This window comes from Daphnia carinata, chromosome 10 (genome assembly GCF_022539665.2).
Source record: "Daphnia carinata strain CSIRO-1 chromosome 10, CSIRO_AGI_Dcar_HiC_V3, whole genome shotgun sequence".
NCBI lineage: Eukaryota > Metazoa > Arthropoda > Branchiopoda > Diplostraca > Daphniidae > Daphnia > Daphnia carinata.
Genome location: NC_081340.1, coordinates 959,011 through 1,020,941, shown reverse-complemented (window position 1 = coordinate 1,020,941; position 61,931 = coordinate 959,011). Strand labels below are relative to the sequence as shown.

The window sequence follows — 61,931 nt, the reverse complement described above, 5'->3', positions numbered from 1 at the left end:
CTTTTTCTGATCTTTTTGGCTACTACAATTTTTCATATCACGTGTAAACCACTTAATGAAAAATAACTTTCGTTATACTAAAAAAAGCTAATTCTTCCCTTTTCAATTCCCTGGCTTGTTTTAATTTTTAGGAGAAGTAGTTTAATAATTATTATCGTTTTTAAAAATGTCCTTCTGGTGGGAGATACTGGACACAGTTTTGGGGGTGTAATCGGACGCAAACGATATTTCTGGGGCGGGACTTAGGTTGCTTAGTTACGGGAAAAAACCGTAAACAAAGGCAGAAACCTGAGAGTTTCGAAGTGTCGTCTGCTATCTTCTACTGCTAATGGCAATCGATAATAAATTATTAGTTAATACTTAAAAAGCCCCTCCTATTTTCATTTTTTTCAAGCTACTTTGCACATTTCACCCCCCCCCCCAGTCAATCATTAACGACTTTCGATATAATTACATGTAGTTTACGGTATTTTTAATACATACACAAATAGCTTAATGGAATCCCAACGTCACACTAGTTTTTCGAAGTGTGTATTTTCAATATATAAAGTTTTAAAGACCATGTCTAATTTGGTACACCGCATGTCCAGTTTTCCCCCCTAAATTTTTTTTTCTTTTAATTTTTCCGTTTTTTAAAAATGTGTTTACGCCTAAACTACTCAACCAATTTCAATGAAAAAAATTGTGAACATAAAGTTAAGTACACTTTACAATAAAATATCTTTTGAAGCGCTAAAATCCTTTTATTTTCCGAGATATTGACAAAATAATTTTTTTTGTCCAGTTTGGGTCTGCTCTCCCCTACATATTGCCTCGCGACCAGCCTGAAGCGTTACAACTACTGTTGATGTTCAACATTTTAATAATTATTTGGTATTTTTTTATATTTTGTGAATAATAAAATGCCTGCTATCTTTCTAACATTTATTTTTTTTTATGGTAACAAAATTCATCAAAGTGTGTTGATTTTCTAGTAGAAAATGCAAACGTACGGTGTTGGCAGTTTTATTTAAGAAAAAATATTCTCGTCATCTGCGTACTCAGTGTTGGTGTTGGTTTTTGCATGGCGATTTATGCACATTTCCCGAGTCTCGTTAGTAACATTATTGTTTGGCTGCATTTGTCTCGTTTCCTACAATTTTTTGTTTAATCAGATGGCTCAATTATCAGGTGATTGTATGATGTATTCATTTCAACTCAATTCATTTTACTTTTTTTTGTTATTGATTTTTTTGTAATATAAATAAATGAATAATTAGACGCTTGAAAGTTACATCGCGATTGCGATTTCGCTTAAAATTTTTAACGACGATCAAATCATTTTTTAAACAATCGAAATCGGTTGTTAAATTAAAAGATTTCTAAATATTGATTATTTTTCGCTTATTTAGTGACATCTGTGAACGGTAGATGAGATTATATGAAAGTATACTCATAACTGTGTCACGTTTTTAACAGACAGTTTTTTTTAGTGTTCACTAATGTCAATATAAGCAATGGCAAGTCATTTCCTTACTGGGTGTTCACCCGTTTCGGCACTTTTTTCGGCACTTTCGATTTTTGCGTTTTCGGCACCCATATAAAACGCTTGGTCCCCCCTTGTATTAAAAATCTCCTCGTTTATTAAAAAATCTTTCCGTTTCGGCACAAAAAAAAATTATGTTGCAAGTCATATAGGGATGCCAGACATTCAGGCCAGTGGCCTGAAAATTTTCGGTACTTTACAGGCCTGTCGACTTTACACTTTGTTCAGACCACTAGTGGCGCTAGCTGTATGGGTTCTGGAAGTCAGCGCCACCACCACCACTCGACTTATGCTTATGCTGTCTGTCGTGAAATTGTCAGTCGCGTGGTCGCGTAGTAACAGAGCGGAGCTCTTGATTTTTTTTTCTTTTTTTATTCGCGTGGTGTTTGCTGATATTTCTTCAAATTTCTATTCTGTCTCTAACTCAAAGAGACGAGCATCGTTCGCCGTTTTTGCATATTTAATTGCGTTGAACTTTGTGTAAATATCTGCACATTGTTCTAAAAGTTCTGCGGTCGTTATCTTTTGTTTGGAATAGTCGTTCCACAAACCAAACAGTTTTAAATTTAATTCTTTGAAAGTTTTTCGCTGTCTTCTCAGTTGTTGACCCTGTTCAAGCATCTTTGTGTATATATCAACCTGTATAGCCTCCTCGTAGAGAACTTCGAGGAGAATATACAGGTTGAGGCCTTTACTGCTAATGCTAAGTCCAGCGTGATTTGCTAGATGTGTGTGCCAGCCTTCAACGTCATTAGTGGTTCTCACCTAAAGCATGTTAGAGTGAATGTAATCATTTGAATGTTTTAAATTATATTTTTCTTTTAATACCTCTTGCATGAAGACCGACCAAACTTTAGGAGGCCAAAGCAAGCTGTCGATCCAGGTATTTTCCATATAGTTGTACAGTTTCCGCATCATAGTTCGGTTCTCCCTGTTTTCAATTTCCCAGACAGCTGATCTTAAATTTGCAAAGGCAGTAGGAATTTTTCCATGTGGGAGGAGATGGAGAGACATCATTTTCCTGCAATAGTTAGTAAATACATCTGTTAAGTTCCACAATAAATATAGAAAAATTCACACTCACTTGCAAATCCCACGAATTCGCATGTCTGTACGATATGCTCTTATTAAACCTATAATATTCATTAATATATTTCAAAATTTTACTTATTAATTTGTCTGTCTTATTTTACCCAATGATTTTATGCGGCGAAAAATACACTGGGTCCAATGGAAGCCACATCCAAATATTTTAACACCAATACCAAACTCTTTTTCAATAGCCAGTCACACTGACTTCTCAAAATCAACGACACATTCTTTCATGGCGTAACTGTACAAATAAATAATGTCTCGTAATTACTACATTCATAGTCATAAAAAATGTATAGTTATACCTGTTACCAAGAATTACAGTTTTTATGTGTTTCAGCACACGTATGTAGTCCTTTTGAGTCCTACTAGACATGAGGACAAAACATAATGGAACCATTTTCTTTTCGTTTCCATATCGAATGAAAGCGTGTATCGTCCACATCTGCATAAATGGTTTTTTGATGATGCTAAATGTTCAATCCATGTACCATCTTTTAGCATTTTTTAATAGCCGCGCCTGTTTGTTAGTGAAACAGACTATGTGTCTGTGCTTAGCGGTTACTACGTCATGAAGGTTTAGCCCATCCGGAATTCCATCGTCCTCAAATGAAAAATCCAGTGTTTTTGGATTTTTTGGACGAGTCTTCGCTCTGGAATTTTTTAAATAAATACTTAGGCAAGAAATGTGTAAAAATACCTAGCCATGTTGACTGATTTACAGACTCGTGTTCTATTCACAAGTTTCATTCTCCTGTTTGATGCAAAGTGCTTAGCGATGATGGGGTCGGTAATGGCCTTAGCAGATTTCCCCTTATTTTTCAATCCTTCACGCTTAGCGTCCCTGTAAATGACTAGCGACTCATATATATTTTCTTGTTTTGGGCAGGAAGTAATGTGCACTCCTCGCTGGATGATTGCATTGCCTGAAATCAGAATAAGCATTAAATAATACAAGAAATCTTTAAAAAGACGATGTATGTACCTGGTTGCAAAACTGTGCATTTGCAAGGATTCTGCTGTGGTCGATGATTACACCGATAAAGAATACCATTACTCAGCACCTTCCAGACACCAAACTTGTATCCATGTTTGCGGTCAACAAGGATATTACTTAACCTAGATTTAAAAATAGCACGTTAGAAAAAAAAAACGTAAAAGAACAAGTATTTCCTACTTCTTTCCTGCTTTAAATACAAGTTTCCAGCGCATGTGTGTAGCCCGCAGACGTTTACGTTGCTGAGAAGACCCCTCAGTCACAGGAGCGAGTGTTTCTTCGCCTAATGATAGATCACTCTTGGTAATATCGGCGTTTGATTCTTCGCTTTGACTCCTTGACAAAGATTGCCTCTCGGCTGAATGATTATTGGCTCGACGACGTTCCTCCCAACGACGTCCTGGAGAAGGCGTTCCTATCGCGCGACGACAACGCCGACGACTTCGTGTGGGTGGGGTACTTTGCTCACTCTCTTCTTCACTCTCTCTTTCACTCTTCTCGCTATTTCCTTCATTCTCCTCTTCACTTCCTCTTATATCACTTTGCTCACTCTCTTCTTCGATTTCTCTTTCATTCTCCACGCTATTTCTTTCATTCTCTTCTTCATTTCCATCTTCACTTTCATCATCCGGTGTAGGTATGATATTAGGTTCTTCAACCATTACAGGGATAGATCCCCTTGATGAATGTCGTTGAGCGGCTTCCTCTGGTGTCAGTTCATTTAAAGTTAATGGACCTAAGCCAAATTTGATTTTAACAAAACAAATCAACAATGTAACAAAATTCTATTACCTGTTTGACCTTGGATTGTCAATGCATTTGGCCGAATCGGTTGATTAGGAACAGCCAGCCCACGTCCACCACGTCTACCTCCGCCTTGCACAACCCACCCAGAATCACCACTAACCTCATAATCTGCCAACCGGCTGGGCTGTTTCTTCGATCTAGTGGGTCTTTCCATGATATACTTAATAAACTTCAAATAAACTTTAATAAACTTGCTAACAAAGCGTCTAAGAACAAAGTGAGCAAAATTTCACAATATATTATAACACGACACCTAGTGGAATTTATTGTTTACGAATTTTGGGGGCGGTGCCGAAACAGACAAAAATAGTGCCGAAACGGACAAAAGTGGCTAAGAAAACATACATTGTAATACCAATACTTAGGACCACCTCTGGTGGCGGTGCCGAAAAAGACAATCGCAGTGCCGAAACGGAAAAAATTGGTGCCGAAAACACCAAAATTCAAAGTGCCGAAAAAAGTGCCGAAACGGGTGGCAACCCCTTACTGCTAGATGGCGACTAAAGAGAATCGGAAAAACAATCGGCAAAAAAATTAATCGAAAATCAAATTTCTTCAGCAGATGGATGATCGCCGATTTTTTTTTCCCGACTATCGACGGTTACTTATAATCGCCCAAGAAATTATTGGACGGCAAGTCTGTCAATAATAATAAATAAATAAGTAAATATAATAATAATACAAATGAAACTCGTTAAAGGAAATCCACAAAACATTAGTTGTTTGCTGGCGTCATATTTCATCTGGTACTTTTTCCTGTAAAATTAATTGACCAGAAAAAATAAAAAAAAGAGACGAGACAGAAACATACCAAGACACATAATTCAGTGATGTTGTATAATTTCCTTCAGCAGCTTTCACGTGTAGGCTTACATAAGAGGTAAACACTTCGAAAAAAATAAAACATTGTTGCTGTTTCTCTGCCCATTGTTACCGACAAGACAGCTTCATGACTGATCAATGGCTCAATTTTGTAAAAGAAAGCCGGGCTACCGTGATTTTTTCCGGTGGTATACTGCTATTCCACACGTTTAGAACTTTTTTAAAAATTACCATAGATGAATTATCTCAACGAAACAATATGCCTATACTTAGTTTATGAAGGTGCATAATATCTAGCATTTACTGGGATAACACCCAGTCATCCCACGCCAACTCCCCCCTTTCCCCATGGGTAGCCGGTGAAATAGGACTGAAACGAAATAGGACTGGAGAAATAGGACTGAAAATTTCCAGTCCTATTTCTACCGGAGAAATAGGACTGGGAGAAATAGGACCGGTTTTTTAAAAACTTTTAGGACAGTCCTATTTCTCCTCTGCATCAGTCCTATTTCTCCTTAGAAATAGTCCTATTTCATTTACCTTGTTCTAAGGGGAACGATGAGCCTCCAATCCAGTAGACAATGTATTACGTAAGAGCGGCGGCTTATATCCATTTCCCTTTTTAAAAAACCGATGGTGTTAACTCATTAGATAAATGTTTCACAAAACTCTTTTTTCTTATCCTATTTTAATTTAAATTACAGGAGAACATGAATTTTATTGTATTTAATAGAGTTCATTTAACAAACTACTATTAGACATACTACAGAAATATTTATTATTTATATCGCACATTATGTGGTCATAACCAACTTTTCCAATTGAACTAAGGTTTTACTATTTCATACATCTTTCGTTATATACAGCTCTTACATATCTGATTTTGCTCTAATAATATTTTATTAAATGAACTCTATTAGATTCAAAATAATTCATGTTCCCCAGCAATTAAAATAAAAACAGGATAAGAGATAAAACATTTGTGAACCATTTAAATAATGAGTAAACGCCATCGGTTTTTGAAAAAGAGAAATGGATATAAGCCGGCGCTCTTATGCAATACATTGTCTACCGAATTGGAGGCTCATCGTTCCCCTTGGAACAAGGTAAATGAAATAGAACAATTCCTAAGGAGAAATGGGACTGACGCCGAGGAGAAATAAGATTGTCCTAAAAGTTTTTAAAAGTCAGTCCTATTTCTTCCAGTCCTATTTCTCCAGTAGAAATAGGACTGGAAATTTTCAGTCCTATTTAGTTCTATTTCGTTTCAGTCCTATTTCACCGCCAACCTCCCCATGAGGTGTGTCACCTACATAGGAGACCCGTTGGAGAGGGATGGAAAACGGTTTACCGTAAGCTAAACCTTTTCCCTTGGAATTTTATGGAAGAACTATGTTAATGAATATTAATTATTTTCGTCCCTTTTGCAGTTCGTCTAACTTATTTCAATTGTTTGCTCAACTGTAGAGTTTTTTAATAAAGTATGTAATTCGGCTCTCTTTTTTCAGAATTAACACAGAAAAAGATAAGCGTATAGTTCTTCAAATGAGAATTATACGTGACTCCAATTTTTAATTTCCTACTTTAGAAATAAAATTCTTTTAAGTAAAGCAAAATCACAAAAGCCGGTGGGCGAGGCATTGCTTCAGTAGGGAAAACAGAGATAAGGAGATGGGACACGGAATAGGAAAAGCCGCCATGACAGATTTCGGCACTCCATCTAGCGGCTAATTCCCTCCCTTTCTCATTAGCAGGCAGATTCCCTGCAAGCAGGCATTGTTAAAGGCGACTGATTTGAATTGGTCACGGAGAGTTATACAATACGCCAGATAATAACACACAAAAGAAAGTTTTATGACTAAAAGTAAACTCTCAATGAAATTAGTTTTACAGATTGGTCTATAACATAATTTATTTAACTGGTAACGATTAAAAGTTTCTTCAGACATATTTTGACTGAATAATTTGATGTAAGATAAACATCTTATTTTGAAAATCTGCTAACAACAAATTTGACGAGGTAATTAACAATTTTCGGTTCCTCTTCATGCTGGTCTTGGGGTCCATCCGTATCGATATGTGCATATAAAACTATCGAATTAAGTTTACTATTAGCTAATATATTCCATTTCGCCAAAGAAAAGCCAGTATGGTTTTCCAAGTTAAGAAAGCGGAACCAAAGTGGAGTTAGAACAGAAGTTTTTTAAGGCTTAAAGCTAGGCGCCCAATGTTTCAGTAAGATAATTAGTCGCAGACAGACTTGCCGCGCCGATCAATTTTCCGATCTCGATCTCCGATCCGATCTTTTGCAGTTTGATCGGATCGCCCGATCCGATCCGGCGATCAAATTTTGCCGATCATTTTTACCGATCATTTTTGTGCGCCATCTAACGCTTAAAATTCACACCGTCTAACGATTGTTGCATTGGCTGTCACAGCGGCAGTCACTGGCGGCCATTGAGGGTGAATCCTAAACAGTTTCCCTCAATTGGCGTTCGCAAAAATAGTAGTGAAAAGAGCCATGCGACTGCAAAATTTACCGCTAGATGGCGAAAAGTTTGTTCGCTAAAAATGATCGGATCGCGATCAATTTTTTGGGATCGCCGATCTGATCTCCGATCTTTCTCAAAAGATCGGATCGGCGATCAATTTTTGATCGCGATCGCGGCAAGTCTGGTCGCAGAGCATCCTTAGGAAACTTACAAAATGAAACTGGTTGATCAGTTCTCTTCGAATTGCAGTTAACGGCACTACATTTAGGAGGCATTTGCACATTCTTACTCAAAGAGAAGAAGAAAACACATATAGAACTACTGAGAACAACTGGTAAACTGAGGCTGGGTATTTTGCAGGATAAGATTCGATAATTAACTAACAGGTTCCCTGGAAAGTATTTATCAGCAAAAAATTCCAGAAAATCAACCCCTTTTGATTCTCCGAGTTTTCATCGCCCTCCGAGTCACAGAACTTTCGTTGTGTGTTTTTATCTGTCGAAATGTCCGACTTTCCTTGCCCATATTCAAATTAGCCGCCTGCCACATTGGTTCAACATGGTCTCCCCGAGTTGACTCGACCGTTCGGGTTCCCAGCGCCACACGATTCTTGCGTTGTGATTGGCTCTCCAACTGTGATGCCAGTAGCCACCCCCCACCGAATGAAAGCAGCAATTCAGCTGTTCATGTGTCGTCTGTGTAGTGTCGTCTGCATTGTTTCAAATTTCAAAAATTACCCACAATATTTCTTTAAAAATTACCCTGTTGTTTATTCTACCAATAAAAATAAGGAAAACTGAGCGACAGTGAGCGGCAAGAAAAAATAAAGAAATTTCAGAGAGGGGGATCTACAGAAAAGGTTTGAAAGAGCTTAATAGGCTAATGCTGGGTATGGAAGAATAATATTTGGTCTTGAATCCATAATTCAGTCGCTCACTGTCGCTCAGTTTTCCTAATTTTTATTGGTAGAATAAACAACAGGGTAATTTTTAAAGTAATTTTGTGGGTAATTTTTGAAATTTGAAACTGGCATCACAGTTGGAGAGCCAATCACAACGCAAGAACGTGCCGCTGACGAACGGTCAAACTGCGGAGACCATGTTGCATTCGAATTCATGTGTGTTTCTTATGGGACTACACTGTTGCCATTTTCAGATTTTTTTTCAATATTAGCAGACGAATTTTATTTTTTTTTTATTTTATTTGTTTGTTTACCTTTCAAAAAGGATAGTTTAATTGTAATTTTAAGAATAGATGTTTAAACAGTGCTGAAGACACTGAAATTGATTTAGCAGATAAAAATCCTACTGAAAATATGTTAGGAAAACTAATTCAGTTGTGCTTCAATGTTTTTTGAAAACGACAATTAGAAATTGTGAAAGTTCCAATGTCACAATCTCCTAGAAAGTCATAGCAGTGAAAGTTTTGGTAAGTGGATTCAATATAATTTAGTACTTCATTAATTATTCTTGTTTGGTTTTGAAGGTTTTCCTTGCACTTCTTCTTTACGTTAGGTACAGGACCTCAATATGAAGGTACAGTGAAAATCATCTTACGTATACTATTGCTAAAACAAATACATTGCTTCTAGGTATGTGGAGTCATACAGTTCCCACTCCTGGCTTTCTTTGTGTGACAAAATCTGCAGAGAGAGCTTAGGCAATTTTAAGAATAACAAAGCAAACGTGTATTGGTTGGTAATGTCAGAGCTTTACATATTCAAATTTTTATTATGCCTTATTTTTTTTATTGCCCTTCTGTAGGAAGTTAAACTGGAAAACCACCTGAAAAGAAATTTAAGCAAATTAGGCAATCAGCGTAGTGGAAGACAACAAAACAACTGATGCAGCCAGAATCGCAGTCCAATTTGCTTTGGAAAAGGCATAAAGAAACATAAAGGACTAAAACTAATTGAAAACCAGTAATCTCATTTTACTTACTTTTATTTTTGTTTATTTCTTTTCATTCTTACATTTTCCCATTAGGTGTAAATGAAAAGGACATGGGGAGGCACCTTAAAAAGCTAGAAAGGACCAAATTTAAAAAGATAAACAAGACCAAGAAAAAAAATCTTGGAAAAACGGTTTCTCTCTTGATTTTGAGCTGGTAAGGGAAACTGCTTCAGCCCTAGAATCACCAAAGGCTGCCGAAAGAAACTCTGTGTAATTATTTCAACATGGAGAGATTGAACCAATATGCCAGTTGTAAGTTATTGTTATTTGTTGGTGTGGTTCAGGAAAATCGATAAGCATTTCTTGAAAATGAGAAAAGAATTGCTTGTGCTCTAGTGTCTGAAGTAATAATGTTTATATTTTCTTTTTCATTAGCAAGTAACGAGCTTACCATTCGCTACCTGTGAACTCTTTAGCAGAAATTTTAAACAAACTTACCGAACATTCCGAAATTTTGATCCATGATGTAGAAAGTTATTCAAGAAAACCACACGTACAAAAAATTCAAGAGAATGAAGTAACCTGCAATGAAGAAGACAACGCCACACCTGAGGCATCGTCATATGTAGTGCAAATTGATGTGGATAAGTCAGAAGAGAAAAAAGGAAGGCTGACATTAATCGAAACCCTGTAACTTGTTTCTTTCTCTTTGTTTTGTTTCCGTTTTTAATTATATCTTTCTTTCTCTTAGGTGTCAAGAAAGAAAAAATAGAAACCATCTGTAAAAGTAATGAAACCTACAAAAAAAGAAAAAGATGTCTCTAAAACTAAAAAAGATGAAGAAAAAAACTTACCTTATAATAGTTCCTCTTCTAATTGTGAACTTGTAAGTGGAACTGATGCTCATTTGGAAATAATGGAACCTGCCGAAACAAATTGTATGGAACTATTTCAAGAAATAGGGAACGGACCAATATTCCAAAAGAAGATTATTGCTATTTGTTGGTTTGGCTTTAAACAATAGTTAGATTAGAAAAACAATTCATAGATCCCTAGTGCCAGAAGACCTTATACTTGCCTTTTTTTGATCCTTTGTTTCATAATTGTTTTTGTTTACTATACTCGACTTTGTAGTCACATTGTATCAAGGTACTTAAAAATACCATATCTTCGTAAAGACTATAAAAATTCAAACGAAAACGATTAATTTCAACTCTTATTTTAGCCAGTGTACTGATGAGCGAGCGACGTTAAGTTGTTGGTGAACTACGCGTGCTTTACTAGTTAATGTATTCAAGGCTGTGAACAATCACCTTACGTCTTATGATATAGCATCGCCTAATCGAAAAGTTAAGCCATAGATTTTTAAACTAGCTAGCAATCAGTTTTTGCTTCCATTTTTGAAACCAGGTTGGAAAAGGATGGAGATAAAAGCCTTACTGATTGAACAGTAATTGGTGACTAAGTCATATAGAAATAAGATAAGGTTAAAGGCAAAAAAATTGAGACACAAATGTTAGATTTCATATTCTTTACTATTATTATTATTATGTTATTCTGTTCTTTACCTCCCAACTTTACCATCTATTAAATTTAATAATTAAAAGGATCTGCTGTTTTGAACAGACATAGCACAATTCCAATGTTTCCCATTTTATCATCTACATTAAGTAGACGTCTATGTCAACACATCGCCAAACATTTAAATTTCCCGCCATTAAAAAATGGCCGCCAGCTACTACCACCTGATTAGGCGTTTATTATTATGAGTTTTTTCCAGTAAATACGCTAAATATAATTGAAAATAATGCACCACTAGATGCACTGGTTCACGATGTTTCTAAAAATCATAACTTTATGCAGAAATTCTAAAGATAATCACCCAAACGGTTAAGTCAAAATTTCGTTGTTTTTGACTTATTCCCCTTCCCCCAATATTTAGTGTAAAATAATAAAAATTAATTGTGATTTTTCTGTTGGTCACATCGAAAAAAGATTTATGGAAAAGGGTTCCTTTTGACAAGACCTATCGATTTCTATAAAATTTTAAAAAGAAACATGTATTTAAAAAATTTTAAACAAGAGTTTCTACTTTTTTGGTTTTTCGGTTCAGCGCAGTACTCGACCTAAGTGGGAAATCGAAAAACTAGAAGTTGTTTTCGAAGTTTTTTATTTATTATTTTCGTTGTTCAAATGTTAATTATACATATAGACCTGTTTAAGAGCTATCAACTTCTGTAAGATTTTTAAGTTTTGGCCAAAAATGAATTAACAATAAATCTTTTAAATTTTTGCCTGAATTTGGGGGAAGGGGAATAAGTCTAAAACAACGAAACTTTGGCTTCATCGTTTGAGTGCTTATCTTTAGAATTTCACCATAAAGTTATGATTGTTAGACACCTCGTGAATCAGTGCATCTAGTGATGCATTATTTTCGATTTTATTCAGGGTATTTACTGGAAAAAACTCATAAAAATAACGCCTAATCAGCTGCTAGTAGCTGGTGGCCATTTTTTAATGGCGGCAAATTTAAATGTTTGACGATATGTTGACATAGACGTCTACTAAATGTAGATGATAAATCGGGAAATATTGCAATTGTGCTATACTTGCTGAAAAGAGCAGATCGTTTTATTATTTGAATTCAATAGATGGTAAAGTTGGTAAGTAAATAACAGAATAACATAATAACAATAATAATAATTACATGAAATCTAAAATTTCTGCCCTAACTTTTGTGCTTTTTACCTTATTTTATTTTTATTTGACTAGTACCAATTGCTGTTCAGTCATTAAAGCTTTTATCTCCATCCTTTTCTAAACTGGTTTCAGGGATTTAGGCAAAAACTGATTGCTGGCTAGTTTAAAAATCTATGGCTTAATTTTTCGAGCAGGCGATTCTATATCATGAGAGGTAAAATGATTTTTCACAGCCTTGAATACATTAACTAGTAAAGCACGCGTAATTCACCAACAACTTACCGTCGCTCGCGCATCAGTACACTTGCTAAATAAGAGTTGAATTAAGTCGTTTGGTTTGAATTTTCATAGCCTTTACGGCGATATTGTATTTTTATGTACCTTGATGAAATGTGACTGCAAATTCGAGCATAGTAAAAAAAGGCAAACATATGGTCTACTTGCACTAGGCATCAAAGAATTGTTTTTCAAACTAACAATTGTTTACAACCAACCAAACAAATAACTAACAACCAAATAACGTTCTCTATTTCTTGAAATAATTCCATAGAATTTGTTTCGGCAGCTTCGATTACTTCTAAACGAGCATCAGTTTTTCTTACAAGTTCACAATTAGAAGAGGAACTATTATAAGGTAAGTTTTTTCCTTCATCTTTTCCAGTTTTAGACATCTTTATCTTTTTTTTGTATTTTTCATAACTTTTACAGATGATATTCTCTGTCTTTTTTCGTTACACCCAAGAGACAGAAAGATATAATTATAAAACAGAAACAAAAAAAAAGTGAAAAGAAATAAAGTTACCGGGTTTCGATTTCAACTTAAGACTGGCTTGTTGGTTCAATCTCCCCATCTTGAAATAATTCCATAGAGTTTGTTTCGGCAGCCTTAAGTGTTTCTATTGCTGAAGCAGTTGCCTTTACCAGTTAAAAATCAAGACAGGATGTATTTTTCCAAGAACTTTTTTCTTGGTCTTGTTTATCTTTTTTTATTTGGTCCTTTCTAGCTTTTTAAGGTGCCTACCCATGTCTTTTTTCTTTACACCTAATGGGAAAATGTAAGAAAGAAAAGAAATAAACAAAAATAAAAGTAAGTAAAATGAGATTCCTGGTTTTCAATTAGTTTTAGTCCTTTACGTTTCTTTATGCATTTTCCAAAGCAAATTGGACTGCGATTCTGGCTGCATCAGTTGTTTTGTTGTCTTCCTCTACGTTGGTTGCTTAATTTGCTTAAATTTCTTTTCAGGTGGTTTTCCAGTTTAACTTCCTACAGAAAGGCAATACTATATAATAAAAATTTGAATACGTTAAGTTCTGACATTACCAGCCAATACACGTTTGATTTGCTATTCTTAAAATTCACTAAGCTCTCTCTGCAGATTTTGACACGCAAAGAAAGCCAGGAGTGGGAACTGTATGACTCCACATACCTAGAAGCAATGTATTTGTTATAACAATAGTATAAGTAAGATGATTTTCACTTTACCTTAATATTGAGGTCCTGTACCTAACGTAAAGAAGAAGTGCAAGGGAAACCTTCAAAACCAAACAAGAATAATTAATGAAGTACAAAATTATATTGAATCCACTTACCAAAACTTTCACTGCTATGACTTTCTAGTAGATTGTGACATTGGAACTTTCACAATAATTAATTGTCGTTTTCAAAAAGCATCGAAGCGCAACTGCATTAATTTCCTAACATATTTTCAGTAGGATTTTTATCTGCTAAACCAATTTCAGTGTCTTCAGCACTGTTTAAACATCTATTCTTAAAATTACAATTAAACTGCTCTTTTTGAAAGGTAAGCAAAAAAACAAGAAAAATGAAAAAAAAAAATAAAACTCGTCTGCTAATATTGAAAAAAAAATCTGAAAATGGCAACAGTGTAGTCCAATAAGAAACACACAGCGAATAAAACTCGTCTGCTAATATTGCTAAAAAAAAATTCTGAAAATGGCAACAGTGTATCTCCACTTCCGCACAAAGTAGGAAACATCGCATCGACGCCATTTTGGACACCAAAACCAAGCTTGGCGCATGGTGTAGAGGTGTAGACGTCCTCTGAGATATTTTCGAATAGGGATACCTGAGTAGGTTTTATACTACCAAAATAGTATTCGTAAAATGTACGTGTTGTTGGTAAACCAAGGCGATGGAATTAATCCAGCTGATCCGACATCGATCTGGACTTGCAGGTTAATTGATCCTCTTTTCTAGCTTTAATGTTGAAATGGTTTGTCTATCCCTATACTTGTCTAGCAGGCTATGTGGAATTCAGATGTACAACCCTGTATATTTGCATCTTTTTTCAGAAAGTGGGGAAAATCCTTTGGTTTCCACAATTCGTAGGTAGCTGCCTTCAATATTTTGCTAGTTAAGCAGAAATAGCTTTGCCTTTGACATTACTTTGATATCCAAATAATTCAGATTCCTCGACATCAAGATTGAAGACTCTGACAAGTTACCTACCACACTTTGCCAATCTTGCACAACTAAAGTTGAAGAACTCGAAAGTTTTTACAATAATTGTCAGGATGCCCAAAAGTTACTGGCAATTCAGCATGGTGTTCATTTTCATAATGAAGGAATTATTGAAGATCAAGCTCTTATCATCCCTCCAACTCAAAACACTGTAGCTGCTGTCACACTGAAGGAAAGTGAAACCAGTACTGTTACCAGCTCTCCATCAACAACGATTCTTACTGTTGATAAGTTACTTGAAACAGCTATTAAGGATACCTGCATTTTATCTGGAGAAGAGTCAGAAGAATCAGAGTCAACTGATTGCCTATCAGATGATGACAATCTGACAGATGATCCATCAGATGCCGAAGAGAAAGTTTGTTTGTTTTTCTCAACAAGCTGTTATTGAAAACACTGTGTAATGTTGGCTTTATATTTATTAGGAGTATTCTATCGGTAAAAGGACGCGCTCAGCAATGTATGCCAGAAAATCGGATCCACCTGTTCAAAGGAAAAGAAAAAAACTCGTATTTACTCTAGAATATCTTGAATCAAAGTTAAACCGTAAACTTGAAGATGAGGAAGCAGGGCGACTTAAAGAATACATACAAAAAGGACAGAATACCAAAATTTTTGAAATGTTGGTGGGTGGGGGAAAGGACCAGGTTTGGAAATGTCAGTACTGTACTGAAGAGATTCGTGGTAGTCCAAAAGATGTCAAGGAGCACTATGCGAGCCTTCATGACTCAGTTCCCATTTTCCCCTGTCAACTTTGTGACAAGGTATTGTTCCTTTTTTAGTTATGTGTTGGATTATGTGTTTCTAGTGGTTCCTGCGTGTACGAATATGTGTTGGCGTATAAGGGTGTGCGCCTGCATTTAAAGTGCGAAATGAAAAAGTTATATTTGTTTTTAGGTTTGCCGATCAGTAAACTACTACCGAATCCATCGCCTTTCACACCTAGCTGAGTATTCAATTTAAATCAACATGCATAAGTCACTCAACGATTAGCAGTTTTTTTAATTCCATATTTTCGTAGGTATCCTTGTGAAACGTGTGGGAAAATATTCAAAGACAACTCAAAGCTAGTGCTCCATCGCCAAGTTCACTCTAATAAACGTCCACATGAATGTGATGTGTGTGGGAAGACATTCAAAAGAGCCACCACAGTTCGCGTTCACAAACGGACTGTTCATGGATCCAAGGTATCACGATCTCTATATGGTCGTGGTAAAGGTTTTGTTCGTACATAAATATATTTTCCGTTCGTTGGTCAAGGACGAGCAATTTTTGTTCACATGTGAACTATGTGGGAAAAGATTCAAAACAAATTTTGAGTTAAAAAAGCACTTGGACAAACACCCATCCGAAGATAATCCACTTCCGTACCAATGCAAGTAAGTGTATCACATTCCCAATATAATAACCTCGATAAATCGTTGTTTCGCACGGTTTATATTAATTAAATTAAATTTTTTTAGTTAAATTTTTTTTGTTTCTTGTTTTTTTTTTACTATTTAAAACAGCAATAGCTGCTCAAATGTTCTTTCAAGTTAGCGCTAAAAGAAATGATGCTATTTTCAGGTATTGTGATTCGCGATTCCCTGACAAGGCTCAACAAATAACACATAGCAACACGTTACATGCGAATGAAGGTGAATACGTGTGTCATATTTGCGGCAAGAAGGTAACCGTTTCTTTGTTTCAAAGCACTCACTGAATCTTTTCACTAAAATTTTGTTCGACTATTGTCGGTGTTTAACTCAAAATACTTCAGGTGAAAACCGAAACTGCGTTGGAAAATCATGTTAAATCCCACTCGGGGATTCGTGATCTGAAGTGTCATATTTGTGATGCGGCGTTCGCGAGCCGTTACACGTTGAATGCACATGTCAAACGACATGCCATTACTGAGCCCCTCTTCTCATGCCCCTATTGTGGTAGGTGTTGGAATCTTTCGTATTCTGCAAGTAATTGTGTGCTTAATGTAATAAAATTTCAGGCAAAGGCTCGAAAAGCAAAGCGAATTTAGAACAACATATCAGAATCCATACGGGTATCCGGCCCTATTCGTGCAGCGTATGTAATGCCGCGTGAGTTTCCTCTGATCTTCGTTTCTTTAGTTTATTAGTCAAAGGAATATATTTTCGAGCTATTTGCTTTGGTTAATTCTGTAGTAACCTATTTTGGAATGTAACGTTTATTTGTCTTCTTATTTGAAAAATGGTTGACATCTGCTGAAATTTGCTGATCGTCCCATCCTTTTTTGTTTTGTTTTTGTAGGTTTAAACATCGATCCCACTTAAAAGTGCACATGACTATTCACACTGGCGAACACCCGTTTGCCTGCCACGAATGCAACAAAACTTTTCGGACCAACAAGCAACGAACGAGTCATATGAGTTACGTACACAACACAGTACGAAATTTCGCTTGCGAAATTTGTGGAAAAGCCTTTAAAACTTTGAAAGATTTAAAGGTAGGGTACATTACAGGTCTAGAATAAAATTCGCTTGATCGTAGTCAACACATACACAATCTATAATCGTATTTTGTTTCGTTTCCGTTTTATGATAGTAGCAAACCTTTCTTGAAACACAACTTAAATTTTCACTAGATTCATAGTACTCTTCACACTGGAGAAAAAAATCACGTTTGTCCTACGTGCGGAAAGGCCTTTCGTGTCCGTGCGAACTACTATAAACACAGAAAAATTCACGAAAGAACATCAATCGAACACCACCAGCAGGAGGCACAAGATCAAAGTGAGCAGCTTCAGGATCAGCCAGTAGTTCGACAAAACAATGTCCAACCTGTTCGCAGTGAGATTTCAACTGTTAATGTCACATTGCCGAATCCTCCGACTGTACTTCTCGACAACTTCACTGTGAGTCTGTTTTAGTTAACGTACTTTCTGCATTTGCCGAATAATCTGTAATTCACTTGTGTGTGTGTGTTTTGGGGGTTAGCATGTTTTGAAATAATTTTTCATATTTTTCCTTAGCTGGATGGTGCCTCCGCACTTCAAGTTCCTGCCACCATGGAAACTGTTCCTTCTGACAGTGAACATCTGAATACTCATGGTACTAGTACTATTTCCGACGAAGGTGTTCTTCTTTTCCGCTCCTCGCTTACATCCTTAACGGACGCCAAGGAATTCTCTGGGATTTCCGGTTGACATCTTAGGGTAGAAAACTAAAAATTGTGAATTCTTAGTGTGGACCGTTTACATGTACATTTGCATCTTTGAAAGGTACTCAATTTATCTGTCTTTTACCAGTATCTTCGTGAATCATCAACAGCAAAGAATAAGGAAAAGTTGGTTTATTCTTAGGTGACTTGTAACCACGAAGACAAATAAAAAGTCGGCGTCAACAACGGTATTAACCTTCATGTAATTGTTTGGGGACTACAGACCCTTAACATCGATTATGCATCTTCTTTCCAAGTTGTAACCTGAGTTGCAATAGAATCCAATAAAGCTATCTGTACAGCCAATATGATGCAGAACGCCTAGTAATAAAATTATTTCCTGTGGTAGCAATACATAAAAAAGAGATGAAATTCTAAAATTTTCTAAAGGCTCATAGAAAATCTAGAATAAACAGGAGAACGAGGCACAGTAAACTAACGGATCCAAAGGGGACAGAATGTAGTGCGGACGCTGACTGGAAATACTGCGGACTAGCCCAAAATTTTGACAGCAGTCGGCGTATTATACAGGGGTACAGCATGCCACATAAACATTTTTGGCTGACAAACAAGCAACTATCTATCTGGTCTGATGTATAAAAGATACGCCAGATCAGCTAGATCAGCGGTTATATATATTATGTAATCAAAATCGATTTTGAATTGTCAGTAAATTTTTTTACATTAGCTACGGACCTTCGGTTTATTAGTGTTACGGTTTTTGGGCCTTTCGACATTATGTTTTCCGCCTAGGGCTCTGGGCCACGCCGCGGATGACAAACGGGAGATAGTTGTAGTTCGCAAAGTGACACTGAGTTAGAACAATGAAGATGTAGGGCTACTTAGTTTTATTACACGAACACATGATCCACCCTACTTTACACAATTTAACATAAGATACACGACGGGAAGCCAGTTCGCACAAAGTTCCTTTTATGGAGTCCTTCCGGTAGACGGCCAGACGTAAGACTGCCTGTTGGGATGAAGACAGTGGTACTCCCCGTCATAAGTACCTAGAGGTTTCGACAGACCTACCCGAAAAAACGACAGAGCTACCCCGACATACCTACCCTTACAGAAAACGGAAATCATCTCCCGTTAGACCTACCCCGACATATCTACCCATGAAAAAAACTGAATAATGCTTCCGTCACAACTACCGAGTTAATAATTTATTTTTAAAAAGCCGTCTTATCTACCCAACACAAAACAAGTTACAACACACACAAAAATAGGTTTGCAATGTAATCTAAAGACGAAACCCATACCGAAGCCTTTCCTAACACGGGCAGGATGTTTTCCCATTTTTCCCTATATGGCTCGCTCCCTAATTCTATGAATTTTGTTAAATCCTTGCATTTGGAGGCCACAAACAGAATTTGCCGTCAAACCATGAAATGAGTACTGTTGCAACCCATGGATCGTCTTTGCCTTCCAATACATGAAAATTCCCCCCAAAAAACAAACATTTGGATTTTTGACTGGTAAAAGTAAACCACCATTCATAATTATATCCCATCTTATAACTACTGTACATACGTTTTTTAATTAGTTACAATTTTCTAAATTTATATTTATAAGAAGAACTACTTGAATCGTAAGAAAATAAAAAACCTTGTAAAGTTGCGGCTCCCGGGGCCACCGAAACCACTGATCCAGCTGGATTATCTCCTAAGCATTCCGCTAGTCACGGTAAGCTATCACAGTCGGCTTGACTGTGTGACCATTATGCCAATCAGCCCGAACGTCCATCTACCACATACGGCAGGAACAGCAGACGGCCATCCAGACCGCCCAGAGTTTTCCATGACTGCATTCCACCCAATCATGTTTCCATGATCACCAAGGGAAAACTTCAGCACTTTACTTCAAGTTACCGAGTACCCGACCCTAGTTAACCCTACGTACCCTAGTGAACCCTACGTTAGTTTGTCGAAGAGTATAGCAATCAACTTTGCTACCTAGTAACCTACTCTTCGACGGAAACCACTTACAAAGTTTCTAGCCTGTACGATGTCGCATGCTTATGGGTTTTTAAGTGTTCCACACAATTTGTTTCGGTTTAATCGCTTCTTAGGTGTATTTCCTTACGGTCTGGCACCAATGTAAGTATTGGCACATTCTGCTAGTGTTATTAAGTGTTCCACACAATTTGTTTCGATTTGATCGATTACAAAGCCCACAACGTTGATTTTACCCAAGTTATTTGCGGGATTCTATACCCTGTTATTGCCGAATGCAAATCATTGTGCGTAGCACATTGCATATGGTAGTGCATAAAACTGACAACATATCGTGTTAATGTTCAAATTTGAATGCAAGGCTTTATGTGAATTTCAAAAAATATATCATTTGGCATAAGAACATCGATAACCTTTTGTGATATCGGTATCGTAATATTCAAGGCAAACACCGATAATCGACATCACTCACAAAAACTACAATTGTTTCTCGCGGCAACGCATATTTATATTATCATGTGAAATTTTAGTACTATAAATTCAAATACCAGCATGGATAAACTAACAAAAACCGTTACGGAAAAAATGTAAAAGTAAAAATAAGAATAAAGTATTTGATGTATAATTGAAGTATGAGTAAATGATGAAAAAAACCGTAGTCAAGTTTAAGTACATGAAATTTGTCAGCGCTTTTTATTGGATAGTGAGCGCTCAAAGAATGTCTGATTACTGAAACACAGCACCAACGCGCCCTTAAGTCACGTGACGTAGCAAGTAATTAGCGTCTGCTTTGAACAACAATGGGTCCTGAAGCCAGCGACAGAATTCAGATTTAAAGAAGGTTTAATTTTAAAAAAACATCTCTTAGAAATAAATTTTATAAGATATATATAATGTATCGCAATATATTAGATGAACGAGAACTATATTTTCACGAGCTGTTCATATAAGAAGCAAAAAGTTTAAAGCAGAAATCAAGGATCAACATAATAAATACCTTACACATCATGCTTGCTCAAATAAAAAAGTATGCTTATTGTAGCGCCAACGGACTTTGTCGCCTATCGCATGATGATAGGCGATCCGCAAGTCAGGCGTTGGCTGGCATTTCCGGCTGTACTGGATATCGGGAGCCTTAAAAGCCCGACTCTGGGGCAGTTGGGGGCAGTCAGTGAGATAGTCATTAGTTAGTTGTCAGTTGGACAGTAGTCAGTAGTCATTCATTGAGTTGTTGTGTCTAAGTTGTCAGATAGTCGAGTGAGTTGCTACCTGTGATTAGTGCTGTATCTTGTGAAGTGCGTCTAATAAACGAACCTTAACCCAAAGTCGTTACATGGTGGAGATGCTCCTGCGTGCTTACCGGGTCAACTACACGTTCAATTCAGGTAGGCGTTTGTTGTGAGGGGTCTCTGGAAGACGAACTCAGCAATTTATTGCTGGGCACGAGACCACAACAACGGTCTGAGAGAACGTGGGGTTGGCAGTGAGTCGCAGTGGGTCCTCGTTTGGATGTCACACGGGAGTGGTGTGATTTCAGACGCTGGGGAAAGGAGTCGTCGAAGAGCGGCTGAAGAGGCGGCGAAGGAGATTCAAACCTATTACACGGGTTTGAGGCCGGCGACACCTCTGAGCACAGCGGCGCGAGCTTCAACGAGATTTCAGGAGGCAGGTGCAACATCAGAGCGATCTAAGGGACGGTCGAGAGGTCCCCCTGGCGAGGTGAGTGAGCTCACTTTCGGGCGCAAAGGTACGTGGGTGACCGGAGAGGCGGCCCAGCAAGGAGATATCCAAGACCTGACGCAGTTTGAGTTGGATTCCGAGCCACAGGGTGAGGAATTCGTGGATCCTCAGAGTCACCAGGTGTCAGATAGACGAAGAACCAGGTGTGCTGCGGGAAGAGGTGGATTCGAGCCGACGGAGGCACACGAGCATCGTGAAGGTGCACGGGGTGTTGGGGGCAAGGTCGACACACGTACCGAAGCGGGAGAAGAGGAACGACAGGAAACGCAGAGTGTCAACCGAGACCGGAAATTGCATACGCAACGTCTGGTAGACGACGCTGCGTCGTTCATTCCGCAAGTAGAAGGGCCCATAAGCCAGGAAACGATCGAAATATAAGCCATTCCGGCGGAAAGCAGTCGGAGGAAGGCGGGGGCCGTTAGCAGCGATCAAGGGTCGCGGGCTCGGCAGACTATTGAAACCAACTCGTTCGAGACACAAGAGACGGTGACCGAAAACCAGGAAGGGGCGCGTCCAGTGTCAGTGCAAGCGGAAGGCATTGTCGACAGGAGAAGCGCGGTCGGTGTGGAAGCCGACACCACTGGCATCACCGAGAGATCGTCGGGTGCCGACAGCAGGCAGCTGTCGACGGAAGAACACGACGCGGCGGAAGAGCGAAGAGCGGACTTTGAAAGAAGAAGCCTGCGCGAAGGCCTACGACCTCGAGCGTCTAGCACGCCGCACGCAGCGGTGTTGATCAGGCCGGAAAGAAGTGGACTTAGTGTCGGGGGTTCACCAAGGCGACAGTCCATAGCCCAGGAAGAGGAACTAGCTTGGGATCCTTTTCTGGCAGAGGAGGAGGACATGGCGGAGAGGCCGATTTTCCAGTACAAGAAGCCGGAGAAGTTCCGGGGCACGGCCAAGGAGAACGCTGTGGAATGGATTGACCGATTCGAAAGGATAGGTCGCCACAACAGGTGGACCAATAATGACTTGGCCAGGGCGGTAGACCTGTCGCTCGAAGGAGCGGCCTACAAGTGGATTGTAGGCCTTGAAGCGAGAAATGCGCGTCCTGAACACTGGGAAGACCGGAGAGAGAGTTGTGGGAGAGCAAGGCCCAGCGCGCGAGAGGGAAGTACCTGGGCTCAAGACGTTGTTTTTGAAGCAGTTTGTTGCGGTAAATTTGAAACGACAAATGGAGAGGAAGCTGCGGATGAGAGTCCAAGGAAAGGACGAAGACATAACGGAATACTTCCACGATGTTATGGATTTGTGCCGCATCGTGCAACCGGATATGGCGGAGGAAGTTTGCGTTGACCACCTGTTCAGGGGGTTAAGCCCAGCCCTTTATGAAAGGCTGTATGTGCTGGGAATCACGACCTGTGAAGAGTTCCTTGAAAAAGCCAGACTCCATGCAGATTCTGTGAAAACGGCCTACGAAAGAGGCTATGAAGATGCGCGCCGGGAGAATGAGAAAGCTCCCATCGCGGGAGTAGGCTTTGACAAGATGCAAGAGCTCCAGCGCCAGATACAGGAGCTACGCGATGAGCTGGCGAAGGCAAAAAGGCCGTCGGGAAAGAAAAGCATTGACGGCGATAAAGATGAAAATAATCGAAAACCGAAGAGGAACCCGTTCAGATGCTATAATTGCGATGAAGAGGGGCATATGGCAAGAAATTGTCCAAAGGAGAGGAGGCGAGACGGCAAGCCAAAGCCTACAAAGCCTACAAAGCCAGAGGGGGAGGAGCCAAAAGCAGCCTGTGCTGTGATTGGTGGAGAGCTAAGCCAATCAGGAGGAGCGGCCAATGGCGGGGATCAACAGCCTACAGAAGAAATCTGGATTGGCGGATGCCCAGTGGAAGCTTTGGTGGACACGGGAGCAGTGATTTCCGTCATTACGCCGTCATTAGCAAGCAAGTTGAACCTGAAAATTACCCCATGGAATGGCCCCATGGTGGTAACGGCGGATGGCCAACCTATGCAACCCAGAGGGAAAGTTGCCCTTACGGTGAAGAATAAGAACACGTCGGTGGAAGGGGAAGCCGTTGTGTTGAAGACGTTCGGGCCCGATTTCATCATGGGAAGAAATTTGTTGAAGCTCTTCAAAGAGTTAAAAATCTGCTTCAGCAGCCCTCCGACAGTAGAGCTCGGAGCGATTGACGTCGGAGCGGTCGGAGGCGGGGGCGCCATAAGGAAGGTGACTGCAACAATGCGGGTCACGGTGCCAAAGAGAAGTGCGGTACCAGTGAAAGTGTCTATCCCAGAGGGAGGAGACAAGGACGCGATTATGCTCCTCCGCCCGTCGAAAAAGCTGCTAGAAAAGAGTGGTTTATCGGCGGGACACGCGTTAATTGACTGTATCAAGTCGAGCGCGGTGGTTCACGTTATGAATGTTGATCACACGGATCATGTGATTGTGGAAGGGACATCCCTTGGGCAATTGGTGGCTGTCGACCAGAGCAGCAGCCTTCCACTCGAAATGGAAGATGGATGGGCAGCCGGGAGGGGCGGTGAGCGGCCTATGAAGCTGAAAGACCCGGCTATGTTCGAGGAATCTGTGGCGAAAACGCTGGCGGGAGAGGATCGTGAGGACCTCATTTCGCTTCTGATGAGTTTCCAGGATGTGTTCGCTGAAGGCAGCGATTGTCTTGGGCAGTGTACTGTCTTGGAGCATGCTATACCTACGGGTGATGCAGCGCCGATCAAGCAGTTACCAAGGCGACGTGCCTGGCAGGAGCGAGAGCTCATTAAGGCGGAAGTAGACAAGATGCTGCGGCAGGGGGTTATTGAACCTGCGCAAAGCCCCTGGTCATCGCCAATCGTCCTTGTGAAAAAGAAGGACGGGAAGTGGCGATTCTGCATCGATTACAGACGTTTAAATGACGTAACGACGAAGGACGTCTATCCGCTTCCGCGCATCGACGATGCGTTATCGAAGCTGGAGGGAGCAACGCTTTTCAGTGTTGTAGACCTTCAGAGTGGGTACTGGCAGGTGCCGGTTGCCGAAGGAGACAAGCCAAAGACAGCGTTTGTGACGCCCGACGGCCTTTATCAGTTCCGAGTGATGCCATTTGGATTGTGTTCAGCACCGAGCACATTCCAGCGGCTCATGGACATGGTGTTGGCAGGGCTTAAGTGGACTGATTGCCTTGTGTACATGGATGACGTAGTCATCTTTGGGAGGGATGCTCGAGAACATCTGGAGAGGCTCGGAAAAGTCTTGTCATGCTTCCGGGGGGCGAATCTAAAGCTGAAGATTGAGAAGTGTGCCTTCGGGAATGAGCGTGTGAGAATGTTGGGCCACGTCGTGAGCCGAGCCGGAATTGAACCGGATCCTGACCACTGCAAAGCCATTGAGAAGTTCCCTGGTCCAAACCTCAATGCTAGTGAAAAAGTAAAGAGGAAGTGGGTGAAGAGCTTTGTAGGCCTTTGCTCTTTCTACCGCAAGTTTGTGCCCAACTTCGCCAAGACGGCGTATCCTCTCACGGCGATGGAGGGAAAAGGAATGTTCCGTTGGGGAGAGCCAGAGCAGAGTAGCTTTGCAGAGTTGAAGGCGGCGCTGGTAAAGGCAGCTCGGCTGGCTAACCCAGATTATGGAAGGACTTTTGAGGTACATCCAGACGCTTGCGACTATGGAATAGGCGCAGCGTTGATGCAGGACAGAGACGGGCACGCCATGCCCATTTGTTTTGCAAGTCGAGTGCTGAAAAAGTCCGAAAGGAACTCTTCGATAACGGAAAAGGAGTGCCTGGCCATTGTATGGGCCATGAAGAAGTTTCGCCCATACGTCTGGGGAACGAAGGTGGTGGTAAAGACAGATCATCATGCCCTGTACTGGCTGATGACAAAACAGGAGCTGAGTGGCAGGCTAGAACGAGGGAGTTTGTCGTTGCAAGAGTACGACATAAGCATCTGCTACAAGAAGGGAAGTCTCCACGAGGATGCGGATGCCCTATCGCGCTACCCAACACAAGAGGGGGTGGAGGAAGACCATGCGACACCTATCCCCGTTGCAGCCATGGAAATGGACGTTCAGTCCTGGATTGACGGACAAGATCGTGTAAGGCAGTGGGAGCGGATCAGGCAGGGGATGATCAGTAACACTTCAACGCGATACGGGAATTTTGTACTGAAGAATGGCTTGTTGTACCTGAGAACGATCAGGTTCGGGCAGGAATTTGACCGGCTCTGCGTGCCGCCGGAGAAACGTAAGGAGGCACTGTCGTGGGTTCATGATGAGCCTACGGCGGGGCACCTAGGGCAAGCACGAACCCTGGGGAGGGCTCGTCAAAGATTTTACTGGCCGAAGATGGACAGAGCGGTGATCCGGTATGTCAAGGCATGCAAAAGCTGCCAGACACGGAAGCCGGAACAAGGAAAGAAAAAGGGACACATGGAGATCACGCAAGTGGGAGGACCATTCGAGAGGATCGGGATAGACGTCCTGGGTCCGTTCCCGCGGTCACGAAGCGGGAATACAAACGTTATCGTTGCCATTGACTACCTCACCAAGTGGGTAGAAACGAGGGCAGTTCCGGATGCCACAGCCCGGCAAATATCGAAATTCTTCGTTGAAGAAATCGTGTTGCGGCATGGATTTCCGCGGGAGTTGACTTCCGACCAGGGAAAGTGTTTCACGGCCGAAGTGACCCGAGAGGTGTTCGCACTCCTGCGTCTCTCCCATCGAATGACGGTGCCTTATCATCAGCAAGCAAACGGACTTGTGGAGCGCCAGAATAAGACGCTAGCAACCATGCTGGGGATGTATGTGGATGAAAGTCACGAAGACTGGAACGAGTTCCACGGTTTTGTGACTTTTGCCTATAACTCCGCGCGCCAGGAGAGTACCAATCATACACCATTCATGCTGGTGTATGGGCGAGAGGCAGTTATTCCGACGGATCGGCTAGCAGCGACGGGGCCGAATCAATCAAAGCTTGCTGAACCAAAGGATCTGCTGAAGGCTATGGCGAACTTGAGAGAAGACGTACGAGATTGACTGGCCCTTGTGCAACAGCGCCAGAAGACTCAGTATGACACCAGAGTCAGTGAGGCACCGGTATACGAACCCGGTGACCTGGTGTTAATCTTCCGGCCACAGAGGAAGAAAGGTCTCGCTGAAAAATTACTGCATCAGTACGTAGGCCCTTTCAAGGTAATCAGACAAGTCACTGATCTCAACTACGAGCTTCGAAAGCCTACTGGGAAGAGGACCATTGTGGTCCATGTTTCCCAAATGAAGAAGTTTGTTATCGAGTCAGATGACGAACCCGATGGCGTGGTAGGAGCTGAAGCCGTGACGCGTGCCGACACCAGCGAGGGGCCACCAGAAGGCGACACCACAGCAGTGGCCGACGAACCGGAGGCAATGATGGAATCGGAGACGGCGGTGCGTGCTGGCACGAGTCGTGAGAAATCGCTGGAAAGCGACACCGCGGCAGTGGTTGGACAACCCGAGACAACAGGCGCAAAAAGAAAAGCGAAACGCCGACCACTGGAAGTGATTGAGGAGGAAGATGGTAACGAAGGTCTACAAGAAGAAGAGGAGCCAATACCTGGGGTTCGAGAGGGGGTGGAACCGCCACGGGGTCGTCCGATCCGACAAAGACGGGCACCAGGATGGATGAGGAACATGTTGCTTTTATCTGTGATCTGTACCCTTGGACAGGTGACCCAAGCGCATGAAATGAAAGGCAAGTTCGTGGTGACAGAGGGGGCTGTTTTTCATCCGGAGGGAACCCTAGCGTTAGGCGACTCTGAATGGATCGTCATTTATGATGTGCCAATCAAACGGGCGGAGCAGGTGATCAAGCGTGTCACCAATTGGGCGGACGAAATGCTTCGAGCATTTGACAGAGTCGCGATGGGAAATTTCCCAATAGAAGTGAAGCCATTCTTGGAGGGACCGGCGTTCGATTTGGTGGAAATCAAGTCCAGAGCAGAGCGGCGACGACAAGAGTTCAGAGAGCTGGAGAGAGCCCTTAAGGGCGATGGTACTCGGCAGAAGCGCGGGCTTTTCGACGCTGGAGGGAGAGTACTTAGCTGGTTATTGGGACCGCTACCACCCAGGAGCTAGAATCGGTACATACAAGGCTCGAATCTTACGACAAGAAGGGCCTGGAAGTAGTACATCTTCTGCAGGAGCAAGCAACGCTCCTGAATGTCACGCTGGGACACCTGGCGGAGCATGAAGCGGAAATCGACAGCTTGATGGCAGCGTCGGGACAGATGCGCCGCGAGCAAGCGCAACTGAGGAAGGTCTTCAACGAGAGCTGGACACACCTGTCGAGGGAATTGCTTTATCTCCAAAGAGTGGCGCGGTCGATCGAGAAAGCTAATCGCGCATTGGACTGGACGGCGGGGGTTCTGCACGGCTGGCAGACTGGGCTGGCCGACGCAGCAATAGGAAAGCTGTCACCCCTAATGTGCCCCCCGAACGTACTGACTCAAGCGTTGGAGTCCGTGCGACAGGCGTTACCACAAGGATGGGGACTGACACCGGCCCTTCAAGGGGGTAATGGCTGGAGGGCCTACCAAGAGGCGAGGGTGGAAGCGGCACTGGCAAACGGCAACATTCGGTTGTTTATTCATTTACCAGTATTTGAATTTAATTATGCGTTGCAAATTTACAGTGTGTTCCCGATGCCAGTGGCCACCAGCAAAGGGGAATCGATGTCCCATTCCTACGCTGGATTGGCCCCCTATCTTGGAGCGTCGCCGGATCACCAGCTGTTTGTGGAGTTTAACGCGGATGAAGCTCGAAAATGTGCGCCGTTCATGGGCAGTGTGTGCCCTTTCTTAAAGCCCATTGACCGAAAAGGAAGAATGAAGAGCTGTACGGCGTCCGTGTTTCTGCAGGAGCAGGGAGCAATTCAAAAGAATTGTCGTTTGGACAGTAAAAAGTGGGCCGGCATAGATCTGTTTTATGTCGGAGGACGGAAGTGGGGTTACGCGGGGAAGGACAATGTAACTATAGTGCTCCAGTGCCCTGGTAAAAGGATCGGCGGAATAGGTTTGCCACAAGTGCTGCCAGCAGCAGGGGTGATAAAAATCCCACGACTTTGTTCGGCAACCTCAGATGACTGGGTACTGCAAGCAAGCTTCCGACAGATGCTGCCAATGAATGTCACAAGTGTCATTGACGAAGAAGCGGCCGGGATGCTGAGCAGCTTGCTGGTGCCGGTGATGGAGCAACCGCAACCGGTGGTGAAGAGTCCAATAATGGAGGATGCACCAGCAGCGCTTCGCCCACCAACGCGTATAGACAGAGCAGGGGCGGCTTCGCATCTGAAAGCCGTCGAAGGCCTACGCCGACAATGAGAAGAAGAGGAGAACGTTAAGCGGTACCCATTTGAATGGGTTATTGGACTGCTGTTCCCAGTGCCTCTTATTGTTTACCTGATGTTCGAATATCGGAGGCTGAGGAATCACGTCGATGTTCTGTTATTGGCTCGTGTCGCTGAAGTACAACAGCCCAAAAACGGGGACAAATCCGATTCCAGCACGGTGGCGAGAACCTCGCCACCGAACACGGAATAGCCTTATTAAATGTAGGCACACTGGCCAGCTGAAAGTTGGCCAAAACAGTAGAAGTAAAATGTGTAGTCTTGTACCCTTTCCTCTTGGGGTTGTCAACATTCAGACGCCCCATGCTTGTAGGTAGGAGGGGGGATGTAGCGCCAACGGACTTTGTCGCCTATCGCATGATGATAGGCGATCCGCAAGTCAGGCGTTGGCTGGCATTTCCGGCTGTACTGGATATCGGGAGCCTTAAAAGCCCGACTCTGGGGCAGTTTGGGGGCAGTCAGTGAGATAGTCATTAGTTAGTTGTCAGTTGGACAGTAGTCAGTAGTCATTCATTGAGTTGTTGTGTCTAAGTTGTCAGATAGTCGAGTGAGTTGCTACCTGTGATTAGTGCTGTATCTTGTGAAGTGCGTCTAATAAACGAACCTTAACACAAAGTCGTTACATTATTTCAAATATCTTAATCATTTACTGCTTAATTTCAAATTAACAAGGGTTGGATTATAGTTGGACGAATAGGTGCCTGAGTACTGAGTTATAGTACAATGAACAAGCCCTGTGAGCAATAGGAACTTATAAATGTGCATGAAGCTGCATTATAGTACAACAATTCCTTACAATTCTCATTCTGTTAATTAATTTTTTTAAAAGGAAAGAAACAGATAAAAGGTTTGTCTACTCTTGTTGGCTAACCTTCAGGACACAGGCAAGAACGATCCAAATGTGAAGGCAAGCTGTCTCATGCCAATACATCAGGCAAGGGAACAGACATAGTCATCCATAAGGTTGCCACCCATTTCGGCACTTTTTTCAAGGTTTTAGGTGTCGTGTTATAATATATTGTGAAATTTTGCTCACTTTGTTCTTAGACGCTTTGTTAGCAAGTTTATTAAAGTTTATTTGAAGTTTATTAAGTATATCTTGGAAAGACCCACTAGATCGAGGAAACAGCCCAGCCGGTTGGCAGATTATGAGGTTAGTGGTGATTCTGGGTGGGTTGTGCGAGGTAGAGGTAGACGTGGTGGACGTGGGCTGGCTGTTCCTAATCAACCGATTCGGCCAAATGCATTGACAATCCAAGGTCAAACAGGTAATAGAATTTTGTTACATTGTTGATTCGTTTTGTTAAAATCAAATTTGGCTTAGGTCCATTAACTTTAAATGAACTGACACCAGAGGAAGCCGCTCAATACCTGGAAGCCGCTCAACGACATTCATCAAGGGGATCTATCCCTGTAATGGTTGAAGAACCTAATATCATACCTACACCGGATGATGAAAGTGAAGATGGAAATGAAGAAGAGAATGAAAGAAATAGCGCGGAGAGTGAAAGAGAAATCGAAGAAGAGAGTGAGCAAAGTGATATAAGAGGAAGTGAAGAAGAGAATGAAGGAAATAGCGAGAAGAGTGAAAGAGAGAAGAAGAGAGAGTGAGCAAAGTACCCCACCCACACGAAGTCGTCGGCGTTGTCGTCGCGCGATAGGAACGCCTTCTCCAGGACGTCGTTGGGAGGAACGTCGTCGAGCCAATAATCATTCAACCGAGAGGCAATCTTTGTCAAGGAGTCAAAGCGAAGAATCAAACGCCGATATTACCAAGAGTGATCTATCATTAGGTGAAGAAACACTCGCTCCTGTGACTGAGGGGTCTTCTCAGCAACGTAAACGTCAGCGGGCTACACACATGCGCTGGAAACTTGTATTTAAAGCAGGAAAGAAGTAGGAAATACTTGTTCTTTTACGTTTTTTTTTTCTAACGTGCTATTTTTAAATCTAGGTTAAGTAATATCCTTGTTGACCGCAAACATGGATACAAGTTTGGTGTCTGGAAGGTGCTGAGTAATGGTATTCTTTATCGGTGTAATCATCGACCACAGCAGACTCCTTGCAAATGCACAGTTTTGCAATCAGGTACATACATCGTCTTTTTAAAGATTTCTTGTATTATTTAATGCTTATTCTGATTTCAGGCAATGCAATCCTCCAGCGAGGAGTGCACATTACTTCCTGCCCAAAACAAGAAAAAATATATATGAGTCGCTAGTCATTTACAGGGACGCTAAGCGTGAAGGATTGAAAAATAAGGGAAAATCTGCTAAGGCCATTACCGACCCCATCATCGCTAAGCACTTTGCATCAAATAGGAGAATGAAACTTGTGAATAGAACACGAGTCTGTAAATCAGTCAACATGGCTAGGTATTTTTACACATTTCTTGCCTAAGTATTTATTTAAAAAATTCCAAACTTTGTTTAGAGCGAAGACTCGTCCAAAAAATCCAAAAACACTGGATTTTTCATTTGAGGACGATGGAATTCCGGATGGGCTAAACCTTCATGACGTAGTAACCGCGAAGCACAGACACATAGTCTGTTTCACTAACAAACAGGCGCGGCTATTAAAAAATGCTAAAAGATGGTACATGGATGGAACATTTAGCATCATCAAAAAACCATTTATGCAGATGTGGACGATACACGCTTTAATTCGATATGGAAACGAAAAGAAAATGGTTCCATTATGTTTTGTCCTCATGTCTAGTAGGACTCAAAAGGACTACATACGTGTGCTGAAACACATAAAAACTGTAATTCTTGGTAACAGGTATAACTATACATTTTTTATGACTATGAATGTAGTAATTACGAGACATTATTTATTTGTACAGTTACGTCATGAAAGAATGTGTCGTTGATTTTGAGAAGTCAGTGTGACTGGCTATTGAAAAAGAGTTTGGTATTGGTGTTAAAATATTTGGATGTGGCTTCCATTGGACCCAGTGTATTTTTCGCCGCATAAAATCATTGGGTAAAATAAGACAGACAAATTAATAAGTAAAATTTTGAAATATATTAATGAATATTATAGGTTTAATAAGAGCATATCGTACAGACATGCGAATTCGTGGGATTTGCAAGTGAGTGTGAATTTTTCTATATTTATTGTGGAACTTAACAGATGTATTTACTAACTATTGCAGGAAAATGATGTCTCTCCATCTCCTCCACATGGAAAAATTCCTACTGCCTTTGCAAATTTAAGATCAGCTGTCTGGGAAATTGAAAACAGGGAGAACCGAACTATGATGCGAAAACTGTACAACTACATGGAAAATACCTGGATCGACAGCTTGCTTTGGCCTCCTAAAGTTTGGTCGGTCTTCATGCAAGAGGTATTAAAAGAAAAATATAATTTAAAACATTCAAATGATTACATTCACTCTAACATGCTTTAGGTGAGAACCACTAATGACGTTGAAGGCTGGCACACACATCTAGCAAATCACGCTGGACTTAGCATTAGCAGTAAAGGCCTCAACCTGTATATTCTCCTCGAAGTTCTCTACGAGGAGGCTATACAGGTTGATATATACACAAAGATGCTTGAACAGGGTCAACAACTGAGAAGACAGCGAAAAACTTTCAAAGAATTAAATTTAAAACTGTTTGGTTTGTGGAACGACTATTCCAAACAAAAGATAACGACCGCAGAACTTTTAGAACAATGTGCAGATATTTATACAAAGTTCAACGCAATTAAATATGCAAAAACGGCGAACGATGCTCGTCTCTTTGAGTTAGAGACAGAATAGAAATTTGAAGAAATATCAGCAAACACCACGCGAATAAAAAAAGAAAAAAAAATCAAGAGCTCCGCTCTGTTACTACGCGACCACGCGACTGACAATTTCACGACAGACAGCATAAGCATAAGTCGAGTGGTGGTGGTGGCGCTGACTTCCAGAACCCATACAGCTAGCGCCACTAGTGGCCTGAACAAAGTGTAAAGTCGACAGGCCTGTAAAGTACCGAAAATTTTCAGGCCATTGGCCTGAATGTCTGGCATCCCTATATGACTTGCAACATAATTTTTTTTGTGCCGAAACGGACACAGTTGGTGCCGAAAGAGACACAATTGGTGCCGAAATGGAGAATATTAGTGCCGAAACGGAAAGATTTTTAATAAACGAGGAGATTTTAAATACAAGGGGGGACCAAGCGTTCTATATGGGTGCCGAAAACGCAAAAATCGAAAGTGCCGAAAAAAGTGCCGAAACGGGTGGACACCATCCATAACATCATGTCATGGTACGTCCTATAATAACAATTAGTAATGATGGTAGTTATCAAAGATTACTCTATTGACACTGAAGCCGTACTAAAATAGCAACAAATGTTATCCCCAGTTATACTGCTAGAAATTGTAGACCAGTAATATCAAGTTGGATTATACATTCAACAATAGAATAGATGTGTGTCACACACAATTCTAACTTGTATTACTAAAGCAAATTTTACTATCCATTTCAACTTGTAGAAAAACCATATAAAAGATACTGCTGCTAACACTGATGCACATAATCTTTGTGGTGTGTGCCTAATCAACACCATAGATACTGCTTTTATTTCGTGTGGGGCACACCCTATGTGCAACATGTGTAGAGCGTTTCGGCCCTTTTTGCTGTTTTTGTCGGGCGCCCATTCAACAAATTTTAAGGATTTTTGTTCAATAAATTCTCACAGTTGATATGAAAACAACTTTTGCTTGGTGCTGAATTATAAAATAAGAACAACGTTTCATAAGCAAAAATGTTCATTTTGACTCTTACGAATAAAATCATTTTCACAAAGAATATGTTTGATGAATTAGTAAATATCGCAATCAGTAAAATAATATTTTTAAGCCAAATTGTAAAAATTTTTCATAAGAAAAAATGTTACAGTTGTAATAAGTATCATAGATAATATGATAAAAGTGAAAGAATGATAAGTAAAAGTAAAAAATTTCTGATGTCATCCAAACTGGTAAACAACAGAAGACAATACAGCGATATTTTTGGTAGGAAGATATAGGTGTAGAAGAAAGGGCTGGTCTTTCGGCCCGTTTTTCTAAGGGTTGTACGAGTTAGAATGGTGAGTTAATATTTGTAGTATTACTTGTAGGGTAGTCGCGGCAACACAATTATTGTCGTTCTGCGACAGAAAAACATATCCAACGTTTCTCCCATAAGTCGGCTATCATTTCTCCTGCTCGCAATTCCCAGACGAACCAAAAGGCATAACTAGTTTTGTTGGCCATTTCAAGGTAACGAATAATAGTATGGAGACGGTAACCTGAATAGGAATTTTCTAGGAACTTTCTTCATTGAATACTTTTCAATCTGTCTTTGTAAACCCCTTCATAGCATCATAATATTGTAAGAGCTGATCAAATAATACAAGCAGTAGGGTATTTTACATGGAAGTTATATCATCTTGTTTCATTGCCTTATCTGCTTAAAGAACAAAAGATGATTAAAAACGGGTGCTGCTTATCAGAGGTAGAGTTAAGCCAGTCTAGATACATAAATAAAAAAGTCTGTAACAAATGGGTAGTTGTGTCGGGCTAAATTGAACCTAGGGGTAGGTAAGTCGGATTTTTAAACACGAAAGGGTAGGTTTGTCGGGCTCAACTAAACCAAGGGTTAGGTGTGTTGACCGGTTTCAACGAAGAGAGGGCTATGTCGGACTGTTTCAATTGAAGAGGTTGGTGTGTTGTTCAATTTCCATCGAAGTGGTAGGTATGTCGGACTGTGTTAATCGAAGGGGTAGTTGTGTCGATCAGTTTTAAACGAACGGGTAGGTATGTCTGTCTTAATAAACAAAAGGGTACCTACGGCGGCTGTAATTGCAGTTTATTTATAATGGAGTAGATGTGACGGGTGCGTTTTAATTTTTTTATTGGGTACATGTGTCGAGGTAGCTTTGAAGGGATATGTTTTCCCTTTTCTGCACGGTTACGTATGTCGGGCTGTGGATTGGCGGTGAAATAGGACTCAAACGAAATAGGACTGGAGAAATAGGACTGAAAATTTCCAGTCCTATTTCTACCGGAGAAATAGGACTGGGAGAAACAGAACTGACTTTTAAAAACTTTTAGGACAGTCCTATTTCTCCTCTGCATCAGTCCTATTTCTCCTTAGAAATATTCCTATTTCTTTTACCTTGTTCCAATGGGAACGATGAGCCTCCAATCCGGTAGGCAATGTAATGGGTAAGAGCGCCGGCTTATATCCATTTTCCTTTTTAAAAAACCGATGGCGTTTGCTCATTATTTAAAAGATTCACAAATTTTTTATCTCTTATCCTATTTTAATTTTAATTGCTGGGGAACATAAATTATTTTGAATCTAATAGAGTTCATTTAATAAAATATAGGCTCATCGTGCCCATTGGAACAAGGTAAAAGAAATAGGACTGATGCCATGGAGAAATAGGACTGATGCCATGGAGAAATAGGACTGTCCTAAAAGGTTTTAAAAGTCAGTTCTATTTCCCCCAGTCCTATTTCTCCGGTAGAAATAGGACTGGAAATTTTCAGTCCTATTTCGTTTCAGTCCTATTTCACCGGCTACCGGTGTGTGTTTTTCGTTTTTTTGGGGTACGTCTGTCGAAACCTCTAGGTACTTGTGGCGGAGGGTAGCGCTGTCCTCATGCCGTTTCGAGCTCAACATATCTCAAGATGTAAAGGTTGCAGGAAAAGCTTTAGACCATAGCTGAGAAGAAGACCAGATTTGTAAGCGAATCCGGTTTTGGAGAAATCTCTCTATCTAAATTTGGAAGCGGTCAGACGATCGCAGGTTTCCAAGGAAAACACCGACACAACAGAAAAGCTTGCCGAATGCTTCAATTAAAAATTTTGGATCTAGCCAAGCCTTTACTTTTCTTATTTCATCGCAGCCATCAAACGAAGAAGACACTAGCCACGCCAGAGCAATTTGCACCGCAATGAAACTATGGTGAAATATGTACGGAAAGGTTTTTGTATTCCCGCCGGCTTAACATCCTCTCGCAGATTTACCTGGGACATCCCAGCTGGCACAGGTCACTGCTGGGAAGTGACCATGAAACGACCTCTTTTGGCTTGGTAACAACCCGAAGTAAAAACCAGATTATGTCCGATTTACTGTCTATTGCACACGCCTGATCACGACCAATTGAAATTATTAGGTAATGACCCAGTGTGTGTAATAAACTGTGAAGTGGTGCCAACCTGGTTTAACTCGGGTAGTGATCAAGCAAAAAGAGGTAGTTTAATGATCACTTCCCAGCAATGAACTGTGCCAGCTGCGGATCAAGAGAAAAACGGTTTACAACTTGATTTACTTCCACAGTTCTTGTATTTTTGCTTCTGGAACCGGATACAAATAAAAACAATTATTAAAATAAATGAAAATGATACAATTTGAGAAAATTTCTTTTAGGAAAAATGAAATATTGAAAAGTGAGATCTTCTTAGTCTTCTTATTTTGTTTCTTCTTAATTTGTTTCTTCTTAGTTTACTTCTTCCCTTTGCCTTTATTGGAGACGGACGAACTAGCCGAGTTTTAAATGTTGGATACTGCGGATCTGTTGCATCCACTGGTTCCGGCAACCGGAGAATCCGACAGACTTAAAACACACGACTGAACGACGTTTGAAGTGTCTTCAGTGCGCTGGACTCGACGTTTTGACTTGAAAATCCAATCTTGGGAAGCCTTTTCAATGTCAGGATCGTTGACATCTCCGTACTTTATGTTTGCCTTTACCGTTCCTGCAAATTAGAGCAAGGAAGGGAATTTGTAGTTTAAATTAATTAATTGAAAAGTAATGGGACTAAATGGCAGTCACCTACTAACAACGAGAGAGAAGCAATTTGATCCTTTTACGGCTATTTTCTTCTTATCTCTTCCTATCCACGACAACTCGCAGCCAAATTTGTCCGTCACAAGGGCTGCCCATATACGGCGGACGAAGTCACCAAGGTCACTGCCACCCAATGTCGAATATTTTGAAACCTAAACACAGAGGAACAAAAGGAAATTAGCAGCTAATCTTTAAATAAAAAATTGGATAAACATAATTTTCACAAACACAGGGAAGGGAACTGGACTAAAAAAACCATTGAAACCTACCAGTTTGATGCAATTGCGTTTGTCAATCAAAAGATCCTTCAGCATATGCCAGCTGTCACAGTCGTCAACAGGCAACTTCATAACTTCGTCGAAGAGGTCTTCAATGTGTTGGTTGTCCTGGAAGGCCAGCAGTCGATCAATTTTCTGTTCCACTCGATTAACACATTGGAGGATCTCGCAAGATTTCTTCAACGTCAGCCGAGAAACATTCTTGTCGAAGGAGGATTCTTGAGCAATCGCGGGTTTCTTGAGGGAAGATGAAGTATTGCTATCGACAAAAAAACGCCTCTTGGAGCCAGGAGAAGCTGCGACATGCTGATGACTGGAAACTAAAGACGACATTGGAGCCGGAAGCTGGTGGTTCATGTCACGAAGGGGAGAGAGGGGCTTAATACCAAGTGGCTGCTTGAAACGACTGATGGTTTCGACACCATCCTTCTGCGTGTTGAAGATCTTGGAGAAAACCGTTTTCGCGAGATTGTTCAAATGACGGGATTTGTTTGCACTGGCTTTAGCAGTGACAGGCTTTTCAGCAACCGTGTTGACAGTGTTTGTCTTGGTAGCGTTTACCTTGGCAGTGTTTGTCTTTAAAAGGTTGGACTTGGCAGCGTTTGCCTTTGCAATGTTGATCTCGTTGGTTTTTTTTCCGGCTGCTGACTTGCCTTGACTTTGGACAGGACTCTCTCGTAAAGTGGTAACTTCATTCTCCGATTCTAGATCTGAAACATAAATCACATGAACATTGACATAAATCAGACTTAACACACACCGACATAAATACACACCTTCATCCAAATCTGGTAAGGTGTCTTCAATCGTTTCGTCGGGAGACGAGTCGGTATCCTCCTCTAAACTAATAGCGCACTTTTGGGTTGATGTTGAAGGGCCGTTTGTGATTGATCTCTTTTCTATGTATCTTTTGCTAAATAAATGATCTTGGCTTCTCCATCAAGCCGAAATCCGTGTTTCTGGATTGCGTCCCATCCAAGGATACAATCCTCAGAAACACCATTTGTAACAATAAACTCTTGTCTCAAAATTGACTCTCCGTATCGTACGGGTAAATTAACTCTTCCCAGCGTATGTAATTTTTTCTCCCCTACATCGTATAAATTAAAATCAAGTTGACTGCCGATCGCTTGACCTCTTTGGGGTAATTTCCTAAGTAATCTCTCGTGAATAATACTCTTAGACGCGCCTGTATCGAATAATGCTTGAAATGGGATCTGAAAAATTTTCAATGGAATTATCGGTGTCGATTCATTCGTTATAGTTGTTAATTCTGCGACTTGTCGGGATTTAAACTTTGCCGTTGGTATTTGCGACAATCAACCTGAGAATGACCCCGATGTCCAAAAAAATTGCAAGTCAGCTGTGGCGGTGTAGGCTTATAGTTAGAATCGCCAGCTGGGTTCGAAAAAGAGGGTCTAGGAGCTGTAGGCCTATTCTGAAAATTATTTGATGGACGTGCGCCATTGTAATTATTATTCTGCGGAGCAGGTCTCCAATTTTTATCCTGGTTAGTGTTACTAGCTTGGAATGAAACTTGTTTCTTATAGGAAGCGTTCGGCGTGTAAGACACATTATCTTTTTTATCAAATTGCAATTGCCTTACCGCCTGCGTTAGCTCGAGAAGAGCGCTCTTAATTTCGTCCTTCTCAGTTTTTGGGTCATCGACCTGTTTACTTCCCTGTCTGATATTTGCTACGGCATTATTGACGAATTCTTTTTGGTACAATATCATTTCATTGAGTTCTTTTAATTCTGCGTCTTTGGTGTTAGACGGCGCAGTCACTGCCCTAATAAAATCGTGTATTCCCTATCCGTTTCCATGGCTTCTAAACGCAATGCATACATTCGGGTTGCCGAAATAAGATCATTAAAATTCTTGAATTCTTTATATTTAACTTTCGATTGTAATTTGGAATCCAGCCCCTCGATAAATTTCTGCATAAGAATTATAGCGAAAGAGGCTTCTGAATAGCCTACAGGATATGCGCGTTTGAAAATTTCCTGCAGACGGTGAGCATATTCTACAATGTTTTCCCCTGGCTTACGCTTAGCTTTATTAAACTTCTTCTGATAAAAATCTGCATTTTCATCATCATGAAAATGATCAAGAAGAGATTCTTTAATCAGAGCATAGTTGTGAGGAAGAACCTTCAAAGTTGCCTGTATGATCGAGAAAGCTTTATCAACCAATTTTGCCCTTAACATCTGAATAGTTTTCTTTTCAGACCAACCTGACCCATCTACTATACTTTCAAAAGATTCTAACCAGGAGTCAAAACACACAAGGGGATTTCCAGAAAAGAAGGAAGTAGCTGTAAACGGGAAAAGGTATGTTGATTATTTTGGAACTCGTTCAAATCATCGACCGTGGCCGGTCTTGATGGAGAACAAGATTCTGCCATGTTTGAATTAAATATTGGAAAATTTAAAGTTCTTCGCTGTGGATTTCGGGGGTGTTCTGAAGTGTCGTTCGTAATTGCCTTAGATTCTCTTGCGTTATATCCGATTGGCTGAGTGAGCGGATTCGAGGACAGTGTAGAGTTTGTGACTGATTGGAACGATAGTTTCTTCTGCGTGACCGTTTCCTCTTCGGAATGCTTCCCGACAGCGGCGATGTTTGTTGGATTGGCGTGCTTTGCTGTTGCGTTGGTCTCGTTTGTATGCACGTCAGCGATTATCTCAACTTTATTTCCGTTTGCGTGATTATTGGCTTGATGTCGCTCGCCTACTGTGCGAAAAATGGGTTGTTGGCTTCCGGAAAATTGTTCAGTTTGTCCAACAGGAACAAAATTTCCGGCTGTAGCACCTCCAAGTTGCTGATGAGTTGTAGGTTCTTTAGGTACGATGCTAGGTTGGCTACTTCTTTCAGGAACATTCGTTGGGACTCCAGCAAGATCTCTTCCAGATGAATTGATGTGTTGCTCACTATCGTGATTATTTCCACGTATCTCCTGTCCTCGTCTCTGTCGGTGATGTCCCGTCTCGGAACAAACCCGAATAGTTCCCGCTTTGTTGTTGGTGTGATCTCTTGCAGGTCTATTATGTTGTAAATTTGTCCGTGTAGACAAGTCAGAACCTGTATCGCGTGTCGCGTGAATATTTTCTTGTGCTTCGTCAAAATTTCCTCCGTCTGCTTCTTCGTCTTGTTCGTGGTCGGTCCACTGGCTTTCACTTCCAGAAGAGATGTCAGATACTTCAGAAACGTCTTCGGTTGTTTCCAATCCGTTAGTGTTAGCTTTTCGGCGTCGTAATTCCTCTGAATGTCGCGCATCAACGCGACAAGGTGATCCCAGATTTTCGGGTCGCTCGATTGGAAGTCCTTCTCCCTCTCCTTGAGGCTCTTGATGGCTAGCAGTAAGAACGGTAGCTGGCATTTCGGTAAATGGAAGATGCTGTCCTGTTTCTTCTTGACCTCTTGAAACAGATGCTGGAGGCTGACGTTGAGCTGGTCTTCCATTGGTTGTCTTCTTTTTTGTTTGTTGGGGAAGTGTTTGTGGAAACGGTTTTCTTGGGTGAAAGATGGGACACTAATTTGGCTAGGAAGGAAGGAGAGTTTCTTACAGTCGAGGTGTTAGCGTTACTTTTAGCTCGAGGTTTACGAACGTTTGAAAGGTCTACTCCTGTCACCAACTCATAGGCAGAGTTCGATCTTAACTTTCTTAACTGGGGATTATTTCAAATTGCTGTAGGCTTCAAAACAGGAGAGGAAGATTTCCTAATAGCTTCTGTTGCCCTTCTCGAAGTCTTATTTCCCGTAAATGTATCAGGACAGCTAGATTTGAAGTGGAGGATTTTTCAAAATTAAGAGATTTAGCTACGGCTTCGTCAATTTGTATAACTGGTTTAACAGGATTTGTAGTAGCGGATACAGAAGAACGAGAAAGTTTAGGCCTACTACTAAAAATACTATCCGTCATTGTGAGTGAGTTCGATAGATCGCTGCCACCATTATGTAAAGCATTCTTCTTTTGGAAAGAATGACTTTACGTTATTTAAGACCAATTGTAATAAAAAAATGAACTCGGGAGGCGTTACTACAATGTCGAATATATTTTATTCTAATAGGCCAAAAGGATAATAAGAGAATACACAGTTATAGGGCATAAATGGGAAACGAAAATACAAAATGGAGTTATGCGAATTAAGTCCTACCGTCACCGCCGTGGCGAAGATAGAATAGAGATGATAAATGTTGTACGGGAAAAATAAAGATAATAGAGCTGTCAGTCGCACAAGAAGCGATGAGAAGCACTCACGATAATTATTGAATAAGATACAAATTGAACTCACTAGATTTGGGGAATTAAACAGCACTTGTAGTACTAAAAATGAGAACTAGAACTGGAACTAGAGAGAATGTGAGAGAACTGAAGAAAATTGAAGAGAACTGAAGAACTTTTGGGGACAAAAGGGCATCCTTTTATAGATTTTACATGTTTGAGGGAAACATAGCATTTCCGACAGATGAGCTCCGGATATAAGTTACTGAATATCTCACGCAGCAACATTTCATATTCACGGAAATGTATGGCGGGATGTTCTACGCATCAAGCTCATCTAATCAGCAACAAGCAGGATGTAAAGTATAATATAAAAATAGAATTCAAGGAAATGTCTTTGACACTTGAATTACTATATTTATAATATATACTTTAAAGATAATGAATAACAAACATAGTATATAAGTTTAATATAATGAAAACAAATAATGAAGATAAAATAAAATTAAAAGTTGTATTTTGATGACTTCGTTCACAATATTCACATTGAATACACGTATATTTGATACTGTTTGAATGTAGATCATGAAACTGATTCTATCACACTATATTCACATTGAATACACTTATATTTGATGCTGTTTGAATGTAGATATTGAAACTCACTGTATCACACTATATTCACATTGAATACACGTATATTTGATGTTGTTTGAATGTAGATATTGAAACTCACTGTATCACACTATATTCACATTGAATACACGTATATTTGATGCTTTTTTAATGTAGATATTGAAACTCACTGTATCATACTATATTCACATTGAATACACGTATATTTGATATTGTTTGAATGTAGATCATAAAACTGATTCTATAACTCTATATTCACATTTGTAACGAAGCCAAATAGACATCTTCAACATATACTTCTTCTTCACATCTTTATTAATCATCATGGGGGAATATGTTAATTGCACCACAACATACGCAGCGCGGCTGAACTAGATGAACACCTGCAAGCTGATTCACGCAGACGATACGTCACCAATATCACGCCATATTGAACGCGTCTTTTGATTGGTTAAGATCGCGTCTTTTGATTGGTGGTGTGATTGGTCCCAATCACGCCACTTTACAAGATGCAAAGTTTCTTGGTTAACCCAGCATCTGAGGAAGATCAGACTGGAACTTGTAGCCGATTCGAGTAGTTGCACGAAAGCATTTCTCTTACTTTATTAATGTTATTGTGCTTGAAGTTGGGCCTTTTACTTAACATTTATTCGCAGAGTCAGTCCAGTAAAATTTTTTAGACTTAGAATTATTCGCGGCGATTCGATTGTCTAGTTCCATTTATTTTGAACTATTGTTTGTGTATCGCTCTCGTGGAAGTTGCGTATCACGTTCGCTTCGTGTCGTTTTTCTTCTTGTTCCCTATACGTGTGATCACGGTAAGACCCAATTATATTTGTTTCTTTTAACTTGTTTCTTGAATGTTTCTTCTTCTTCTTTGTTCTTTGTCTTCTTAACTCTTATGTCTTTGCTTATAATAAACACATACATCATTGTGGGTAAACGCCTCGAGTTCACTTTACATTTTTTTATCTTAATCCGTAAAGTCCCTCTTCCCACACGGGAAGATGCTTTACATTATGGTGGCAGCGATTTTTCGAACTCGATCACAATGATGTATGATGTTATTTATGGCGGACATAAGATTTCTCGTACCCTTGTGAACACCCCATAATTTCCGTAACGCCAGTAGCAAAAGATCGTGGATTATGCTCGTCACTCACAAAAATTTAAAACAACAGCATATCCTGAAGTCTATACAGAAAAGTCTTTTTCGATCCTTTTTATGCACAAATTTATTGAGGGATTAGAATCACAATAGCAAGCTAAAGTAAGGTACAAGGAATTTAGTGCCTTCAACGAATTTGTTGCATCAATGCTTGTTTATGGCGTTCGTTTAGAAGCTTTGGAGACGGACCGTGAGAAACGTGAATTTGTTAGAGCGATTGACGAGTCATAGGACACAATAGATTTGGAACTGAGGGAACTTACACAAATATTAATTGATCATAAAGAAATAGTCAAGAATGAGGTGCTAAAATCAGTCAGGGCTATAAACACGCGAGAATCCAAAATTCGGAGAAGGATGAAATTAAAGAAGTTCTGCACGAGCCTACGCAGGTTGTAACACAGCTCCTAATGGAAAAAAGGGGTATGTTTCTTTGACGGGTGCTCCGTATGGGATGCAAGTTTCATTTCAAGCGGATAGCATCAGTCGAGAGAGAAATTGGAGACCTCCCCCTCATCGCCCCAATACTAACACCAATTCTTACCAATCTGATAGATTTCCGAATAGACCTATGCCATTCTCGCCCTCTTTCACGAGACCAGCTAACGATGTTAATTACAGATCAGATCGGCCCGTAGTAGTTTGCAATTTTTGTGGAAATCATGGACACAGTCAGTCCAATTGTCATCAATTTCAGCGTCAAAACTTGGAACAATACCAACCTCCAATCTATTATGCTTGTTGTGAATTCGAACATAAATCTAATACTTGTACTGAGTTTGGAAACTCCCATAGACCTAATATTCCAGGTCCCTTTCAGCGTCATGGAAACCAATAATTATCAATTGTAGCTTCGGGTCAGTTGATAGGCAGCCTCACATTAAATCCCGACAAGTCGCAAAATTACCCACTATAACGAATGAATCGACCCCAAGAATTCCATTAAAGATTTTTCAGATTCCGTTACAGATACAGACGCGTCTAAAAATATTATTCATGAGAGATTATTCAAGAAGTTACCCCCCGAGAGGTCAAGTGATCTGCAGTCAGCTTGATTTCGATTTGTATGAAGTAGGGGAGAAGAAGTTACAAACGCTGGGAAGAGTTACATTACCCGTTCGATACGGAGAGTCAGTTTTTAAGCAAGAATTTATCGTTACCAATGGTGTTTCTGAGGACTGTATCCTTGGATGGGATGCAATCCAGAAACACGGATTTCGGCTTGATGGAGAAGCCAGAAGTATTTACCTAGCGAGGGATGAGCAGGGATCAGCCATCTCTGAGGTACCGGACATGGCAGTTGCTACGGTCAAAAAGACGACGCTATTTCGTCAGACGTCGATAGTAATTGCAGCGCAGATGAAAGGTTCATTTTCGTATGTCCCCCTAATATAGCATTTATATTTACCCCAGCAAAAGATTTACCAGCAGGCATTTATATTGAAGAATTTATTGGAAATGTATCGGGAGATGGAACTTATAAAATTATGGTCGAAAATCATTCATTACATCAAACCAAAATTCCTAGAAGCACTACATTAGGCGCAATTAAAATTATTGATAACTTATAATAAACACATACATCATTGCGGTTAAACGCCTCGAGTTCAATTTACATTTTATTGTCTTAATCCGTAAAGTCCATCTTCCCACACGGGAAGATGCTTTACACATTGAATACACGTATATTTGATGTTGTTTGAATGTAGATATTGAAACTCACTGTATCACACTATATTCACATTGAATACACGTATATTTGATACTGTTTGAACGTAGATCACGAAACTGATTCTATAACACTATATTCACATTGAATACACGTATATTTGATGCTGTTTAAATGTAGATATTGAAACTCACTGTATTACACTATCTTCACATTGAATACACGTATATTTGATGCTGTTTGAATGTAGATATTAAAACTCACTGTATCATACTATATTCAAATTGAATACACGTATATTTGATACTGTTTGAACGTAGATCACGAAACTGATTCTATAACACTATATTCACATTGAATACACGTATATTTGATGCTTTTTAAATGTAGATATTGAAACTCACTGTATTACACTATCTTCACATTGAATACACGTATATTTGATGCTGTTTGAATGTAGATCATGAAACTGATTCTATAACACTATATTCAAAATGAATACACGTATATTTGATGCTGTTTGAATGTAGATCATGAAACTGATTCTATAACACTATATTCACATTGAATACACGTATATTTGATGCTGTCTGAATGCTGATCATGAAACTGATTGTCTAACAATATATTCACAATGAATACTCGTACATTTGATGCTGTTCGAATGTAGATATTGAAGCTCACTGTATCACACTATTGTCACGGGTAAAAACACGGGGTTAGGTTCACGTCGCTCTGATTCCGATGTGGAGGCTAATCAGTACACTGGCTGATCATGTAACGACAGTTCAGCGTACCGATCCACTCCCACTATCAGCGGCTACACTACTTTTCACTACGCTGATAGTGCCCACCACCACACTACACCCACAAAACAACACAGTAAACAACTGTAGGGAAACAACTCAAACACACTAACTGCTATACTAACGCACTAAGATTAACTCTCCACAAAGGATTTCTTAACTATTTTATACTTTCACACATTACGACTATCGGACGTCTAGGTTTAGCTCAATTCAACATCAAATCTTTAGAGGAATGAGTGGTTGAATCTCACCCGCTTCCCCGAATCAAGTTAAACAAAACAGTGCACGTGACAATTACCTCTCTCTACAAAAATGATCGACCCTGATCATGAGCTCTCTCTCTTTTTTTTTTTTTTTTTTTTTTTAATAGCCTGGCTCCTTTGGAGCAGCGTATTTAGTTTTACTCAGCGATCGCGATCGATTACATGGCCATTATCTCTTTTCCACATTAACGAGTCTGTGACCCTTCATGTGTATTTCCATGCAGGACTATCTCCTCATGGCTTTCGGGTAGCATGCTAAGCATACCTACAGACCGCGCAAGCTGAGCTCTGACGCGTCTTTTCCTACTGGCTCTGCCACTAAGTCGATTGCTGAGCAATCTCCGATTCCGGATTGTCTCTTAGTGCTCGGCTTTGGGAACGTGTCATGCGCCTCGTTACTTGTGGATCACTCGCACTTTCACTTTGTAATTCTTTATGGTTTATCGCCTTTGACGTTTGACTTCGAGAGACGCTAGGCGTAGTCTCAGATGATGAAGATAACCTGCTGGTTATCATTGACGCAACTTCTTGGAGCACTGATATTTTCTTCTTTTTCATGCCAGGCATCGTAGTAGAGTTTGATAGGCATGTTAAATGTCGCTGAAGGCAGGGTTTTAAATTCACCACATGTACTCTTTCTTGCCGTTTCTTACGGCCACTGACTGGTGCCACGACATAGTTCAACTCGGACACTTTCTGCATTACCCTATAGGGTCCGTGATATCGGTGTAAAAGCTTTTCGGATCGTCCTTTTTTCCGATAAGGACGGTAGATCCAAACAACATCTCCTACGGCGTACGATACACTTTTCCGGCGCCGGTCATAGCGTTTTTTCTGGCGATCTTGCACTACCTTTAAACGATTTATCACGATTCGTCGTATGTTCGCAAGATGAGTCACTAAATCCTGAACCCGCCTGCTAGCAATTTCACACTTAATGGGGGCTGGATTGTTTCCTAGGTCAATGTCTATTGGCAGAACAGCTTCACGGCCGTAGAGCAAGTAAAAAGGGGTAACCCCAGTAGATTCTTGTCGGCTAGTGTTATACGCGAACACCACAAAGTCTACTATTTCATCCCAATCGTTGTGGCAAGAACTGACATACATGGAAAACATTTCTGCGAAGGTGTGGTTAAATCTTTCCACGAGACCATTACACTGGGGATGGTAGGCCGCGGTGACTAAATGGTTGGTTTGAAGGGCTTGGTAAAGTTGCGTTAAGAAATCAGAATTTAAGCATTTCTCCCGGTCTGAGATGAGAAACGATGGAGCCCCATGTTGCAACACTACACGGCGGACAAAAAAATCTACTACTTTTCTAGTTCGCGCGTATGGTACTGGTTGAGCAATTACCCATTTGGTTAAGTAATCAATGGCTATGATAACATGTTTATTTTTTGACCGTGAAAGGGGAAAGGGCCAATTAAGTCGATCCCTACCTTCTGAAACGGTTTCCGGGCGCAGATCGACCGTAATAGTCCCTGTGGTTTTCCGGTAGGTCTTTTTTTGGTTTGGCAATCTGTACAGGTGAGGACATATTGGATGATCTGACGGTTCATTTTGGGCCAAAAGTAGCGTTTTTGTATCTTGTCAGCGTTCGGGCCACCCCTAGATGACCTGCTGTAACGTCGTCGTGACAAGCGAGAAGCACCTGTCCAACGAGAGAGGGGGTAAGACAAAACCGATGGAACGCTCTCCCATCCTTTATTACGCGGTGATACAGGAGCCCGTCTTGTAGCTCATAGTTTCTCGTCTGTTTACGCGTAAGGGGTGAAGGATTTTTTTTGCGCAACCCAGTTATTATTTCATTCCAATAGCCCGATCTCTCTTGTTCGGTTTTGACGTCTTCTGAATTAACGACTCGAAAGGATAATAAAGGAATATCTGGGATATCTTCGGGGGGTGCGACGGGATTACGGGATAGCGCGTCTGCGTCGGAATGTAGGCGCCCACTTCGGTGCACAATTTCAAGGTCTAGATCCTGTAATTGTCAACTCCATCTCGCCAGTCTGCCAGCCAAGTTTCTTTTCTTCATCAACCAGCACAGGGCGTGGTGGTCGGTGACGACTCGTACCTTCATTCCCCATAGGTACGGCATAAACCTATCTATCGCATAAATTAACGCGAGGCACTCCTGTTCGGATACGGAATAATTTGTTTCGGCCTTGTTCATGAGTCGACTGGCGTACGAAATTACCCGTTCCACCCCTTCTTGATGCTGGACCAAAACCGCGCCCAATCCGAAACCACAGGCGTCACAATGAATTTCCATAGGAAGATTTTAGTTAGGGTGTCCCAGGATAGGAGGAGTGAGTAAAGCATTTTTAAGGGCATCAAAGCTAGATTGCTGTTCGCTCGTCCAACAAAAAGGGGTGTTTTTCTGAGTAAGGTTGGTCAAAGGCCGCGCTAACACAGCGAAACCTCGAATGAACTTACGATAATACGAGCAGAGTCCAATGAAGCTTTGTACGTCCTTCACACGAGAAGAGGGTGTAGGGAAATTTTGTACGGCTTCGATTTTCTGTGGGTCTGGTGATAAGCCTGTTCCACTTACAATATAGCCTAGCACCTTTAGATGGGTTGCTAAAAAAGAACATTTGGACAACTTTAGTTTTAGTCCCGCCTCCCGAAATCGCAGTAGAACGGCCTCGAGTCGCAATAAGTGTTCGGGAATGGTTTTAGAAAAAATGACGATATCATCTAGGTAAACAAGGCAGGTGTTCCATTTTAAACCGGCCAGGAGCACATCCATCATCCGCTGGAAAGTGGCGGGCGCGTTCGATAATCCGAATGGCATCACGCGAAATTGATACAGACCATCTGCGGTTATGAACGCCGTCTTTTCTCTATCCTTTTCTCTTAGCCCTACTTGCCAGTAGCCCGGTTGCATGTCCATGATTGAAAAATAACGGGTTCCCTCCAGTCGACTAAGGGCATCGTCTATTCGGGGTAGCGGATAGACATCTCGAGTTGTAGCGGCGTTTAACTTTCGATAGTCGACGCAAAAACGCCATGAGTCGTCCTTCTTTCTGACGAGGACGACTGGAGATGCCCAAGGGCCATTAGATGGTTCGATGATTTTGTCTTCAAGCATGTCCTGGACTTGAGATTGTATTAGCTCGCGTTCTTTCCACGCGCTTTTATACGGAGGTTGATGAATGGGGACGTGATTCATGGTGTCTATCTGATGCTGGACGATATTGGACTGCCCGAGATCGCTGTTGGTTGTGGCAAAACAATCGGAGTAACGGGTCAACAAGTGGAGGATTGCTTGCTGATCCGCCGTGGGCAGTTGCCTGTTAATAGCCTCAGCGAAAAGGGATGACAATTCGTTCACAGAGACCAATCCCACTGACAATCCTCCCGAATGTTCACGTTCATCAAGATTTCTTCCCATCACTTCGGCACTGTTTATCTGACCCAATACTGTCCCGCTGTTTAGCCACTGATCAGCTCGTGAAAAATTAATGAGCTGAACATTCATGACGTCGGGTATTTCTCCAGTAGGTAATAAAAGACGCCCCACCGTTAATCCCTTTGCTATCAGGACTTTATTGCATGGCTCAACCATCCAACGCGAGTTCGAACAGTCTAGTTCGTTTTTTCGAACGTCGACAGTAATTGTTACCATTGATAGGGTAGGGATTGTTCGGGACTCTCGGCTGGCAATGATTGGGGTTGCTGTCCTTCCTTCTTGCGGTTCTGCATCTGGTTTAGAGGAAAAAATCGTTCCACCTTCTGGATTATACTCAATTTTTACAGAGCGTAATTGGCGCAACGCATTGTTTCCCAATAGTAGATCAAGTCCGCTAATGGGTAAAACAGCTGCCTCAACCGTAATGGGAGTCGATTCCACCGTCATTTCAAGAGTAACTGTTCCCATGGGCTGCGTTCGAGTTCCGTTCGCCATTGTTAACAAGGGCCCTTCCCATTTTCGAAAAACGGATACGTTTAAGAGTTCACATGTCTTGGGGGGTATCACTGAAATTTCCGCGCCTGTATCTATAACCGCGTCGATGATTTTATTGCAGCAACTCATTTTCGTAAATACGAGACCGGAATGTCCAATTGGGGGAATAGCAAGAGTAATAGCGGTGGTACCTCCCCCTTTTTCCACCGCATTTAGTTTTTTGGTTGTTCGTTACCGGTGTCGGACTCACGTTTTGGTGGAACCCCCGAGGACGCACCCGCGCTACCTTTGATATCCTTTCCCCGCGCTCTAGTGTAACAATTGCGCTCGATATGACCGGGCCGATTACACTTATTGCAGATCGGCCGTCCGTCACGAGTCCGCTTGTTACGCGTCCCCCTCGCCAAACGTTCTCGCCCATTCCATACCTCGGTTTTCGGTGGTGAATAGGGTCGTTCCTGTTTCACTCCCTGGCAGCCCTGTTGCATTTTAATCAACAAATTTTGACCGAAAGTTTCTAAATCATGTCTTGTAACGTAGCTACTCGTGCGGGGTGTTTGTTCTTGGCCGGAAAAAATGTCTGTTTTGGGTGCCTTTTCCTCCCTGAGATGATATACAGGTGTTGATGGGATGAGAGACGTACCTCGTCGCGAAGCCATATCCTCGCCTTGTAAAAACACCTGGACTTCCCGAAAAAATTCCTCAGTGGTGCTCGTTGGCGTAATAAATCGGTAAATCCCCCTAACGGTAGCTGGAGGGAGGCCGCGGTACAAATGTTGGATCTTGATTCGGTCGGACATGCTAGGTTCAATTCTGGAGCACATGTACAAGACATCGTGGAAGTACTCCGTGAAAGGTTCGGTTGTTCCCTGCTGCCTGGAACGAAGCCTGATCTCCAAATGGTCCTCATAATTTACTGGCTTAAAGGCACGAAAGAGTTCAGTTCGCAGCGCTTCAAAGGTATCGGGGGGCTGTTCTCTTAGCATTAACCCGTAATACCACTTCTGCGCTACGACTTCAAAGCTCATGCCTATAATTCTAAGGCGCTGTTCTTGAGTCCACTGATTGTAGTCGGCGATCTGAGCAAAGCGAAACATCCAACCGACTACATCCTCCTCCGGTGTTCCACGAAACAACGGGGGGTTTTTCTGTCTTGATGGAGGGGGACCGGACACGGTTGGGTGGGCGATAAGGGTAGGGGCCTGTTCAACCGGACCCGGTGGAACGATGGGATCCGGCTGTATTGGGGCGGCTATCGGCGGAATAGGTACCGGCACGGGCGGATCGGGTGCTGGGACGATGGCATCGAGTGGATCCATCCGTGCAGGACCCCTTCTTGGACGCTGATTTCGTTGCATTTTATTTTATTTTTTTTTTAATGCAAGAAATCAACGTTTTACTGAACGGCAATCGTAAATCGGTCGTTGGACTTGTGCCTTCTGAGAAATTATCCTAGTCAAAAATTATTGGAATCTATTACGGGAAAATTTCCCAGGGGAGCGGGTAAGGTTAAGTCTATCTAAACAGCTATTAGATTGGGAACGCGGCGATCACGTATTCGAAAAGTATTTACGCACGCACACGAAACTATTACCAACGCACTGTCGATTACGTTGTTTTTCACCGCACACAGGTTTTTTAAGATCACTAGCCAAGAATCAGTCGCTGCGAGCGTGAACAAGTCGCCTACCCTGCATCTCCACCATTTGTCACGGGTAAAATTACGGGGTTAGGTTCACGTCGCTCTGATTCCGATGTGGAGGCTAATCAGTACACTGGCTGATCATGTCACGACAGTTCAGCGTACCGATCCACTCCCACTATCAGCGGCTACACTACTTTTCACTACGCTGATAGTGCCCACCACCACACTACACCCACAAAACAACACAGTAAACAACTGTAGGGAAACAACTCAAACACACTAACTGCTATACTAACGCACTAAGACTAACTCTCCACAAAGGATTTCTTAACTCTTTTATACTTTCACACATTACGACTATCGGACGTCTAGGTTTAGCTCAATTCAACATCAAATGTTTAGAGGAATGAGTGGGTGAATCTCACCCACTTCCCCGAATCAAGTTAAACAAAACAGTGCACGTGACACTATACTTACATTGAATACACGTATATTTGATACTGTTTGAATGTAGATCACGAAACTGATTCTATTACACTATATTCAAAATGAATACACGTATATTTGATGCTGTTTGAATGTAGATATTGAAGCTCACTGTATCACACTATAGTCATATTGAATACACGTATATTTGATACTGTTTGAATGTAGATCATGAAACTGATTCTATAACACTATATTCACATTGAATACACGTATATTTGATGTTGTTTGAATGTAGATATTGAAACTCACTGTATCACACTATATTCACATTGAATACACGTATATTTGATACTGTTTGAATGTAGATCATGAAACTGATTCTATAACACTAAATTCACATTGAATACACGTATATTTGATGTTGTTTGAAAGTAGATATTGAAACTCTCTGTATCACACTATATTCACATTGAATACACGTATATTTGATGCTGTTTGAATGTAGATATTGAAACTCACTGTATCACACTATATTCACATTGAATACACGTATATTTGATACTGTTTGAATGCAGATCATGAAACTGATTCTATAACACTATATTCACATTGAATACACGTATATTTGATGCTTTTTGAATGTAGATATTGAAACACACTGTATCACACTATATTCACATTGAATAAACGTATATTTGATACTGTTTGAATGTAGATCATGAAACTGATTCTATAACACTATATTCACATTGAATACACGTATATTTGATGCTGTTTAAATGTAGATATTGAAACTGATTCTATAACACTATATTCACATTGAATACACGTAAATTTGATGCTGTTTGAATGTAGATCATGAAACTGATTCTATAACACTATATTAACATTGAATACACGTATATTTGATACTGTTTGAATGTAGATCACGAAACTGATTCTATAAAACTATATTCACATGGAATACACGTATATTTGATACTGTTTGAATGTAGATCATGAAACTGATTCTATAACACTATATTCACATTCAATACACGTATATTTGATACTGTTTGAATGTAGATCATGAAACTGATTCTATAACGCTATATTCCCATTTAATACACGTATATTTGATGCTGTTTGAATGTAGATATTGCAACTCATTGTATCACACTATATTCACATTAAATACACGAATATTTGATACTGTTTGAATGTAAATCATGAAACTGATTATATAACACTATATTCACATTGAATACACGAATATTTGATGCTGTTTGTATGTAGATATTGAAACTCACTGTTTCATACTATATTCACATTGAAAACACGTATATTTGATACTGTTTGAATGTAGATATTAAAATTCACTGTATCACACTATATTCACATCCAATACAGGTGTATTTGATGTTGGTTGAATATAGATATTGAAACTCACTGTATCACACTATTTTCACATTGAATACACGTTATATTTGATGTTGTTTTGAATGTAGATGTTAAAACTAACTGTATCACACTATATTCACATTGAATCCACGTATATTTGATACTCTTGGAATGTAGATCATGAAACTGATTCTATAACACTATATTCGCATTGAATACACGTATATTTGATGCTGTTTGAATGTAGGTATTGAAACTCACTGTATCACACTATGTTCACATTGAATACACGTTATATTTTTTTGCTGTTTGAATGTTCATATTGAAATTCACTGTATCACACTATATTCACATTGAATACACGTATATTTGATGCTGGTTGAATGTAGATATTGAAACTGATTCTATAACACTATACTCACATTGAATACACGTATGTTTGATGGAGTTTGAATGTAGATATTATCTTCACATTGAATACACGTATATTTGATACACTTTGAATGTCGATCAATAAACTGATTCTATAACACTATATTCACATTGAATACACGTATATTTGATGCTGGTTGAATGTAGATATTAAACCTCACTGTATCACACTCTCTTCACATTGAATACACGTATATTTTATACTGTTTGAATGTAGATCATGAACCTCACCGTATCACACTATATTCACATTGAATAGACGTATATTTGGTGCTGTTTGAATGTAGATATTGAAACTCACTGTATCACACTATATTCACATTGAATACACGAATATTTGATGCTGTTTGAATGTAGATATTGAAACTGATTCTATAACACTATATTCACATTGAATACACGTATATTTTATGCTGTTTGAAGGTAGATATTGAAACTCACTGTATCACACTATATTCACATTGAATACACGTATATTTGATACTGTTTGAATGTAGATCATGAAACTGATTCTATCACTATATTCACATTAAATACCCGTATATTTGCTACTGTTTGAAGGTAGATATTAAAACTCACTGTATCACACTATATTCAAATTGCATACTCGTATATTTGATGCTGTTTGAATGTAGATATTGAAATTGATTCTATAACACTATATTCACATTGAATACACTGTCGGAAATTTCCGACCCTTCGAACCTCACCCTCTAATTTCAATTTCATTAATTTGTCCTTAAGTAGTTGTAAAAAAACGCAGATACTCTTGTCTACTTATTAAATGTGTAGCGAACCAGTTTACCCTTCAGGGCTGACGTGCAAATTGTTATCCCTCCAGGGCTGACGCGCAATTGTTATCCCTCCAGGGCTGATGCGTCAATTGTTTGTTCCCCCTTCCCTTATCAAAATTAAGATCTTGGTCTAAGTATTAGGCAGTATCACTTTTTGTCTCAAACGGACAGGACGCTTTTTTTTCCAAACGGCCTAGTCCCATGTTTAGTGTCCCCCCACATTTGTGAGACCGAATAAAGAGGCTGCTCAACAAACTCTAAACTTAGTGAAGTTTAATGTCGAGAGAAAGTTTTTGACATACACGAATATTTGATGCTGTTTGAATGTACATATTGAAACTCACTGTAAGAAGTATTGAAGACTTATCATTTTTGTGGTCGCTGGAAACGTTGGGTATTTTCCCTCACCTAGAAAGGTCAGTGCAGCGACCGACTACGTAAAAAAGTGCATCACGTTCTGCGATGGCAAGTACACGGCGCGATTCCCATGGAAGAACGAGCATCCGAAACTTGCAGTTAATTTTACCGTGGTGAAAAACATGACTCAAGCGACCATTAAGCGTCTAGTAAGAGATGGCATGCTAGGAGTATTTGCCACCATCATCAAGGATCAGCTAGATCGTCAATTTATCGAGAAGGTTTCATTGGAGCAAGACAAAAAAGGATGCCACTACATCCCGTATCACTATGTCAGAAAAGAGTCTTCAACAACTCCTATCCGGATCGTCTACAACTGCTCCAACAAGGGTTGGAATGGTGTGAGTTTCAACGACTGCGTTGAGACCGGTGCGCCTTTTCACAACGACCAAGTTCATCTATTAATTCGATTCCGAGTTCACGCTATAGGCTTTGTTGCTGACGTCGAGAAAGCCTTCCATCACATCGGGCTTTATGAGTCGGATCGTGGCTATTTACGCTGAATGTGGCTGTCAGATCCACAGGATCCAAACTCATCATTGGACATGTATCGCTTTGAAGTGGTTCCGTTCGGTGCAAAATTATCGCCACTTATCCTAAACTCTGTCATCATGCACCATCTCTCGGAAAATGGATCCTCAGTTGCTATCGATATGCAGCGAAGTGTTTTTGTGGACAACATCATCAGCGGTTGTGAAAGTAAAAGTGAAGGAGAAAGTTATTTTCATAAGGCTAGCAACATCATGTGCAGTGCGAATCTACCACTTCAAGCTTGGGGGTTCAGCGATCGCGACGTGGAGAAAAAACTAGAAGTGAAAGGAGTCATCGACACTTCACGGGAATAAAAACACTTGGTCTAACTTGGAATCGTGATACCGATTGCCTCCGCGTTCAAGTTCCAAACTTATTGTTGAAAGAACTAAACGGGATGTGAATGTTCTACGATGTCTTCAATCATCAACGAGATAGTGTCTTCACAAACGCCACAAGGCAGGAAGCTATGTCTGTGAAAAGATCTTATTTCGAGCCTATGGGGCGGTGGCTTATTTAGTGCATCAAGGCGAAGTATCGTTCGTCGAATCCAAAGTTAGAGTTACGCCGATCAAAAGCTATCAAAGAAAAGATGATAAAGAGTTGTCCATCCCTGAGTTGGAGCTGATGGTGGCATATCTGGGTACCCTAGCCGCTTCTATCATCATATCGGCATTAGAGCCGCTCGGATTGAAATTGAAAGTCTACCTATGGAGCGACAACCAGATTGTGCATTATTGGATCAACAAAGAAGATGGTCATCCACGTCCATTCATCAACAATCGCGAGAAAAAGATAAGGGAATTCAACAGGACGCATGCAGCTACATGGAAGTATGTTCAATCAGCAGACAATCCAGCCGACATCCTTTCCAGAGGTGCCTCCTTCAAAGAATTTCAGGTTTCAAAATTGTGGAAGGCGGGGCCAGAATGGTTGACAAACAGCAAGAAATGGCCAACATGGTCGGTCACGCAGTTTAAAAACTCCAATGTAATGCATGTCGGCGTAAAAGGAGCAGATCCAGTCGCAGAAGAAAAGAGTATCTCTACTGTAATAGACATAGACAATTATAGTTTTGATATGCTGCTACAAGTGACAGCTCAAGTGTTCCGTGTGTAGAACAATCTACGATTAAAAGATCCATCGCGCGACTCATGGAACACAGAGCCGTTGAGCTCAGAAGAATTGCAAAAAGCCGAAGAGGTTTGGATACGCTTGTTTCAGAAAAAATGTTTTCCCGTTGAACTACAATACCTGCAGCCAAAGAAAAAGTCCTGGAGACCCTCATTGGTCTCCCAACTCGATTTATTTTTGGATGTAGACGGAATCATCAAAAGCAAAGGCAGACTCCAAAATTCAACAATGGTGGATTCAGCAAAATATCCAGCGTTAATTCCCAAGACCTCTTCCCGAGCCCGACTTATCATCACTTCAATTCATCAAAAAATGTTCCATTATGGCACTGAATCGACTTTAGCTCAACTTACCCAACGTTATTGGATCCCATCGGCGAGAGCACAAGTCAAGAGAATCTGTCAAAGTTGCGTTAAATGCAGAAGAGACCGAGGGCCATCGTACAATTGGCTTCCAGATCCAGCGCCCCTTCCGGCAGACCGAGTCCGCGAGTCTTACCCCTTTGAAGTAACCGGCATGGATTACACCGGAGCAATTCACATTCGTATCAAGAAAGAAGAGGAGTCAGTATACATTTTATTATTTACTTGTGGAGTGTCGAGGGCTATTCATTTGGAAGTGGTCGAAAACATGACGAGCGGGGCCTTCATCGATGCGATGCGTCGTTTTACGAGCCATCATTCCATTCCCCATGCGTCAACATTTGTCAGCGCCTCAAATATTCTGAACAAGTTCTTTAAGCACCCTGACGTCGCAAAGGAGTTGGCCAACGAGCACCGTGGTATGGAGGCTGGTGGGAGCGACTGATTGCGCTCACGAAAAATTCCCTACGAAAAATGGTTGGTCGGACGAGACTGACTCTTGTACAAATGCAAACCGTTATCGCGCAGATAGAGGCGATATTGAACGATCGGCCTTTAATGCGCGTTCTAACTGACATCATAAGCTTTGAGCCACTTACTCCTGCCCATCTACTCTACGGTCGGCGAATGATGACACTACCGTCTCATTATGCAGCAGATGAGGAGTTAGAAGATCCAATCTATGGGCGAGCTACGGAACCCCTGATTCTATCCAAAGCCTACCTTCGAACGCGAAATGTTTTAAGTGCTTTCTGGCGCAGATGGAGCACCTTCTATCTCCCGTCCCTGCGAGAACACCAGCAAGCAACAAAAGGAACCCTCAAAGAAGTGATCAAGATTGGTGATGTCGTGCAAATTCATCAAGAAGGTGAAAGATCAGAGTGGAAGCTAGCAGTAGTGGAACGACTTAACCGAGGAGCGGATGGTATGGCACGTTCGGTTGAAATACGGACGGCACAGGGAAGAACCAATCGTCCCATTAACAAGCTCTACCCGCTGGTGTTTGAGCCGGCGGAAACATTGATCATTGTGTCAAAATAAAAAAAAAAACGCTATTGAAGCCCCAGCTACAAGTCCGTCGGTGTTTACAATTCAGGATCCATCTGAAACTAAGTACGTGTCATCGAACCCGATTCCAATCACCGAGGAAATGCCTACCAGAGCAGGGAGAATCCAGCGCAAAGCAGCCCAACAAGCCGTAAGAAAGATCAAAAGGATGCCTATAATGGAGACGGTGGAAGAAGAAAATTAGTAATTCCAGCCGGGAGTATGTCAGAAATTTCCGACCCTTCGAAGCCCTCACCCTCTAATTTCAATTTCATTAATTTGTCTTTAAGTAGTTGTAAAAAAAAACGCAGATACTCTTGTCTACTTATTAAATGTGTAGCGAACCAGTTTACCCTTCAGGGCTGACGCGCAAATTATTATCCCTCCAGGGCTGACGCGCAATTGTTATCCCTCCAGAGCTGATGCGTCAATTTTTTGTTCACCCTACCCTCATCAAAATTAAGATCTTGGCCTAAGTATTACGCAGTATCCCTTTTTGTCTCAAACGGACAGGACGCTCTTTTTTCCAAAACGGCCTAGTCCCATGTTTAGTGTCCCCCCAAATTTGTGAGACCGAATAAAGAGGCTGCTCAACAAACTCTAAACTTAGTGAAGTTTAATGTCGAGAGAAAGTTTTTGACATACACGAATATTTGATGCTGTTTGAATGTACATATTGAAACTCACTGTATCACACTATCTTCACATTGAAGACACGTATATTTGATACTCTTTGAATGTAGATCATGAAACTGATTCTATCACTATATTCACATTGAATACACGTATATTTGATACACATACATATTGAAACTCACTGTATCCCACTATATTCACATTGAATACACGTATATTTGATACTGTTTAAATATAAATCACGAAACTGATTCTATCACACTATATTGACAATTAATACACGTATATTTGATACTGTTCGAATGTCGATCATGAAACTGATTCTATAACACTATATTCACATTGAATACACGTATACTTGATGCTTTTTGAATGTAGATATTGAAACTCACTGTATCACACTATATTCACATGGAATACACGTATATTTGATACTGTTTGAATGTAGAACATGAAACTGATTCTATAACACTATATTCACATTGAATACACGTATGTTTGGTACTGTTTGAATGTAGATATTGAAACTCACTATATTACACTATATTCACATGGAATACACGTATATTTGATACTGTTTGAATGTAGATCATGAAACTGATTCTATAACACTATATTGAAATTGAATACACATATATTTGATGCTTTTTGAATGTAGATATTGAAACTCACTGTATCACACTATCTTCACCTTGAATACATGTATATCTGATAATGTTTGAATTTCTATATTAAAACTCACTGTATCACACTATATTCACCTTGAATACATGTATATTTGATAATGTTTGAATGTAAATATTGAAACTCACCATATCACACTAAATTCACATTGAACACATGTATTTTTTATGTTTTTTTAATTTAGATCATGAAACTGATTCTATAACACTATATTCACATTGAATACACGTATATCTGATACTGTTTGAATGTAGATCATGAAACTCATTCTATAACACTATATTCACATTGAATACACGTATATTTAATACTGTTTGAATTTAGATCATGAAACTGATTCTATAACTGTCGCCTACGGTGCTGCCCTCACGGGCAGGGCTGTAGGGGGCACGGGCCTATGCTTTATTGTGTGCCCTTTTTTTGCTTTTTATCCTTTTCTATGAAAAGGGGTAGTATTGTTTAAGGTCCCGACCCAGACAGTCGTAAAAGCCTTTTTCTAGTTGTCTCGTTTTTTCCAGCCTCATTTAAGTGTCAATTCAGTCTCGTTGCTCCGTCCCGTCTCAATGAAGCGTCCGGTTTTTTTGTTGGCCGTCTCAATAAAGTCCTTTGTTTTATATCATCGTCATTTTCACTTCATCCATCATCACTCATCCCCCATTCTCTCTCTGTTGCCAACTCTCGCACGGAGTCAGCAGCAAATGGTGCCGAAACCCTGGAATTGACGAACACTTGCATTTCCCGTCCTCGGTAGTAAAACCCTCGCTTGATTTGTAAATTGTCGGGTATTCGCCCTGTAAACCTTTGGCAGACGTCCACGCCAGCCTGAAGGCACCCACCTGTCCACCACGCGTTTGCCATCTGACTAGAAGATCGGTGTATCTACGTGAATCATCGTCATCCGTTAACGTGTGACTCTATCAGCCTAAAATAACGTTTCTACGTCAGGAGTGAAGCCGTACCCAAAGCCGAAAATATGGAAATTGGCCACATTTGGGAACACGGCCCGAACCCAATGGTAGAAGCATCGAAACCTGAACGCCAGAAGAGTGAACGGCTATTACTTCCCGAAAACGATCTCAAGAAGAAACGTGGGAAGAGAGAGGCGGCCCACACGAAGTTAACGACACAACTCAGAAAGGCTGTGGAAGACCACAAGATGGGAGCCATCAGATTGAAGAAATTGCAAGTAGCAGCATAGCGTGACGAACTGATTCGTATTTACGACGAAGTTAAAGCCATTCACAACCAATATACAGAAAGTATATCCGACCTCACTGAGCAGCAACGTCAAGTATGTGACAAGTGGGAAGTAGACTTCGAAACTGATCACGTTGAAATTATCAAATTCGCAAGTCGCTACTCCACTTCCTCAAATCAGTTCGTCAGCTCGAACGGGACATCAGCTTCGGATATTACATGTAGTACCACGTTATCTGGAAAGAGGCGTACCAACGTTAAACCAGTCAGCCTTCTCCAACAATCAACCCAAGGGGAGTTGGAGACTGAAGCACAGATGCTGAAGCTAGAATTGAAGTTGGAAACGGCAAGGGCTCAGATGGAAGCAAACACAACTTCCATCACAGAAACCCTCAATAAGGCGTTAAGGAGCATGAGCGAACAGTTAAGTAAACTCATTGGTAGCTCAAGAGTCACGTCCCAAAACATAGCGACCAACAATACGCTAGTCAGAGAAGCACACCACACGTTGGACGGGTTAGATCAGAAAATTGATGCAGTTAAGGTGGAGCTAAACGCCAAAATCGAAGACCTTCGAACGGAAGTAGACGTCATAAAAGTTCAATCACGAACGATTCAAGATCAACGACCTCCCGGGCGATCACCAGTCTTACCAACTCGTCAAGACGTTTCTACCCTGTCACTCCTCCGAACGATTGAAGATGCAGTCCGACATCGCAGAAAATTGGTCGCCGCCGATGCATCTCTACGAGACCCGCGGCGAGGGGCGATGGCCAGCTGCGACCCTACGGATCACGGCGAAGATGACCATTCTGAACGTTCAAACACCCACAGTCAAGCCAATCGACCTCATAGCAGCTGCTGCAGTCGCCTGCAACCTCCAAACTTCAAGATCCAGCCATTTGACAGTAACCCGAAGAACTACGCGCGATTCAAGGCCAAATTCCAGGCCTTGTATGAAGAGTATGAAGATTCTCCGGTACTTCTTTTTATGTTGGAGGAGCTGCTAGCCGAAGATGTACGATACGAAATCGGTGAATGTCTTAACAATGGAACGATGTACTCCGTGGTGCGGGAACGTTTGGACGCGGTGTATGGTCGTATGGAAATTATAGATCAGATGTCCTTACCTCGACGACCTTCTACAGGTCCCGCCATTGAGAGCCTAGATGCTGCCAGCCTCAAGACCTTCGCAAACCGTCTACACGGAGCTGTAGCTACGCTCTCAAAATCGAAGTACTCCCATGAGCCAGACAGCCGTACAACGTTGATGGCCCTTGAAGCAAAATTGACGCCTTACCTAAAAGATAAGTGGAACGAGAAACGAAAAAAGACAGGCATAGAACTGAATGTCCTAGACTTAGACGACTGGGTAACGTTAAAATCCATGAGCAAGCAACATGGAAAAAATGTATTCGAGTCTTTACCCACGTCGAC

General features: G+C 41.0%; 6 protein-coding genes and 3 long non-coding RNA genes across 13 annotated transcripts in view; 7 read left to right on the top strand and 2 right to left on the bottom strand.

Annotated features, from left to right (window-relative positions):
- Window positions 1-1,828: 1,828 nt before the first annotated feature.
- Window positions 1,829-3,195, bottom strand: LOC130699922 (uncharacterized). The gene is made up of 5 exons (XM_057521979.2): window positions 2,923-3,195; window positions 2,719-2,858; window positions 2,610-2,658; window positions 2,354-2,546; window positions 1,829-2,290 (listed from the first exon to the last, which is right to left on the bottom strand). Exons 3-5 carry the CDS (start codon window positions 2,630-2,632, stop codon window positions 1,934-1,936), a joined length of 573 nt encoding a protein of 190 aa, XP_057377962.1. The 5' UTR covers window positions 2,633-2,658; window positions 2,719-2,858; window positions 2,923-3,195; the 3' UTR covers window positions 1,829-1,933.
- A 5,740-nt stretch (window positions 3,196-8,935) lies between these two features.
- Window positions 8,936-10,827, top strand: LOC130699926 (uncharacterized). Of its 4 annotated transcripts, none has more exons than XR_009003581.2 (7): window positions 8,936-9,163; window positions 9,221-9,270; window positions 9,327-9,428; window positions 9,499-9,656; window positions 9,721-9,939; window positions 10,063-10,317; window positions 10,379-10,827. It is a non-coding gene; the product is annotated as an uncharacterized LOC130699926 (long non-coding RNA). The 4 variants fall into 4 exon arrangements; XR_009003580.2 differs by having other exon boundaries at window positions 9,327-9,432; window positions 10,391-10,827; XR_009003579.2 differs by having other exon boundaries at window positions 8,937-9,163; window positions 9,327-9,432; window positions 10,387-10,827.
- A 1,858-nt stretch (window positions 10,828-12,685) lies between these two features.
- LOC130699924 (uncharacterized) lies at window positions 12,686-14,155 on the bottom strand. Its single transcript, XR_009003577.1, has 6 exons — window positions 13,918-14,155; window positions 13,811-13,860; window positions 13,649-13,754; window positions 13,462-13,591; window positions 13,130-13,369; window positions 12,686-13,049 (listed from the first exon to the last, which is right to left on the bottom strand). It is a non-coding gene; the product is annotated as an uncharacterized LOC130699924 (long non-coding RNA).
- A 182-nt stretch (window positions 14,156-14,337) lies between these two features.
- Window positions 14,338-18,289, top strand: LOC130699916 (zinc finger protein ZFP2-like). Of its 2 annotated transcripts, none has more exons than XR_009003576.2 (14): window positions 14,338-14,523; window positions 14,591-14,677; window positions 14,756-15,167; window positions 15,235-15,573; window positions 15,707-15,759; window positions 15,831-15,996; window positions 16,070-16,188; window positions 16,376-16,478; window positions 16,569-16,731; window positions 16,794-16,884; window positions 17,075-17,270; window positions 17,409-17,678; window positions 17,796-18,044; window positions 18,126-18,289. XR_009003576.2 is itself a non-coding variant. In XM_057521971.2 (14 exons), exons 1-13 carry the CDS (start codon window positions 14,453-14,455, stop codon window positions 17,967-17,969), a joined length of 2,244 nt encoding a protein of 747 aa, XP_057377954.1. In that variant the 5' UTR covers window positions 14,338-14,452; the 3' UTR covers window positions 17,970-17,978; window positions 18,045-18,289. The 2 variants fall into 2 exon arrangements, 1 of the variants encoding a protein (XP_057377954.1); XM_057521971.2 differs by having other exon boundaries at window positions 17,796-17,978; window positions 18,045-18,289.
- Window positions 18,290-31,862: 13,573 nt separating this feature from the next.
- Window positions 31,863-32,192, top strand: LOC130699927 (uncharacterized). The gene is made up of 3 exons (XR_009003582.1): window positions 31,863-31,994; window positions 32,055-32,103; window positions 32,167-32,192. It is a non-coding gene; the product is annotated as an uncharacterized LOC130699927 (long non-coding RNA).
- Window positions 32,193-32,211: 19 nt separating this feature from the next.
- Window positions 32,212-32,778, top strand: LOC130699910 (uncharacterized). The gene is made up of 2 exons (XM_057521964.1): window positions 32,212-32,358; window positions 32,422-32,778. Exons 1-2 carry the CDS (start codon window positions 32,269-32,271, stop codon window positions 32,776-32,778), a joined length of 447 nt encoding a protein of 148 aa, XP_057377947.1. The 5' UTR covers window positions 32,212-32,268.
- Window positions 32,779-56,796: 24,018 nt separating this feature from the next.
- On the top strand, window positions 56,797-57,375 carry LOC130699911 (uncharacterized). The gene has a single exon (XM_057521965.1). It carries the CDS (start codon window positions 56,797-56,799, stop codon window positions 57,373-57,375), a length of 579 nt encoding a protein of 192 aa, XP_057377948.1.
- Window positions 57,376-57,404: 29 nt separating this feature from the next.
- Window positions 57,405-57,971, top strand: LOC130699912 (uncharacterized). The gene has a single exon (XM_057521967.1). The coding sequence runs from the start codon at window positions 57,405-57,407 to the stop codon at window positions 57,969-57,971; it is 567 nt and encodes a 188-aa protein (XP_057377950.1).
- A 2,935-nt stretch (window positions 57,972-60,906) lies between these two features.
- The window catches only part of LOC130699913 (uncharacterized), a 5,069-nt gene continuing 4,044 nt past the window's right edge, over window positions 60,907-61,931 (top strand). The window contains exon 1 of the mRNA XM_057521968.1: window positions 60,907-61,457. Within this exon, the coding sequence (XP_057377951.1) occupies window positions 60,907-61,457 (551 nt within the window). The remainder of the gene's footprint in view (window positions 61,458-61,931) is intronic.

Coding starts and splice junctions, on each gene's coding strand:
- LOC130699922 (XM_057521979.2), bottom strand. CDS start 2,632: ATGCGAATTCGTGGGATTTGCAA. Junction 2,547..2,609: donor CGAATTCGTGGGATTTGCAA/GTGAGTGTGAAT, acceptor TAACTATTGCAG/GAAAATGATGTCTCTCCATC. Junction 2,291..2,353: donor GGTCGGTCTTCATGCAAGAG/GTATTAAAAGAA, acceptor AACATGCTTTAG/GTGAGAACCACTAATGACGT.
- LOC130699916 (XM_057521971.2), top strand. CDS start 14,453: ATGTACGTGTTGTTGGTAAACCAAGGCGATGGAATTAATCCAGCTGAT. Junction 16,479..16,568: donor GTCATATTTGCGGCAAGAAG/GTAACCGTTTCT, acceptor AAAATACTTCAG/GTGAAAACCGAAACTGCGTT. Junction 16,732..16,793: donor CTTCTCATGCCCCTATTGTG/GTAGGTGTTGGA, acceptor ATAAAATTTCAG/GCAAAGGCTCGAAAAGCAAA.
- LOC130699910 (XM_057521964.1), top strand. CDS start 32,269: ATGATGCGAAAACTGTACAACTACATGGAAAATACCTGGATCGACAGC. Junction 32,359..32,421: donor GGTCGGTCTTCATGCAAGAG/GTATTAAAAGAA, acceptor AACATGCTTTAG/GTGAGAACCACTAATGACGT.
- LOC130699911 (XM_057521965.1), top strand. CDS start 56,797: ATGGTGGATTCAGCAAAATATCCAGCGTTAATTCCCAAGACCTCTTCC.
- LOC130699912 (XM_057521967.1), top strand. CDS start 57,405: ATGGTTGGTCGGACGAGACTGACTCTTGTACAAATGCAAACCGTTATC.